Source organism: Pyrus communis, chromosome 2 (genome assembly GCF_963583255.1).
Source record: "Pyrus communis chromosome 2, drPyrComm1.1, whole genome shotgun sequence".
In the NCBI taxonomy this organism is placed as follows: Eukaryota; Viridiplantae; Streptophyta; class Magnoliopsida; order Rosales; family Rosaceae; genus Pyrus; species Pyrus communis.
In genome coordinates, this window is record NC_084804.1 from 35680936 (window position 1) to 35753024 (window position 72089).

Below are 72089 nucleotides of genomic sequence, written 5' to 3' on the forward strand. Positions count from 1 at the left end.
CGACTTGATGAGCAATCTCAGCAGGTTAAATAGTCGGTTGGCCAAAAAATGAACTTGCTTGAAGTAATACAAAGTAATGGTGATACACATACTAGATTTCTTGAACTATTGGTCAGTAAAGCCTTCGAAGATGGACATGTCGGTTAACCTCGACCACTTCCATTTAAGAGTGTTCCACTGCAAGCCGAGACAGGATCTGCTTGGCTCCAGCCAATTAACTTGGAAAAAAGAGGAAGATCAAGCAGTAGATTAGACGGACTCGACCAGGAAGGGGAAACAGCATCCGTCAATATGACCGAAGTCCAGAGGATGATTGAATCGGCCTTAAAAAAGGGGTCGAAGTTTCCAGAGTTCATCCATCCATACCTGGCTTATGTGGAGAAGTTTGAAAATCCTAAAAGCTTCAAGATCCCGGATTTCAGCCTTTTCGTTGGAAAATCATCCTTATCTTCGTTAGAACATGTAGCTCGGTTCACTGCGCAATATGGAGACGTTAATAGCGACTTTCATAAAATGCGACTATTCAACTTCTCACTAACAGGTTTGGCATTCACTTGGTACATGAACCTCCCACCTAACTCCGTCCAAAGTTGGAAGGAACTGGTCGAAAAATTCCATGAACAATTCTACCGACTGGGAATGGAAATGTCAGTTTCATCATTAGCAAGAATGGCTCAAGAATCAGACGAGTCGCTAATGGAATAATTAACAAGGTTCAAGTCGGGCAAAAATTGGTGCCGAGTACCTCTCCCTAAAGTTGAATTCGTCAGAATCACTCTAAATGGCCTGGATGTGGAATACAAAAAGAAATTCCTGGGGGCAAATATTCGAGATATGTACGAACTGGCCCAGCACTTTGAGTAGTATGAGTATTTGCTCCAAGAGGAAAAAAATCTCAAAATCCTCATCCAGGGGAATGATATACAAGAATCCCACGATTAGTTACGCATTGGCCGAAAACGAGGATTCCCAATACGCCAGTGTAGATGCGGCTGAGATAGTAATAGATAAACCATACGTTTGCAAGGCATTAACTCAAAATAAGTCCAATGATGCCAAAACCCACTCGGCCTCTGAAGAAACGATTAAAACATCGAAAGTCTACAATTTCGATATCACCAAGGCTGATGCAATTTTCGACCAGTTGTTGTTAACAAAGATCATAAAACTTCAACCCGGACATAACATTCCTAAAGCCGAAGAGTTGAAAGGCAAAACATATTGCAAGTACCATAACTCGAACAAGCGTACCACCAACAATTGCGTCGTGTTCCGTCATGCCATTCAAAGCTGGATTGATAAGAGCAAGCTAAAATTTGCTGAGAAACAGATGGCTATCGACATTAATCCCTTTCCCTAGATGACAATTGGCATGGTGGATGCTCATCTGCCTAAAAACAAAGGGAAGGGGAAGGCCGAGTTCATCTCAATATAACATGTCCGTAAGCAAAACTCTCAGCCGCGACTCAAGATTGATTTATTTTGAAATGAACCGCCGATAGAGTTTTTGGGACCGGCCATAGTCGAATCTATGTCAAGCTTCAGTACCGAAGAGGCTAATGGACCAATGGTTTTGTGCGGCCGTTGTAAAACACACGTCATGTTGACCAAACCTAAAGAGAAAACACCTCAGGCTCCAACTTCATGGCAACCGTCCACGGCCGCAGCAACACCTCCAAAGGAACTCGGTATCGGCCAATGCCATAAGGTGTTTGAGAGACTCGGCCCTCAAGTACGAACAAATGGTCCTCAGCCAGACAACATCTTAACTTTGACGCGCCATTTTATAATGAAGACTATTACTTGCGTAACTCCAGTAGTTCGAGTTCATCAATGAGTAAAAAAACCTTCAAGCCACCTAAGCCCCGCGACCAATGTTGGTATAGTTATAATTCTCCTACTGGCATGTACGCGGCATTATCCAAATCTCAAAAACTATGCCGCCAGAGGATAAACTGTATGGCTCGACGACAGGAAACACAAGCTAATTCGACTACTAGATGGCAGCCAAAAGAAGCAGCAGGAAGCGGAGATGACCGACTAACCCCAACCATTATGGCCGAATTACTTTAAGAGGAAAAAACAATTGATCACGACTTCGAAACCACCATTGAAGAGTGCAAAAACCGCATCAAACTCCTTCTTCGGCCTGGGGAGATGAAAGCTCGTCTCGAGCATTTTAGACAAAAAGCCAAATACAAGATTCCCCCATTACCCTCGCAAGAACCATTAATTAAAGTTCGGCGGAATCTACATCTTCCATTCCTCGGTGAATCTTTAGAGTACATACGAGAATTTCACAAGAAACATTCTGCCAATGATTTATATGGCATGCCGAAGGCACGTCAAGAAACCCTCGACCTGGCATTAACTTGTTCCGATGCTAAACAGATTATCCAGAAAACCACTGATCGAGTAATAAAAGCTAGGTTTCAGCATATATGTGAGGCTCGAGTCCTTGGCTTCGAGGTCGACCCATACATAGACATAGACATCGTCAAGCTTCCTTTTTCCCTTGAAGATCTCCAACATTTGCGATATCATTTCAAAGTTTTCTCAGATGTATCCTTTTCGGCCTTACGATCGATGAGAAGGACCTTGTGGTGCTTCTAGATGCATATCTAGACACAAGGAATGCCCGAATTGCCTATGACAAATAAGCCTATAAAATTTTGCAGGGACAAAATCAAACCTCAGCATCGAGCATGCTTGAAGACAACAACCATAATGAACCAGGCCCAGGTACCATTCCACAAGAGCAAGCATCCGATGAGGCAGAAGAAGACCATGACAAGAATGATCAAAAGCATGATACTGCCCCCGATCACCCGGATGAAGACGACCAGGACCCGATGGGTCCCTCAGTCCTTGAAAACATGGAAATCAGCATAGTTTATGTTTTACCCGCTGAATTTCGACCAACCACACACCAGCCAAATTGCTTGGATAGGGACATGGTTGCCGAGGAAACAACACAAGTCGATTTCATCACCACCAAAGAAGATGGAAAAACGAATAAGGACGAAAAACTTAAAGCAGCCCTGGCCGAATTGTTTCCCTGCTCCTCTTCCGTTAATCTCCAACATCTAAAGCCGTTGTACGTTACGGCTCATATTGAAGGATACCCAATTTCTAAGGTGTTTGTCGATTGTGGAGCCACAGTCAACATCATGCCTATATCCATCATGAAAGCATTACACCACTCCAATGCCGAACTCATACTATCAGGAATAACAATGAGCAGCTTCATCAACGACAAGTCCCAAACCAAAGAGGTGATTCTGTTAGAAGTAAGTGTTGTATGTGGTAACCACATAACTGCATTCTTTATAATTGACTCAAAGACTGAATATAACGCATTGCTTGGTCGTGATTGGATCCATCAAACGAGATGTATTCCTTTGTTGCTCTACCAGGTTCTCATCTTTTGGGACAACAAATCGGTTGTGGTCCACCTAGCCGATAATCAGTCGTTCAAAACCAACATGATCCAGGCCCGCTATCATGATGATCATGTCGGCTATATTACCCTACAGGGTTTTAACAAGGATGCACAGCCGACTCGAATCTCAGTCAAGAAAGCCAACAAGGTAGGCACCAAGACTATACACCAGGATTCGGCGAGGCTCGGCTTGGCAGACTTAATTACCAACACCGATGACTGACGCCAAACAAGAAAGGCGTCGGGCCGCAGTTTCATCTACCATGGAACGTTTGCTGGCTCATTGGTATGCTATTTCCAAGCATCCACACTTAGGCATAAACTTAATCGAATTTTTGGCCAAGGGAGATAACGGCCCATTATTATCGTTAGACAAAGTTCAGGCCGTGCCGGCCGAACTCAAAGACAGTCGACCCCAAGTCAAGGAGTCGATTAGAAGAAATAAATGTTGGAACAACCAATGACCCTTGGTCACTATTTATTAGTGCATTGTTACCTAACTCCATGAAGATTGACCTTTGTAAATTGCTAAACGAGTTTAAAGATTGTTTTGCTTGGAGTTATCATGAAATGCCGGCCCTTGATCGGAATCTCGTTGAACATGAATTACGCATCAAAGCTAGTTGTAAGCGTTTCTGATAGCCCCATCACCGATTCTCGACCAAAGTACAGCTCGGCATAAAAGATGAACTAGTACGACTTTTAAAAGCTGGGTTTATTTAGACCGCTCAATACGCCGATGGGCTAGCCAATATCATCCCGGTGCTAAAGAAAAATGGTGCCCTACGCATCCGTATCAATTTATGAAATTTGAATCTGGCCACTACTAAGGATGAATACCCAATGCCGATCTCAGATTTGTTAATCGATGCTACAACCAATCATGAAATATTGTCCATCATGGACGGCCATGCTGGCTACAATCAGATCTTTATAGCTGAAGTTAAGACTCACAAAACCTCTTTTCGTTGCCTGGGGGCACTGACACATACGAATGGTTCGTCATGCCATTCGGCCTCAAGAACGCTGGTGCCACATACCAACAAGCTATGAATACCATATTCCATGATTTGATTGGTACGGTCATAGAAGTATATATCAATGATGTGGTAGTGAAATCGAAGAGCCGCCGAACCCATCTGGATGATCTTCGGCAAGCATTCCTTCGTATGCGCCAATATAATCTCAAAATGCACCCGGCCAAGTGCGCTTTTGGTGTATTGGCTGGTAACTTCTTGGGTTTTCTTGTGCATCATCGTGGCATCGAAGTAGACGAAAGTAAAGCTCGCGCAATCATTAGCGCCTCACCCCCGACGACCAAGAAGCAACTCCTGTCGTTACTCGGGAAGATAAATTTTCTCCATCGTTTCATAGCTGATTCGGCGGGTAAAATGAAAGTGTTCTCTACGCTCTTAAAACTTAAGGACTCAGATAGATTTGAGTGGCAAGAAGAACATCATGCAACTTGCACGCAACTCAAATTCTTCCTTACAACACCACCAGTACTCGTACCACCTCGACACGATAGGCCTCTTAAACTGTACATTTCGATGGCCGATGAGTCCATCGGTTGCCTCATCAACAATGCTGGGCATGAACAAGCTATCTTTTATCTCAGCCAGAATCTGAATTCACTTGAGGTCAATTATTCACCTGTCGAGAAACTTTGCTTGGCTTTGTTTTTCGCCGCGTCTAAACTTCGACATTACATGCTCCCATCAGTTACACAGGTCATTGCCTAGATAAATGTTATTCGTTACATACTTACTCGGCCTATAGTGAAAGGCTGAATTGGGAAATGGACAATGGCATTATCAGAGTTCAGTTTGCAATACGTGCCACAAAAAGCCATCAAAATTCAAGCCCTAGTCGATTTTTTGGCCCAACACCCTTCTCCTTATGGTTTCGGGGGCAACAAAGTCGACATCGGATTAGTCAAAACACGAGACAACTACTAGATGATGCACTTTGATGGTTATAACACCTCAGACTCGGCTAGTGTTGGCATCATCATTCAATCTCTCGACCACTACCGTTGGTATCTCTCTCTCAAATTAGACTTCAATTGTACAAATAATTAGGCTGAATATGAAGCTCTTATCATCGACCTTCACGTCCTTCACGACTTAAGAGCAGCCCGTGCCCTCGTCTTTGGTGATTCTGAACTGGTGATTAACTAACTAAACGACATTTTTCGTTGCATAAGTTGTACTTTGGCGCCCTATCACATTGGCTGAGTCCTTTAAAGGAATTACATTTGAGCACATTTCGCGTGTTTGAAACACTAACGTAGATGAACTCGCCCAAATAGCCTCCGGAGCACAACTCTTGGGGGGCGAGCTAGGCCGAGCAACATCTATAGGACAACGATCTTACCTAGCCTTGGTTAATCAACAAGTTATCCAGCGCAATCATGTGATATGTACACGAGTAATGTCTTTACCATCGTTGCTAGAAAGGAGATCCTGTAGAAGTATGTGCTATAGAGACGTTGCCAGACGATTGGAGAAGGGCGATTATACGATACCTCGATAACCCCAGTGACAAACACGACCGGAGGACAAGAGTCCATGCCACAAACTACGTGTCATACCAGAATGAGTTATATCGAAAAGGTGAGGATGGTTTATTGTTATTGTGCCTCAACCCATAGGAGGCTGCCCGAGTAATCGTCGAAGTACACGAAGGGATTTGTGGGGCTCACCAATCTAAACTTAAAATGCGTTGGTTGCTTCGCCGACACAGCTACTTCTAGCCGAGTATATTAAAGGATTGCATTGAATATGCATGAGGATGCATACAGTGTCAAATTCACGGACCTATACAAAGAGTCCTGGTCAAATTACTTCACTCAATTACCAAACCATGGCCGTTCAGAGGGTGGGCATTGGGCATAATCAAAAAAATCACGCCATCTTCTGAAGCAGCAAAACACGCATGGATACTAATGGCAACTGATTACTTCACTAAGTGGGTCGAAGTAAAATCATACGCCGAGTTAACAACCAAAGAAGTTTGCAATTTTGTAGAGGAAAATATTGTGACTAGATTCGGCGTACTAGAAATGATCATAACTAACAATGACACAATCTTTACAGCCAACAAGTTTAAAGAGTACACGGCAAGTCTAAATATTCGAATTGAGCAATATACACCGTATTATCCATAGGCGAATAGGTAGGCCGAAGCAAGTAATAAGGTTTTGATCGGCATTCTTGAAAAAAGGGTAAGAGAGAGGCCTGGTATATGGCATTTAAAGCTAAATGAAACATTATGGGACTATCGAACTTCACCCTGATCAACCACCAGAACGACTCCATATGCATTAACCTATGGACATGATGTTATGTTACCAGTCGAGCTGAGTATAAATTCATTGCAAGTGATCGAACAAAGTAGTTTGTTTAGTTTCGAATACAGTTAAGCCATGAGACAAGAGTTGGAAGACTTAGAAGAAATTCGGCTTGACACTTATAACTTATTAATGACACAGAAAAAGATTGCCGAGCGAGCTTATAATCGGCGTGTCATACAAAAAACGTTCGGCGAAAGAGAGTTGGTATGGTAAACTGTGCTACCAGTTGGAATTAAAGACCCTAGGTTCGGAAAATGGTCATCGGATTGGGAGGGACCATTCGTCATTCACAAATTCTCAGCAAGGGGGCATACTACCTCAAGGATCGGACTGGATTAGTTCATATGTTGCCAATTAATAGGAAATTTTTAAAGAAATACTACCTAGTCACTTGGGAGATGCGAGAATAAATATCATTTCATTAAATTTATAAAAGGACGTACAAGTACATTTATAAAAGGTTCTTAAAATTCTAGGGGGTCAAAGGAAGAAAGGTTTCAAGAGTAGCTTTCAACTCCAGCCATCTTACTTTGCTCAGTATAATTTCAGCCTACCTCATATTCTTGTTAAGTTGAAGTTGCTGAATCTACTTTATGCCAGCCGCGAAATCCATCAGTTGAGCCTTATTCATCTCAACATCCCTCTCGAGTTCTGAAGCAACAGCCGACCTTTGTTATTGAAGCTCGACAATTTGACGTTGAAGCTCAAAAATTTGGCGATCAAAGCCGATCAGCTGCGTCTTCTTTGCTTTTATAGCCTCAACCTCCGACCGGCTAGCCTCATGAGCAATCTTTGCTGCCTTTAGGTCATCTTCGGCCCGGAAAGCTTGTTCAAAAGTGATAAAATGCTACCAGGTCCGCTCTAAAAGATCAGACAAATAGATGACATTTTCGGTGCTCAAAAAACCGCCGTCTGCAAAGTCATTCATGCATTTTCCTACGACGCAGAGAGGGATATGATTTCTTGCAGCTTGGCAAAAACACAGGATTCGACCATGGTCTCCACAGGCTCGGCCAATGCAGCAGAAGAACCAGCTGCCCCAGAAGTGCTCAAGAGTAGAGCGTCAAGCTCGACCTCCCATGAAGGCTGCACAGGAAAAGATTTTAAGCAGAAGGAAAAATTATAAGAAACATAGCAGAGGGAACTTGTTTTAAACCTACCGAGATGAGACTTCGGCCATGTCCCCTAGTTCATTACTCGAACCCAAAGAGCTCAATGGCCTTTGAGGAATTATAAGAAAAATTATAAGAAACATAGCACGGGTTCTAGGCAATGATCTTTGAGGAGGTTGGTAATGGACGTTAGGACGTTGTCTTTAAAGAGTGGTCTCAAGATCTGATGCGAAGCGCTTGAGTCACCTTCAAATCACAAGTTTTTTATGGCGCTCCAGTCAATAAAGTCCCGACACTTGGTACATTCGTCGGAGAGCTTGGAAATAAAGGTGTTGGAAGCCATTATGGAGAGCTCGAAGAATTTCTGGGTTTTCTAGGATTTTGAAGACAAAATGGCAAGAGGATTTTCAAGGTTTCTGGAAGCGTAAAATGCAAATGGAAGGGATTTAGGTATTTATAGGCGTTTCGAGAGGAAGGTCAAACGTTTGATTTTCAAACTTTAGTGCGAAATCAACCAGGAAATCACTAATCATTATGGATATCTAGGGAATCTAAGGAATCTAGAGGATAGGATCGAGGTTTTTGTGGTTTAAGGGCGCACGATTGCGTGTTGCGACAGATTTAATGCATTAATACGGAAGAGACGTTTCGGCTGACGCATGTTTCCGAGGGTCATGATTAAGGGCTACTAGGTTAACCAAAGGATTGACATGCGGTAAGACGAGCAGGGGAATTCAGATCGTGCGATCGTGCTTCATAAATGGGCTCAATGGATAGGATGTTTAAGGCTTTTCATTATCCTGTAGTTATCTTGTAGGGTTTAATTTCACTTCTTCAAGGTCGAAAGTAGGTTTGTGTTTGGCCCAAAGCCTCTTCAAATGTACTATCGGCTGTCTGGTGGTCCTAAGCCGCTTAATTAGTGCAGTCGAGTCCTATTGCAAGAAAGAGTGATTTGGATAAGAGTGGATGGGTCAAAGTCCTAGTACGATAAGGGGTCCTAATACAATGAGGATTCTTGGCCAGAAACGAACATGGCCTGGAAAAGGGGTGAGTTCAAAGTCCTAATAGGAGTAGGATTAGTCGAGATAAGGTTAGATCAGAATGAGAAGTCCTAGTCTGAATATAGTTTCAACTCGATCTTAAGGAGGATTTGTTGCTATAAATAGAGAGAAAAGTGCATCATTCAAAGCCCCTCAAATTCAGCACACAACTGCCTTGCGTAAACCTCTCAAACATCTTGAGATTTTTTATTTTCTTTTTCCGCCAACACACCTTCAGTTCAGATAAACAGCACTGTGAAGGCAACCGGTGAACATCTTCAGTTTGGATAAACAATATTGTTGTCGTAGAATCAGCTGACCAAAGAGCATCTTCACTTTGGATAAACAGCATTGTGTCGAGGCCAACTGGTTACCTATCTAAGTCTCGGTCGAGAAAGGTTTCCGAATCCTTATTGGTAGAGGTCATCTTATTAGCCTTCTCAGCGAGGTAAGGTGTTACAAATTACGACATTCGGCACATTAAACGCCGAGTGATTTTATGATTGGAAACTCACAAGTGAGTTTCAAAGTTTGACATTCTGGCGGCCAAACCACATTTACCATTAAGACATACATCTCCTTTGAGTACTTGTGTCCATATAGTCTGGTGTCGATTTGACGTGCTTATACTCTTACGAATATAATCACTGTGACCGAATCGTCGATGCCCGATTCGGTTACAGGCTCAAGAATCTAAGGGCCTGGTCTTCAGGCTCAAGAATCTAAGGGCCAAGACTTGTTTCCTTCCTCGGCCATAATTGCAAGATCAAGAAGTCAGCAACGCGCTCAACTCAACATCAACAAATTGTACTCCTCGGCCAAGCTCTGCCGACGAGTTGGCACGCCCCGCATCAACCAAATGATGTAGTTAGCTCATTAGTTACTCGGCCTATGCGCCACGTAGGCTTCGCAGTTTTTAGGGTCAACAGTAACAACCATAAAATAGAATATTATTAAGAATATGGATAGAAAACACCTTGAAAATAAACTTGAATCGTTAAAAGCTCTCCAAAGCCAAAGTATTGCGTTCTCCCCCCCCCCCCCCCTTTTTTTTAACCTAATGGCTAAAAAGCCTTATTTATACTACTAGAAAATAAAATTCTTCCTATAAAAGGTCTTAGAATAAAATTAGGAAACATAATAAAATAATAAAACAGAAAATAAAAGGTTTCCTATTTGAACTAGAATTCGGAGTTCTTAGAAAATTAGTCTTTTGACTAACCAAATCAACTCCAATTTGGTCCAATAGGTCTCTTTCGAAAGTTGAAGTCGTCCCCTACAAATTCTTAGAAGGAATCTTCCTCACAATATGACATCTTGACCTCCAAAATACCCAAAACGTCGAGAAATGTCAATCTGGGAAAGCTACGCGTTGGGCCTTCTTTTCATCGCCACAGTCAAATGGCTTGGTAGAAAAATCTAGAATTTTGATAGAATCATCTTGAAAGGCACACGAACATCTTCCAATTGGAATCACTGCAAAATTCATCCGTTTGATTACTTTTTTTGCTCCAGAGGAAACAGAATGTCCTATATTGAAAATATAAAGCAAAGTATCAAAATTCTACCAAAATAACCAATAAATTATAACTAAGATTAGGGTCAAATATATAGTATAAAATGGACTCATCACTATGCATTTATGCATTTAGAGCTTATTATGTTGCACCACGGTGTTAGTGCTCCCACTTGAGGCCAGGGCACAGCTTTCACATGATTATTCACCTCTCGCACCGCACGCTCACCTTGGATCCAAGTTTTGGTGCTAGCCTGTTGTATAGACCACAATAGTTGGTTCTGACTCGTAGGTGACCCGTGATCTATCGCACAGCTTTCACGAGATCGTAGCACTTGAATGTACTTATTTACACCCAGCTCGTCGTACAGGTCACATTAGTTGACTCCATCTCGTGTGCAGACATATGTTGATAAGCTACAGGTCCAGTCGTACAGGTCACGTTAGGTGACTCCAACTGGCATACTATTTTATATTAGTTTCACACCTGGCTTACACTTATTCTTGCTGAGATATTGTGACATGGCATACTTTAGTTTTCACTGCTCTTGTGCATTCATTTTTCCTACCTATGTAGTAGTATTTTCTGGAAATTATACAAGTTTTACGAAGAGGGGTTATTATGTTCATAAAGATAAATGTGTTTTCAAATGCTTTGTTTTTGCCCACTCATCCTTCTGTTTTGCGCCCTTCCAGGTTCTAGGTAGCTGTTCGTCTTTGGTGGCTCACGAGGACTATATGGCGGTTCTAACGTTTCCATAAATAAAATTAGGGGTCTTCTCCCTATTTGTATAATTAGTACTTAGTTAGTTCGACCGCACTTTCGTTTTATCTATGCTCTGATATGCGTGTATCTTATATTTGATCACTTTCACACACTCACATAGTATCTCTATTTAAATAAGTTTAGTTTAGTTTTTTAATTATTCACATTTCTTTTATTAGTATCACTTCTGTTGCGCACTTGGCTACGTCACTCTCACGTGACGGCCAACATGTCTCAACTCCGGTCGGGGTATGTCACTCAATGATAATGATCCTTGAGGTAATTCTTGTTAATTTCATTTTCTTTATTCATGATGGAGTGATGTTCTTTGATCTAATTGTTAGAATCCCGAAAAATTTTGATTTAGTATGAACATCCTGATACTTGTGCAGAAATTAACTATTTTGTTTATTGTTGCTTCGATCTGGTTTGAAACGAAAACCATGAGTTATCTTTGGAGTTTCTATGTTTGCAACACTGTAGAATTGTTTAATCTATATATGCTTTTCGGTGTTATTGAAAAGTTTGTGTATATGATTAAATTGGTTTTTTACAGTAATGTCTCTAGTGAATGTAGATTGAATCAAGAACTTAGAGTTCTCTTTTGTGATTTCATTTACATGTCTGCAGTTCCCCTTAAAACCCTCAATCTGGCAACTGTTCCGATTCTCACTGGTGGAAGCAATTATAAGAGATGGAGGCGTGAAATTGGTCTATTGCTAACTCTAAATGAGTTTGATATTGCATTAAACACGCCTAAGCCATCACCATTGACAGATAAAAGTACCAAATCAGAAAAAGCTGATTTTGAAAGGTGGACAAGGGCCAACAAAATTGCTTTATCCATTCTTGAAAGTGGGATGGCAGACACGGTGAGAGGAGTAGTTAAGAAATAGGATCTCGCAGTTGATTATCGTAAGGCCATTGAAAGCAAGTTGAAGGAATCTGAGAAGGCTGAAATTAGTTAGTATATGTCTATGTTGACAACTTACAAGATTGAAGGGAATGCATCACTAAGAGATCGTATAATGAAGATGACAGATGCTGCATAAAAACTCAATTCTATGGAAGTGAATATTGGTGAGAAGCAATTGGTCTTTATGATACTTCAAGCTCTTCCAGCAAAATATAGTCAACTGAAAGTGTCATACAACACTCAAGACAAGACTTGAACTGTGGATGAATTGATTGCTCAATGTGTGCAAGAGGAAACTCGGTAGAGGCAAGAGAAGGGTAAGGAGCCAGAATCTGTGAACTTCGTGCAAATTGGCCATAAAGAGACCATTGTGATTTCTGGTAAGGCATTAACTTTGAATTATGTTGATAAGTCTAGTAAGTCTGCTAAATATTTCAAACCCTCTAAATCTAACAATCTTAGTGTCAAAATAAAAGATGTGACTAAAATTAGATGTCATCATTGTAAGCTTAAAGGTCACTATAGAAAGGATTGTGAGCAATTCAAGGATTGGCTAAGGAGCAAAGGTAGAACTAATGCCTATGTTTGTATGGAGTCAAACTTGGTTAAAATTCCTGCAAATTCATGGTGGTTTGATTCTGGATGTTCAGTGCATTTAACAAACACATTGCATGGTTTTGAAAGATAAAAACAAATTGATAAGTTTTCTTATAATGTTTATGTTAGAGAAGGGTCAAAAGTAGCAGTTGAAGCCATTGGAATTGTAAAATTGAAAATGCAAACTGATTTTGTTCTTGCATTGAAAGATGTTTTATATGTCCCAGCCATGAGAAGAAATTTGATTTCTGCATCCAAATTAGTGAAACAAGTTTTGGTTTTCTCTGTGATGATGACAGCATTAAGTTTTTAAAAAGAAGTAAATGTGATTTACTTTTATGGACAACTACTTTATATGATGAGACTTATAAGAAAATCCAAACAATATAATACCTAAAAGAGTAATGTTATTCATATCATGTTTTTGTACCATAATTTCATATCACCTTAGGTGGCATTTGATGTGGACAGCCACATTATTTGAATTAATCATATTTTTAAATTTAGTTCATTATTTAATAAACTAATAATCAAGAAAAACTAGTTAATTAAATGGTGATTGTTGTATACGAGGAGTCTTTCTCATTTCTTTTCTTGGGTTTTGCAAATTTTTCAAATAATGTGACTATCCATATCAGATGTCACCTAAGGTACTCTAGAAATGTGGTATAAAAACATAATATGAATAACATTACTCTACCTAAAATACTAATATTCCAACAAATATATCAACGTTAACACAGTTTTAGGCCCCGCTACATCGCACGGGCTGCTCGTTGGTTCTAAAAATAGCTAGCCAAAGAGACAAGTGACAATTGAATGTCACGAATCTGCACAGTATGATAATTTGGCTTAGCCCCGAAGAAATATAATAGTTCTATCAACAACAACCAGCGTTGTAACGTGGGTGAAAAGATAGAGCAATTCCATTTAAGGATCAAGGTTAAAAGCCTTTAAAAGCACTCAATGTGATATACAATGCTTTTAATTTTGATTGGAGGAGAATAAAGAGGAAACTTAGAATTACAGGGTTGGAGCTCTTTCGATAGATCCACCAATGACAGTAAGCAAGTTGTTGCCGAAGGGATCGCTGAGATGCTTCGATAGGTTTTCGACAGGACCTTCTCCGGTGACATACGCTTGGAGGAAGAAACCGAGCATGGAAAACATGGCAAGTCTTCCGTTCTTAATCTCCTTCACCTTTAGCAATGCAGCCTGGTCTGGATCCTTAGCCAGCCCCAATGGGTCAAAAGGACCACCTGGGTGAAGCTTGTCCTCCAATTCCTACAACAGAGTCATGAGATTGTCGTCATCGGTTCTTCTTGCAAGTTTCAAATTAACACTAGGTGGTAATATAAGTACGTACTCCGGTGTGAATTGCGATATGGTTAGTTTTATTGTACAAATAAAATAGTCGGAGAAACTTTCAAAAGTCGTAATACCTTTTGTTAGTATTCGGAGTTGTCAGTTCGGATAATAACAGCAATGCTATAATTAACTAAAGTGAATTCTAGGTACGTACCAAACCGTTAGTGATTCTGTAGTATTCAGCTCCACCAAGAAGAACAACCTCAGCAACAACAGCAAAGATAAGATTAATCGGTATGTTCTTCCCAAAGTAATTCAGTGTGTTCCCATCAAGGAGTAGAGCTCCTGTCTGCATTCATGTCGTCACCATGTGTACAAAAAGCGTCAACAATATTTCAAACGTCATAACTCCAATTGGTAATTACTCAACTTGCAATAATATGTATGTATGTATGTAATGTATGTTTGTAAAATTTCAAAGAAAATGAAATGCGAATGAATGACCTTGAACCAAACAGCCTCAGGGCCGCAGTTAGCTCCGAATTTGTTGAAGGCCTCTGGAATGATGAATCCGGCTGCACCAAGCATAGCCCACCGAGCGTGGATCAGCTCATATGCTTGGTATCTGCATTCACATTCATCAATTAATTAAATTGAATTAAGGAGAAATTAAGTAATAATTTCTCAAGAGAGACAGATGAGAGAGGATACTTGCTGAAGTTTTCTGGCTTCTTGCCAAGCCCAAAAGGATCATATCCATAACTGCATTAAAGGAATGGACAATCCAGGATTCGATTAGATTCTGGTAATTAATTATTAATTAAGTAGGCAGAAGAGAAGAGGGGGGGGGGGGGGGGGGAGGGGAGAGAGAGAGAGAGAGAGACTACTATCTTACTCTCCAGGAACTTCTCCAGTCAAGTACTCTGGGATCTCTGATCGGTCCAAGAGCCCCGACGGCAAGAAGATTCTTCTATCAGGACCTGAAATGCGAATACCACAATTATCATCAAAGTTCTAAGACGCTAGGTGTTTGTCGGGCAGTGAACTGGGGTTTAACACTTAGGTTGGGGCCTAAGCAAACTTAAGTAAATTTATTATATATGATATAAATAAATGTATGTTTATACTTAAAAAAAATGCATAATTATATTCGGACACATAAATTGAAAAATAGAATGACGTATAAATTAGAAAGTATTAGAACATATTGAAAACATGAGAAACAGGATATAATGAGTGTTCATCCAAGTATTCAACAAGTCTCTTATAATTTATTAAAAAACTAAAATGCAAAATAAAAGTTATCTATTATCTGTCTAAGTAACAGTCACGATCTAAGTGGGTGCTTAGGTGAGTCTAGGCAGGCTAGGCGGGCGCCTAAACATGTATGTGTGCCCTTTCTTAATTTTAACGTCTATGAATTAATTGAGGCAATGACAAACCACCTAGCACCAAAGAAGGTATAGGCGGTTCTAGGTTGCGATTTTTAGAACATTAATTAACATAATTATGAGCTATTGAATCAATCTACTTCTAATTAGCTAGGTAAATTACATTACATTTATTTATGTGTTAAAGTCCATATGATATATTACATAACTCATCGAGTGTGTGAGGTATATGAATGATGAGCAAATATACTGTATACACTTCAATAATATAATTAGATGTGCACTTACCATACCACTTGGCGAGCTCTTCGTCAGCGGGAGCAACAGCCTTGGCCTTGGGAGGTGGTGCGGCCTTCTTCTTGGAGAAGAGTGCGACTGTCTTGAAGGTGGCTTGGGTGTTGGCTGAAGGGGCCGACCTCGCTGCCCCGGTGAAGTTGATCAGGCTGTTTCCGAGCAATTCAGACATGCCAAGGGAGGCGGCCGCTGTCGATGCTGCCAGAGAAGCCATTTGAATATCAGTCTCAACTACACGTACTGGCCACGTCCTTCCCGGCCAGGAGACTCTCTCCCTATCTCAGTACTGCGAAGTAATGGAAAACAATGGCTGAGAAGGGAATACTATAAGCTTGAGCTTGTGGATGTCGACCTGCCACCTTGGATTTTTGTTTGCTGGCTTTGATTGGCTAACCTTGAATCCGCGCAATCCATTCCTATGATTTCATAGGATGGATTTGCTGATTTGGCAGATGATGCTGCTGACGTGGGATGCTCTTGAAATTCCAGGGATAATATGATTTCATAGGATGGATTTGCTGATTTGGCAGATGATGCTGCTGACGTGGGATGCTCTTGAAATTCCAGGGATAACATCTTGTATCCGAAAATGTTGATAATGAATTGATCTGCCTTTCCTTTTCTCTCTCTATCTCGGGTCTCAGCCGTGCATTCTTTTTTCATGTGCAAAATTTTACCACAAATAACCAAGCCCAAGACAGACGCACAAGTGAAGTGAGTGCTTTGACAGTTTCGCTTCTCATTTTCCCTCCTTGTCTTTTCTACCAAGACGTTACTGTTTATTGTCATGCCCCTTCATCACATACTGCCAATGCAGTGGGAACGCACACTCGAGTAAGATACCATTCACTGAGTCCATTTTAAATGCCAACTTACTTTTTTTCATGGAGGAGTTAGATTGTAGCAAATGGTTTAGAGCAAGGGAAGTAATTTACACTCCCTCTTTCACCTCCGGCATTCCCCTCCTCAATTTTAGTTGTTGATTCTCCTCTAAATTATTCAATCTAACGGCTAAAAAAAAGGAGAGTATTGCTTTAGCTGAGATTCGAGGGCCATGACTAGGGCAAATTGGTAAAAGTTCCCGCCAATGCTATAAAGGGCATTTCCCTTCAGCACAAAGGCTAACCAATAAGGTCCTTACAAGAATCCAGGACCAAATAATTTGCAGGTCATATACACAATCAACCCCAAAAAGAATGTAATAAAAAGCATAAGGCCTGAATACAGATTTAGTACTGTAGCGACAATTGCTGTCCTGCGTAAGTCCATTCATAAAGATTCAAACTTTCTTTACCCTAAGTTCAAAAGTTGTGTATCTTGCACAAATGACAATAGGCAAATCATGAAGGAAGACTTTTAGAGAAGTACAAAACACAAAGCTACATGGTGAAATCCTAAAGACAAGTAATGCGAGTCATAAGTGCTTTCTTCAATGGCATTGTACAGAATCATAAGCATTGGTATGCCTCGACAATGGAGATATACACTAAATGTCTTAGTAATCCCCATTCCCAAACATGCATATTTTTATAACTTAGCTTTGGATATTATAAATCATAATCATTCCAAATATACACTGAGAATGAACTCATAAAAAACTCACAAAAGCAACCTCATCTTCTCCACTTGTCCATCTCTCTTGTAGTAGCTCTGACAAGTTTCTTCGTATTATCAACAAGCTCCTCAACAAGTGCACCAATATCATCCCTAATAAGATCAAGGAATAATGAAAATACATTCATACACACATGCATTTCAATTACAAAATTATCACCTGAAAAAATTTAACAGCAGAAAAGTACCATACAAAATATTTTTATTTTAGTTTAAACTATTTTGAATGTTCCGCTTCATTTGTTAACTTCATCCATAGTCCGGTAGATGAGGTCCTACTGGTCTCCGTCAACTAAGACATCAGATTCCCGTTGCTTTACATTTTTACTTTTCAAGGTTACATGAGTTTGTTGTAAAAGTTGCGATATCATATGCATCAAAGAAACAGCGGTGTTCCCAGTTTCAGTTGTTGCATTCCCTAGTTAATTAGGGAACTGTTATTGACACTCCAAAAATCTCATTCTACACTCCAAACTTTATATATTTGGAAATAAAAACACTTGTGAGGAGTTAGAATGAAATTTTTGGAGGGCCAATTATACTTCCCATTAATTAATTTGATAGCTATTCAGCTTTGTATTTCATTCTTTCTGTTTCGTTTCATATGGTTTATGTTCTACGTTTCTGAAAAGTAAGAAGGAATCATCAGAAAATGAGTGAAATTGAATTGATATATAGCAAAACACAGTATGCAGAAGTAAAGGAATGATGAATAAAACAAACTTACTGAGTAGCAGGAGAAATGCCGACATTTTCACCACGAAAAAGGTTGCCTACATTAGAGTATCTGCGATTGTCATCGTAGGCAATGCCCCTTCCGACACCGTAGCCGAATCCTAAGCCGACCCCGCATCCAGCACCAAGGCCAAAGCCAACTTGCAAGCCAGGAATCCCAGGACCAAATCCTGCGCCTGGACGATTGGAATTTTAAAAACCAATAACCAATACGGCATTAAGCATGTACGTGATTTGCATAAACATAATGTAGCAACACCAGCGTAAGCACGAAATCGCCACTGAAGCTGCAGCAGCGGTGTCTGATTTAAGGAATGCTTAGCTTTTACTAATTAAATAAATTAAACTAATAAATAGACGGACCCAAATTGAATAGCTATAACCTGTAGTCTATAGAGCTAGTTCGCTACAACATAGTTAGTTAGGTGGTGTAGTTGGCAGGATATACAGCACTGAAAACTCAACTTAACGTCAGAGAGAAAGAGAGGGAGGGAGGGAGTACCGCCGAGGAGGCCGATGCCGAAACCTAAGCCGCAGCCAGCGCCGAGGCCAAAGGCGGGACCCACCTTCCCTAGTTGCTGGGTTCTGAGGATTGGAAGCTTCCACAACAAACCCTTCCCCGCTCCTCCATCATCTTCTCTACTCCCCCTGCTGCCCATCATCCCAAATTCTCTCTCTCTCTCTCTCTCTCTCTCTCTCTCTCTCTCTGTCCCCTCTGATTCTGGTTCTGATTTCTTCCGAGTCTGACTGATCACCTCAAAGGAAGAAACGGTTTGTGCCTCTGCCCAAGGAAGGCCCACGGCCCATTTTATTTCTGTCTTTTATTTAGGTTTCGGCACGGCCCAAAACCAAAACCAAAACAAAAGAAAACAAAGGAAGAAAGATTGTTTACATGTATTTATACCTGTTGCGTCCGCCACCTTCGGCCGTTGCCGCCACTCCATTCAGCCGGCAAGAATTAAGTAAGGACAGACGGCAGTAGCACAAGAAGGAAGAAGCAGCAGCATGAGTAATAGTAGTTTGTGGGCAACTGCAAACACAAACCCGGCGGCGGCGGTGAGAGTGAAGCGATTGAATTTGAACCAGAAGTACTACTACAGCAGCAGCATTTCGTATTCCTCCTCCTCATCCTCCTCCTCCTTCACGGGGTGCCCCCTGCGAATGAGAATGGGAAAGAGGGCGCATATGGCTACGGCTTCTAATTGCCTTCATCACGAGCAGGAGGACCATCTCCTCTCCTTGTTGCAGGTACCTAGGTCTCCCTCTCCCACTGACCTAATTCTCCTTTTTATTTAGTTTTTCATTAATTAATTCAAGTTCGAATCTTTGTTTGCAGATTCTTCCGCGTGATTTGCATGACAATTTGCTCAATCAACCCCAACCCAAACGAGCTCAACTCTTAGAGGTCTCATCTCGTCTCATTTAATTACTCCTTCTGGTTTCTATTATTATATCATTGGATTAATTGCACTCTTCACTTGTATCAATCGCTTGACTTGTTTAAAATATTCTTCAAATTATAGAAACATAGAATAGAAACATAACAATTAACAAGGCAGGGCCCTGCTGCAAATGCAAATGGTTGATTATCTAATGTTGTTTCTGTGTACCATATATAGGTTATAATGGATTTGGGTCGACTGCCCGAAGCACGCTACCTTGATGATCTTGGCGCCCAATATTTGAGGACAACTGCGGTACTACCCCATACTTTTGAGCTTCTAAATTGTACACACACACTCCCTCCCCCCAACACCCACACTATTTTAAACAAGAAGCAAAAAAAATAATACTGATGTGTTCAAAATATCCGTTACTCAGGTTTCATTGAAAGAGTTGGAGGATGCTCAAAATGCTGTTGGAGATTTTGGGGGGGACAATAGAGCTGGCATTGCGGGTACCTTGCACAGAATATCAGCAATCAGGAGTAGGAAAGGGATGATTGTTGGATTAACTTGCCGAGTTGGCAGGGCTGTATCTGGTCATATTGACATGGTTTACGATCTGCTTCAATACAGCAAGAGCATCTTGTTTATCGGAAGGTAAAGTTATCTGATTCTTTTTAAAGTGGTTTTTCTGGTGTAAAGATAGCTAGAACTGGATGTGATTTGTTTCTAAGGGTCTAAGTAGTTGAAAAACAGTATTAACAAATAATGAAACAAGAAGAGTGGATGTATTGCAAACATTGATGTTAAAAATGAACATCACTGTGACTCACTAAAGAATAACTTATGATTGATACCAAATTTCCAAAAGGCACTTGTAGTTATTAACATATTAATAAGCTATTTGATATATAACTTCTTAGTGAAGATGCCCTTCAATTTGTAAAGGCCCGGGGTTGGTAAGACCACTGTTTTGCGAGAGATTGCTCGAGTCATGTCAGATGAATATCACAAAAGAGTGGTACGTGGAGTTTTTTTTTCCCTTTTTATGGTGCCAACTTCCTCCCTCCCCCTCTTTCTCTCTCTCATGTTATAAGTGTTTGCATCTGTATTTCATTACATGATTCAAAAGAACGCTAACACTACTGGGATAGGTAATTATTGATACAAGCAATGAAATAGGAGGGGATGGAAATATTCCACATGCAGCAATAGGACGGGCACGGAGAATGCAGGTAACAGAACCATCCATGCAGCACAAAGTTATGATTGAGGCAGTTGAAAACCACATGCCTGAAGTGATCATTGTTGATGAGATTGGCACGGAATCTGAAGCTCTTGCTTGTCGCTCGATTGCCGAGAGAGGGGTCATTCTTATTGCTACTGCTCATGGGCAGAAGCTTGAGAATATAATAAAGAATCCTACTCTAACTGATCTGGTTTGTTCTGGTCTCTATAAAAAGACACATGTAGAATTATTTTTGCTTGAGGTCCTCTTTACATTTGAGACATAATTTTTGAGTCTGAACTGTCTTCTCGTTATTGCATATTGTATTGCCCTAGATAATATCAGATAAAGATCAAAATTCTTAAAGACATAATAAAGTAGGTTATTAAGAGGGAATCTGGATGGTTAATACACCAATTTTCCATGTTTGGTTATTGGTATGGAAGTTTGTAGTAATTTGTAATTCAGAAGGCTAATATTTTTCTTTTATTTTTTTTCCAGGAAGCTCTGATTTGTTCCCGGATGCTAATATTAAAAAACTTGCACAAAAATAGCATCATGTTGAAAATTATGTTTTGTGCATCAAGAACTTTTTTTTTCGTTGCTTATATTTGAGTTGTCCTTTCAAGTTCATAATCAATGATCTATCAAGAAGAAAGATGATCTCTTTGGGCATGGGAGAATGATAGGCAAGGGAAAACAATGAGGGAAGCCCATTAGGATTCACTGAATATATCGGATGGTTTTGAGGGACTTAATTTATGCTCCCTTTCTTGCTAATGTATTAGAAAAATCCACAACACTCATTGGACAAAAGAAAAAATTTCGACGCGGTAATGGAACTTCTAATAGAAAAACTCTAGAGCTATCAACATGGCTTCATCATTTTACGTTGATGCCCTGCAGGATTACTTATCCTATATATACAGTACAGTCCCCCATGGCAGACATGATAAAAACTCTACGATGTGATTGAACTTGCTGGTTGTTTCTCCTATTTGTCTAAAGTAGTGATTATAGCAGTGTTGGCTTTTAAGAGAACGTGGAATAAATAATTTGATGCATGACTCTTTGGTCAAATTGCACATCCAATTCTTATTTTCTGTTTTCAGGTTGGAGGAGTAGAAACTGTTACTTTAGGAGATGGAGAAGCCAAATCTAGAAAATGTCAGAAAACCATTCTTGAAAGACAAGCATCCCCAACATTTGAGTTCTTAATTGAGATGAGACAGAGGGACTATTGGGTTACACATCAGGTGTGTAAATCAATTTCTATCGTCACTTTAAAATTTAATCTCAGGCATTATTGTGCTTGAATATGGATTGCTGAAACTGTACACTCAAAGTTTAATTGCAAAAAGTTAATGTAGGGGAACTTTAGAAGTATTTGTTTCAACCTCTCTATCCCTTTGAAAAGTACCAAGTATCATGCTTTTTATGTCTTTGTGTGATTATATGTTTGGATCAAGAAACTACCACAGTGTCTTCTTGAATGTAAACCTATCTGCTATAAAATTACTTGTTTCCTTTATAGACACATGCTACTGTTTACATTGGATGGAAATCTAAATCTAATTGTTAAAAGGTTAAAGGCTTAGAGCATGTAAATAAATGACATTTTCTCTGTTTATAATTGTTCAATTTTCACCATATTCTAAACCCTTTGGATGGAAATCTAATGGTTCAAACAACTCTCTCTCTCTCTCTCTCTCTCTCTCTCTCTGTTTATAATTGTTCAATTTTCACCATATTATAAACCTTTGGATGGAAATCTAATGGTTCAAACAACAATTCTCTCTCTCTCTCTCTCTCTCTCTCACACACACACACACACAGACAGTGCTCCTAGCTTTCTACAATAACTTGTTCACTTCTTTTCCTTTTCATTCTCATCCGGCAGACAGAAAAGAGTGTAGACCTTTTGCTTCGTGGAAAAATCCCACAGGTCGAGGTAATTTTCTCATGCTGTATATTCTGACATCTAATGGATTTAATTAGAAGTTCCGTTTCGAATATGAAAATTTACTCTTTCCCCCAGGATTTTACTGATTATAACTCTATAACATTGAAAATTTTATAGCAACCAAATTCAGATTAAATCAAGACGCATAATTATTTAAATTACTTATTTCTATCTTTGAGGTCTTACCTCAAAGATCATGTCTACCAAAAATCACGCAAGTCCGAAACCATATGACCATTGGATCAAATTTAGTGTTTCTTTGTAGAACTGTATTCGTCTGTTTTCTTTGATGCAAATGAATGTCTTAATGGTTTTGGATTTGTCTAATTTTTTGCAAGGATGATCTATGAATGATGTACTAAAATATAGAAGGTTGGATAGTTGAAATACATAGTGGGCCCCATAAAAACGAGTGTCAAACGCATGTCCCCACAAAACAGCTTTGTCACTCCTTTCGGACATTACGAATGGAATGTAATGCCATTTGGATTAAAGATTGCACCCAATGAATTTTAAAACATTATGAACACAATATTTAATTCATAGTCATTTTTCCATAGTCTACATAGATGATGTCCTCATCTTCTCAAAATCAATCAATGAACATTGGAAACACTTAAACATGTTTGTCAAAATAATTAAGTCAAAGGGATTAGGTGTTTCAGCAACAAATTAAAATTGTTCCAAACGAAAATAAAGATTCTTAGGATACAATATCCCCCAGTCAACTATCCAGCCCATAGACAGAGGAATAGTTCTCTTCTTTATATGTTTTCTTTTAACTTAATGTCAACATTTAATGTTTTCCAATATATTTTAAACGGTTTATTTAAAACTAATAGTTGTTGGTTTACTCAAAATCAGTTGTTGGTGATGTTTGTTCTTCCTGAAGAGTTTTAGTTTGACTTGGGTTTTCGTAACAGGGATGAGTAACCTGAGAGTTTGTTTTAATTGATTTAAGCCTCATATTTACTAAATCATTAATTAGTTCTTGGTCACTACCTAACATGTCTGTTGAAGCGGATCCTGAAACAGAGTTTCTAACTGGTTCTTTAAACCTAGTGGATTGACTTAATTCGTGAAGTTGGACACTGGACTTGCTAGCTGGAGGGTTAAAATGGATTTTAACTGTACCATCAAAGTATTGTTGTATGTTGTCGGGGTTGACTAAGTTGTTTTGGATGTCTATTGGTTTACTTTCGTTGGTTAAAGACCAATCTGAGGGTGGACTAATTTCTGACCACTTAATTGTTCTTGGTATTATGATGTTGGCGTTTTGATTACTTTGGATTAATAGAGGTTGATCTTTTGGGCTTTTAATTATAGCTTGGAAAATCATTTTGGTGCCTATGCATGTGTAATGATCTCTGTATATTAGAGCTAGTGGTTGGACTCCTTCTAAGACTTGATAATAAGAGGTTTTTATGTTTAATGTGAGTCTGAAAGACTTACTGTGACATATGGGTAACAATCAAAATGGATTGGCCCATTGTATAAACTTGAGTCAATCATTCAAAGAATGCTATCACTAAAGTTAGTGAATTTGGCATCTCGGAGACATAACAAAATAGGTGTTGAGACCTCTTCTTGTTAATGGTTTTACTGTGATCTCTGGTAGACTAATATGAATATATTTATGACTGTCTTTTCTATGAGCGTTTATTTGTTCTGAAGTGAATAACTGAGAGGTTTCATGTTCTTTACTAAGAGCATAAGCTTGCTAGATTGTTCTGACATGGTGTTCACTTTTAAATGAAGAGATTGACAATTTCTTTCTATGAATTTCTTTACTAGATATTTTGGGGATATTCCAATCACCAAAATCAACACTTCCAAATTCTCACGTTTGTTCTTCATTTACTATGTCTGGTGTCATATTTAGACTAGACCTAGAGCTAATACTGGCAGATGAATTAGTCCTAAATAGTCTTTTGATTTTTGTGGAGGGTAATAATAAACTAAATCCCTGAACGGGTACTTGAACCTCTCTCCTGACTAATTTTAACTAAATTTCTGAGTTTACAGGTATAAAATAAATTATCTAAATATTGGAAATTTTGGACTTACATGATTTTCTCTCTCTCCGCTCATGCTGCTCCGCTCGGGCAACAAACTCAAAAATTATCGTTTGGATACAGTATCTTCTTGTTTGTTTGAGAGGGGAAAATCAGACAGATGAGAAACAAATAAACAGATTAGATATTGAATAACTGATGATACCAGCAACTTGGGCGCAATGAATAGACTTTAAATGACTAACCCAATTACCAACCACTTGGCTCTGATACCAGGCCACTCACCGAAGCAAGTAATCATGCCAGATATGTGTAGTTTGCTCAAAAAAGCGAAGACCTATCCGACCTTAAAGCATACATCATTCTTAACTTCCCAGTTCTGCATTGAGGCTAAACTTTTTAGTATTTCTTCAGTTTGCCCCAATAATGATCCATCTTTGGTAAATATGCCAAATAGCCTTTGATCTGTTGATGACAACTTCATTTTCCTTTGTCAACCCAACAAGGTCATATTCCATATGGTTTTTATATTAAAGTTTGTGATTTAATTGAACATACGGTTGATGCAAGTTATAATCCAAATCATAATTTGCTAGGATGAGGATGCAGCGTTTTCTTGTTCCCTTATTTCTGATTTTCTCTCAAGCTGTCTAGCTAAACCATTAAAGATTATTGTTTTGCAGGTCAGGACAAGGGATAAGGAGTTGAAGTTTGTAATAGAAAGATCAAAGGCATATGACCAGTGTGATGCGTAATATGTGCTTCATTTTCTCGAGATCGACGACTTATCTATCCGTTTAGCTTCTGCGTATCATTGTTGGCTAGGAACATAACACTTCAGTTGTCATTTTCTTAGTCAATGTCCAAAAATAAAATTTCTTTGCATTGCTTTTTCATTAAGGCCGAAAGGGATTTCACCAACTGGTAAAAGAAAAATAAGAAAAAAAAAAGGAAAAAAAGAACAGGCCAGAAGAGCCGTTTGCAGATGGTATATTTGCTTTTTGGCAAGCACTCCAGACGAGACACCGTGACACAACATGAAAACGTCATGTTTTGGATCAACATGATAAATAATCGGGTCGTTATCGGATGATTCGTTAATAATGGGTATGCGGGAAGTCTATGGGTAATCTGTTTAGACCTGTTAAGAAAAAATTTATTCTGATAATTTTAAAGTTTACTAAAAAAACTTATTATATACAACAGCCATAGTGTATATGTTGTACATTAAATATGTATTATTGAATTATTATTCTATATAAGTTAAGAAAAATTAAGTTTTATTTATTTATTTATTTTTATTATGAGAGTTTTTTATTATCATTACTAGGATAAATTTTACTTGATCTTTTACTAAAATTAAATTAAATAGTATAGTATTAGCATAGGCAAAAAGACAAATCTACAAGTGAAAAATGTTAAAGAATATATAAACACTCATGATTTCATCCTTCCACCATGAGTAGACAATGTTGCACTTATATTGTTGTTTAGATTTTAAAAACCCTCCAAACCCTCATGAATAGTGTTTTGTATTTGAGTGCAAAATTAAGAAAATTTGTAATAATTATTGTAGAATGAAAAAAATATATACATAAATATATATACAGTCACTCATAATGTCAAGTTTTACAACTTTCGTGAAGAGGTCAACTTTGAATTTTGTTACCATATTCCATAAAACTTAGATTTCTATTTTAAAGTTTTTCAAATTTTCTTTTTTGAAAACATGATTCTCTAGTGGATGTAGAAAAATAAATAGTTCAGATCGTTGATACCACATTCCAATATTTATGATTAACTGAAGTTGACATAGTTTGTAGAGACTTTATAAACTCCGAGTAATATTTTCTCTAACACTAAAACTTTGAATATAGTATCAACGATCTGAACAGCTCATCTTTCTACATCCTCTAATAGATTATGTGACACACCCCGATCGAGATCAGGGCATGCTGGCCGTCACGTGGAAGTGACGTAGCCATGTGCACAGTGCGGAAGCTAATAAAATAATAATACGAATAAATAAAAACCAGCTTTACACAAGGTAATAACATACATGTGCAAGTGTAAGTGTGAACACTAAGTTCAGAGCACGAAACCCTAATGCAGTCTGGGAGAAAATGACACAACAAAAGCACACCCGAAGGTGGTCCTACACTGGTATCAGTCTGTCAGATATGCCGGAAAAATCCTCAGGGAAGCCACCAAATGTACTAGCCAACTAGAACCTGGAGGGGTGCAAAACAAAAGCGTAAGTGGGCAAAAACAAAGCTTTTCAAAAACCATTACATAAACAAGTTCTAACCCCTCGCCGTAAAACCTGTATACTTCCCAGAAAAATAGAATATACATATATATATATATATATATATATATATATATATATATATATATAAGTCATGCTCAGAAATATGCTATGCCAAAACCTCGAAGAAAAATGCAAGTGCTCAGGTATGTCTAATCATGTCATATAATTTGTCAGCCGGAGTCACCTAACATGACTTGTACGGCTGAATCTAGAGCTCAAATCTCCATCTCACTAACTATACCTGCACACGAGTCGGAACCACCTAAAGTGGTCTGTACAACAGGCCTGGGTGTAATATAAGTACGCTCAAGTGCTACGATCACGTGAAGGCTGGGCGAATAATTACGGGTCACCTACGAGTCGGAACCACCTAAAGTGGTCTGTACGACAGGACTGTGCACCTAACTTGGATCCAAGATGAGCGTGTGGTGCGGGAGGTGAACATCACGTGAAGGATTGTGCCCAACTCTGGGCGGGAGCACTAACACCGGGGGTGCAGGTTATGAGCTTTCTATGCATCTCAAATCACTACTGAATGTAAACATAAATCATACTCACCTGGCATTTACATGTGCATCCGCAACACCAAACATACCTATATATATATATATATATATATATATATATATATATATGCAACTAACAATGCATAAACAAACGGCAATATAATGCATGGCATATAAAGGAATAAACGTTTCATATCACTTTCTGGGAAAAGTATAAGTATATAGGTATATATAGAAAACCAAAAGCCCACTCACTGGTATGTGGAAGGGTCGTAACCCCCCTGCCTCGAGTGACCACACTCGTTCTCGGGATAGGTATCACCTATATGCGAAACAACTATAAAAACGTTAATTTTAAAGCACATAACCAACCTTAAGAAATAACTTCTCATACAATGCTCAAATGGGGTGTATGAATACACCAACGTGATCTACTCAACCTCAGGAACATCCCCATATTTTTAGAAAAAATTTTCACCGTCGCACACGCCCCCACGCGCCGGCCAAGGCACGGCCACACCCGCTGGCCACGCGCAGGCACGTGCCTGGCACGCTGACGGCGTCAGTTAACGCTAAGGTGATCAATTTTACTTGACGTCACGAGTGTGTTGATGCAAATTAGGGCCGAATTGGATCCGTAACGAAATCATTAAGGATGAATAAGTGAGATTGGATTGGTTTTAATTCTATTTGGACCAATTAGCTAGGCTCGAAATCTCATAACCCAATTAGGGCTTGAGGCCATTTTAAGTGGCCAAACCGTGACCACACACGCACGCGCGCGCGCACACACACACACAAACGTAACCCACCTTCACCATTTTTCTCAAATTTTCTTCTTTGTCCGTACAACCGAAGACATCACACTCAAACTGAACCAAAACCTCACAGATCGAACTTGTAAGGATGACCTTCAATTCCTTGCAAACCTGTGAGTCTAACCATACCATTTGTTCATAGAAAGGACATCGGAATCGTTTAGAACCATAAGCTCTGGCGAGGTACCTTGTTACTCCGACATGATCGTGGGCATTTCACAAGATTTTAAGGTTCAAAAAGGGTCCTAAACGATTCTATAAGGATCCTAGGCTAATTTTGGAGCAGTTAGAACGTCAAAATACTCGAGTTTGTCGAGTTTCAAGTTTGGCCGGTTGTGTCGAGCTATTTTCCGACTGTTTCAGATTGGTTTTAGGACCTCTAAGAGGTAAGGATTTGTTCCCCTTGTTGAGAGCTTTAAATCCATATAAGACTTGTGAAGTTTGGTGTTGAAACGAAGTAGAAATTCAAGTTTTAAAATTTTCCAAAACCGGCAATGTAGCGATGACTGGTGTCGAATTTCGACGAAGCCACCAAAGAAGACAATGAATATTCCATCAACTTTGACAGAATATACTAATGGCGTTAGGTATATTTAATGGAAAATTCTATTATTTAACAGAATATTCCCTGACGGCTTTAAAGATTTCGTCCATGTGCCAGGCATGTGCCTGCGCGTGAAGGCGTGTGGGACATCAGAAAATTATTCTAAAAATATGGGGATGCTTTTGGTGTTGAGTAGGCCACGATAGTATATTCAAACACCCCAATTGAGCAACGTATGAGAAATTATTACATGGTTTTGGTTATGTACTTAAAATTAACGTTAAAATAAGGGTTTCACATATAGGTAAGACGTTTCCAGAGGACGAGCGTAGTCAGGCGAGACTCGGGGGTTGCGATCTAGCTACATACCAGTGAGTGGGCTTTTGATTTTCTATATCTACGTATATATGCTTGCATTTTCCCAGAAAGTTGTTTTAAATGGAGTTACAATTTTAAATGCCATGTCAATTGCATTATGCTTTAGTGTACACATTAGTATAGATATGCATATTGTTGCTTGATGCTGCGAACGCCGAGGTAAGCTTCAGGTGAGTATATATTTATGATAGTGGATGCATTGTTTGTGGTTATACGTAGATGCATTTAGAACTCATTATCTTGCACCTCGATGCTAGTGTTCCCACCCGTGGCCAGGGCACAGTCCTTCACGTGATGTTCAACTCCCACACCACATGCTCACCTTGGATCCAAGTTTGGTGCACAACCCTATCGTACAAACCACATTAGGTGGTTCCAACTTGTAGGTGACCCGCGATTATTCGCACAGCCTTCACGTGATCGTAGCACTTGAGCGTATTTATTTGCACCTAGCCCTGTCATATAGACCACAATAGGTGGTTCCGACTCATGTGTAGGCATATCTGATGAGCTATAGGTTCAGCTGTATAGGTTACGTTAGGTGACTCCGGTTGACATATCATTTTACATTGATTTATTTCACCTGGCTTACTCATTTCCATACTGGGACACTTGACATGGCATATATTTGATTTTTACTACTCTCAAGCGTGATTTTTATATACGTATGTATTTTTATTTTATGAGAAACTATACGGGTTTTACGGCGAGGGGTTATTACTTTTGGAAAGAGAAATGGTTTTGAAAAGCTTTGTTTTTACCCACTCACGTTTTCTATTTTGCACCCATCCAGGTTCTAGATAGAAGTGCGTGTTGGTGGCTCACGAGGACTTTACGGCGGTTCTGACAAATATCCATCAAAGTGGGGTTTCCTTTTATACCCTATATAATTAGTATTTAGCCTGCTGGACTGTACCTATGCTATGAGTATGTGTATCTACACTCTAATACTTCTTCTTACACTTATTTACTTGTCTTGTGTGCATTAGTTAATTGGTTTTCGATTTCTCACATTTTCATATTACTGTCACTTTTGCATTGCGCACATGGCTACGTCACCATCACGTGACGGCCAACATGCCTCAATTTAGGTCGGGGTGTGTCATATATATATATATATATATATATATTTTTTTTTTTTTTTCCTCTTCCGCACTTCTGCAATAATTAATATGAATTTTATTAATTTTGCACTAAAATAAAAACACTATTCATGAGGGGTGACCCACTGGGAAGTTGCTCGTGAGTTCCCAAAAACAAAACCGTGAGGGAATGGTAAGCCCAAAGCGGACAATATCGTGCTAAGGTGGTGGAGCGGGCCCGGGAAGTAATCCGCCCCGGGCCGGGATGTGACAAATTGGTATCAGAGCCTAACCCTGGTCGTGGTGTGCCGACGAGGACGTCGGGCCCCTAAGGGGGGTGGATTGTGACATCCCACATCACTCAGGGGAGTGATCCTTATATGTATATTCCCATCCCTACCTAGCACGAGGCCTTTTGGGAGCTCACTGGCTTCAGGTTCCATGGGAACTCCGAAGTTAAGCGAGTAGTGCGCGAGAGCATTTCCAGGATGGGTGACCCATCGGGAAGTTCTAGTGTGAGTTCCCAAAAACAAAATCGTGAGGGCGTGGTCGGGGCCCAAAGCGGACAATATCGTGCTACGGTGGTGGAGCGGGCCCGGGAAGTGATCCGCCCCGGGCCGGGATGTGACATTTGGGCTTTAAAAATCTAAAAAATGATGAAAGTGTAATCATTGTCTACTCGTGGAGGAAAGATGCAATCATGAGTGTTTATATATATTTTCACATTTTTTGTAAATCCTTTGAAAATTTGATATTTTGTAATGTACTAATGTTTTTTTTTTCATTATGCTCTTATTTTGGGTATGCAATACTTGAAACACAAACGTGTCTTTATGTTTTGAATGTGACAATGTAGTATATATATACTAATTTAATATTATGTTTTTCATTTGCTTATTTATTGGTTTAAAATATATTTTTCTTTAACAGGTAACGGATCAGGTTATTCTAGGTCGGGTCATATTACCTGTTTATTTTAATAAGTGTTACATGACACTACTCGTTAAGATATCAAATATGACAAGAAAATGACACAAACACAGAAAATATGACACGAATGCCAGGTCTAATTTTTGGCCACTTCAATTTCTCATGGACAGGGTACTCTAACCACTCGAGAAACTATAAGTTGAGCTTCCGTGTCCATGCTTGGAGATGTGTAATCATGCACGCATGTATACTGCATACATGTACATACATACATACACACATACATGTAAACGAACATACATACATACATACATACATACATACATACATGTACAAACATACTTTACATATCCATCGTAGATAAAACACATTAGGCGACGTAGGAAACGGCCAGGCTTTGGACCCTTTGGTTGGCCGGCATGTCGTCGCACGCATATTTTCGGACATTTTTAAACTTTTAAATTGCATAGTTTATTGATTCATGCTTTGGTGCTATAAGTATGCGATTCTTTGTCTCTCTCCACTCCCTCTCCAACCTAATTTGTTTAACCCGTATCTACTCTCATGCAAACTAGTTTAGTTTTGTCACCTTTCCAATATGGCACTTTGAATAGGCAAGGGATAAACACATTTTTTTTCTTTTTCTTTCACACACTTCTGTTTAATCTTGTGTGAAAGGTTAAAAAGAGTGAAAATCAGTTCCAGTAAAGAATATGGTGAGCAAGTGTTTTACTTGGCTCAACTTCCAAATTTTTAATCAATTGCCGGCCGCATGCACATTATCCTTACATTGATCTCTTCATCTGTTTGTCCTCAATGCATCACGTATTCTCATATATGTTTTTTTTTCCTCTTCTCCATTAAAATTAAAAATCCACCTTTTTTGTTTCTTTTGGCTCCATATACACATATATAGGAGCTTCAGAAATTGACTAAGGAACCGATCGAGGTAGTAGCTAAATATGGCAGAAAGCTACCGATCCATGATTGAACCCCCTATCTTGTTTATGATCATGTGCCTTCTCGTTCCTTGTTTAGCTGAATTACCTGCTGACCAAATCACTTCTTGTTTGACTCTTCGTGACATTAACAACTTTACCACATTCCCTAACAAGGAAAATGAGTCTGCAGCTTACTACAAGCTGCTCAATTTCTCCATCCAAAATCTTCGTTTCGCAGATCCCGCCATTCCTAAGCCGGTAGCCATTATACTTCCCGATAGCGTTGAGCAGCTAATAAACTCTGTATCATGCTCTCGACAAGGGTTGGTGGAAATAAGAGTGAGGAGTGGTGGACACAGCTACGAAGGGACATCATCCGTTGCTGCAGACGGAGCTCCATTTGTGATCATCGACATGATGAACTTGAATGGTGTGATGGTGGATTTGGAAACCGAAACTGCATGGGTAGAAGGAGGTGCAACGCTGGGTGAGACGTACCATGCAATTGCCCAAGCAAGCAATGTTCATGGGTTCTCAGCCGGGTCATGCCCAACTGTAGGAGCTGGAGGCCATATTGCCGGCGGTGGATTCGGACTCATGTCGAGGAAATACGGGGTTGCAGCCGATAACGTGGTGGATGCACTACTTGTTGATGCAAACGGACAATTGTTAGACCGACAAGGCATGGGAGAGGATGTGTTTTGGGCTATTAGAGGAGGTGGTGGGGGTGTTTTCGGGATTGTCTATGCTTGGAAAATCCAATTGTTGAAGGTGCCACAAGTCGTAACTGCTTTCGTAGTATCTAGAGCTGCTTCTGCTGCTGGAGGAGGCGGCCACAAAACAGCTAATGGTAATGTTGCAAAGCTGGTAGACAAGTGGCAACACGTCGCACCTTACCTGGTAGACGATTTCTACATTTCGTGCTTTGTCGGCGCTGGGTTGCCGGAGGTCAAGACTACTGTTACTGCTACTCGGAGTACTAATATATCAGCTACGTTCAAAGGGTTTTATCTGGGTTCAAGAAGCAGCGCCATGTCCATACTAAACCAAGTTTTTCCCGACTTGGGTATTGTAGAAGAAGAGTGCACGGAAATGAGTTGGATTGAGTCCATAGTATTCTTCTCCGGCCTGAGTAAGGGAAGCTCAGTGTCCGACTTGAGAAGTCGATATCTGCAAGGAAAGGGATTTTTCAAAGCAAAATCGGATTACGTGAGGACACCAATTTCTTATAGGGGCATAAGGGCAGCCGTGAAAATACTTGAGGAGGAGCCGAAAGGGTACGTGATCTTAGACCCTTATGGTGGAGTTATGTATGATATAAGCAGCGAAGCCATTGCTTTTCCTCACAGAAAAGGCAACCTTTTTACGATTCAGTACCTGGTGGAATGGAAAGAAGAAGATAATCACAAAAGAAATGACTACATAGAATGGATAAGAAGATTCTACAATGCAATGACAGAGTATGTTTCATGGGGCCCAAGGGCTGCTTATATCAACTACGTTGACCTCGACCTTGGAGTGATGCAGCAGCAGCATCATTTTCCTTTAAACAATAATTTGGTTAAGGATGATGAATCGGATGCTGTGGAAATTTCCAGGGATTGGGGTGAAAAGTACTTCTTGAAAAACTACGACAGATTGGTTAGAGCAAAAACACTTATTGATCCAAGCAACGTTTTCAGAAATCAACAAGGGATTCCTCCAATGTCGCCTTCTTCGTCTTTGGTGGTGCTCGATGACTAGTGCACGTACGCACGCAACCCAGCTAGCTGAGTGGTACGTACGTTGTTCATGGTAGATATATGATCGTGCATGCCTGCGGAGTGCAAGTCATTCTTGCTAGAATTCTGTTTGTATAATTTTCAATGTGAGTTGATGATCTCAACTCTTACAGAATTGCAGTAAGAAAGTGAGAGAAGGAGGAATGTTTCAGAGAATGATTTTCTATTTTATTGGATTCTACTCAGCACACAAAGTGTGAGAGTTCTGTTACCATTAGGAAGAGAGGGAAACACACTCTCTCTTACATCATTACAAACAAATCTAACCATTCAAAACTAACTCATCTCATAAGGTGATTACACATCATGAGCTATTAAATCATGCTATACTTTGTAAAATCCAACCCAATTTAGCAAACACATTTACATCTCAACACTCTCTTCCAAATGTTTTGCTGATTTCACACCAAGACCCTTCCTGAGATACTCGAATCGATCTTTGGCTAATGTCTTAGTGAATATGTCTGCAACTTGTTCTTTTGTCTTGCAATACACCAAGTTAATTGTACCATCTTGCAATGCATCTCTAATGAAATGAAACCTCATGTTAATGTGTTTTGTCTTCTAGTGAAATGCTAGATTTTTAGTCACAACTATAGTTGCAGTATTCTCACATTACAATGGTGTAGCATCAACCTATTCTTCATCAAAATCAGCAAGAACAAACCTCAGCCAAATTGCTTGTGTTGTGGCTTCTGCAGCACTCGCATGTTAAACTTCTGCAGCAAATAAGGCAATACTGTTTTGTTTGACAGACGCCCATAAAAACACTCTTGAGCCAAAGCTAAAAGCATATCCAGAGGTGCTCTTCATGTCATCCTTACTCCCTGCCCAATCATTGTCATAATAGTGAATCAACACTGTTGATATTCAATTCCAAAATCTAGAGTTCCCTATATATATCTTAAGACCTTCTTGGTTTGTTCCCATGCTTTTCCTTGTTAGATTATGCATAAATCTAGCTAGTAAGCATGATGCACACATTGCATCAAGTCTTGTAGCAGTTAAATACAACAAACTACCAACAATCTTCCTATATAAACCTACATTAGCATTCTCACTTCCATCAGATTTGCATAACTTTTCATTTGAGCAACATATATGCATGCAATTAACAATTGAAAGGCGGAATCATGCTTGTATGCACTAAAAAGAAAAACTTCACCCATGAAATTCAAGGCCTAGTAATTGTGGTGAACCAAGACTCAACTCAAGAACAAAGTGAGTTGAAAAATATTATACCTTTGTTGATTCCTCTTTGCATAAGCAAAGGCTAATCACCCAAGAGAGAGGGCCTTCATTCCTTACTTCTTAGCTCCATGGATTTCTTGGAGAATGATGGATGAATGGATTCTCCAAGTTCCCAAGAAAGGGAACCTCTAAGTTTCCACACCAAGGAGGGACTTGAAGAAGAGATGAGTGACCTTGGTGGAGAATTCATACTAGTAAATCCCTCCAAGGGGGCCGGCCTCGTAGAGAGAAAAAGGAGAGCTTTTGTTCTCTCCAATTTCCTCAAGAGCGAACCTTAATGAATTTTGGCTGTAAAGTCCTTTATATAGTGACTTCACTTAAGTGACAAAAAGAACCAAAAACCTTTCATTCATGCTATGGCTGGCCTTCTAAAGGCTTTGGGTTGTTTGGACCCTTTTGAGTCTTTAGTCATTAAGTTGTCATACAACTTAAGTTAATGGGCTTAACGGTTCTAAGCCCAATGGGCCTGTAGGTGCAATAATTACTCAAAAGCTAAAACGAACTTATTTGTTTGGCAAGCACTCTAGACGAGACATGGTGACATGACATGAAAACATCACGTTTTGGATCAACATGATAAATAATTGGGTCGTTATCAGGTGATTCGTTAATAACGGGTATACATGCAGGAAGTCCGTGGGTAACCCGTTTTGATATGTTAAGAAAAAGTTTATTTTGATAATTTTAAAGTTTACTAAAAAAAACTTATTATATACAATAGCCATAGTGTATATGTTGTATCTTAAATATGTATTATTGAATTATTATTCTATATAAGGTAAGAAAAATTAAGTTTTATTTATTTATTTATTTTTATTATGAGAGGTTTTTATTATCATTACTAGGATAAATTTTACTTGATCTTTGACTAAAATTAAATTAACTAGTATAGTATTAGTATAGGTAAAAAGACAGACCTACAAGTGAAAAATGTGAAAGAATATATAAACACTCGTGATTGCATCATTCCTCTACGAGTAGACAATGTTGCCTTTACATTGTTGTTTAGATTTTAAAAGCCCTCCAAACCCTCATGAATAGTGTTTTGTATTTGAGTGCAAAATTAAGAAAATTCCTAATAATTATTGTAGAATGCAACAAACACACACACACACACACACACACTCGTAATGTCAAGTTTTACAACTTTCGTGAAGTGGTCAACTCCGAATTCCGTTACCATATTCCATAAAACTTAGATTTCTATTTAACCATTACTTGTCCTTTACATTTTATTATTCTTACCAAATTTCGTTTTTCAAATTTTCTTTTTTGAAAACATAATCCTCTAGCAGATGTAGAAAAATAAATAGTTCGGATCATTGATACCACATTCCAATATTTACGATTAACTGAAATATGAGTTGATGTGATATAGTTTGTAGAGACTTTATAAACTCCGAGTAATATTTTCACTAATAGTATCAATGATCTGAACATCTCATCTTTCTACATCATGTGACGACATGTCCCAAATTATTATATATATTTTCTCCCCTAGTGTATAAAGTGACAATATTGCCCTTGTTGGCTTAGCAACGTGGATGTACATATGCAATTCTAAATTAATTTCCTCGCTATCGTAATTAGATTGTACTCGATGTCCCGAGCGCTTGACGTGAGTTAGGGCGGAATCGGAGTCATAACAAGGAAGTTACGAACGTATAGAGTGTAAACAGATCAAAATAATAAACCAAACACCATAATTCCTATTTCCTTTGACCTAATTAGGTATTTCGGCTATTATCTCATCTGGACCAATCAAAATTAGTCCTCTCTCTCCCTCTTTTACAGTAGCCCAATCAAGGCTCAACATTTTCTTCTTCTACCTAATCAGGAGGACACACACACACACACACACACACACACACACACACACACACGTACACACTCTCTTTCCCCTCTCCTTGAGCCTTCTCTTTCCTTCTTCTCTCTGCATCGTGACACCCACATACACCATCATCATCAAACTCTCATGGATCGAGTCTTTGGAAAGCACCATCATTCTCCTCTTGACCTCACGAACTCAGCCATACCCTTAGCTCATCGAACGGACAACAGGAATGTGAGAAACCAGAAGCTCCGACAAGGAATAAATGTGTTTATCTAAAGCTTTGTTTTTGCCCACTCACCTTTCTGTTTTGCGCCCCTCTACGTTCTAGGTAGCTACTCGTCTTTGGTGGCCCACGAGGACTACACGGTGGTTCTGACATTTCGATAAATAAAAGTAGGGATCTTCTCCCTGTTTGTATAATTAGCACTTAGTTAGTTCGACTGCACTTTCATTTTACCGATACTCTGATATGTTGTATCTTATGTTTGATCACTTTCACACATTTGCATAGTATCTCTAGTTAAATGAGTTTAGTTTTGGTTTTTAATTATTCACATTTCTTTTATTAGTATAACTTTTGTTGCGCACTTGGCTACGTCACTCTCACGTGACTGCCAACACGTCTGGACTCCGGTAGGGGTGTGTCACATTCTCTAATAGATTATGTTTTCAAAAAATAAAATCTAAAAAAAAAACAAAATTTGGTGAGAAAAATGAAGTGTAAATATAAATGACAATCAACGGTTAAATTTTGCTCAATGGTTTATGTGATTATAGTGGCCAATTTTGAAGTCGAGCCCTTCATGAAAGTTATAAACATTGCCATTACAAGTGTTAATATATATATATATATGTATTATATTTTTCATACTTCTGCAATAATTAACATGAATTTTTTTTAATTTTGCACTAAAATAAAACACACTATTCATGAGGGGTTGGGGCTTTAAAAATCTAAAAAATGATGTAAGTGTAACCATGGTCTACTCGTGGAGTGTTTATATATTTTTTCACATTTTTTTGTAAATCCTTTGAAAATTTGATATTTTGTAATGTACTAATGTTTTTTTGTTTTCATTATGCTCTTATTTTGGGTATGTAATACTTGAAACAAACGTGTTTTTATGTTTTGAATGTGAAAATGTAGTATATATATACTAATTTAACATTATGTTTTTCATTTGATTATTTATTAGTTTAAAATATATTTTTCTTTAACAGTTAATGGGTGCAGTTATTGTGGGTCGGGTCATATTATCTGTTTATTTTAACGGATGTTACACGACAAGACTCATTAAAATATCGAGTATGACACGAAATTGACACGAACACGGAAAACATGACATGAATGCTAGGTCTAATTTTTGGCACGTTAAATTTCTCATGGACAGAATACTCTAACCACTCGAGAAAGTATAAGTTGAGCCTCCGTCTCCATGCTTGGAGATGTGTAACCATGTACGCATGTATACTGCATACATGTACATACATACATACACACATACATGTAAACGAACATACATACATACATGTACAAACGTACTTTACATATCCATCTTAGATAAAACACATTAGGCGACGTAGGAAATGGCCAGGCTTTGGACCCTTTGGTTGGCCGGCATGTCGTCGCACGCATATTTTCGGACATTTTTTAAACTTTTAAATTGCTTAGTTTATTGATTCATGCTTTGGTGCTAGATGTATGCGATTCTTTGTCTCTCCCCACTCCCTCTCCAATCTAACTTGTTTAACCCGTATTTCCTCTCATGCAAACTAGTTTAGTTTTGTCTCCTTTCCAATATGGCACTTTGAATAGGCAAAGGATAAATACTACTTTTTTTTCTTCCACACTTATGTTTAATCTTGGTTGCTGTTTTCATATTTGATTTATTTAATTGAACACTCATGAATAAAAAATGTGGTGTGAAAGGTTAAAAAGATTGAAAATCAGTTCCAGTAAAGAATATGGTGAGCAAGTGTTTTACTTGGCTCAACTTCCAAATTTTTAATCAACTGCCGGCCGCATGCACATTATCCTTACATTGATCTCTTCATCTGTGTGTCCTCAATGCATCACGTATTCTCATATATGTGTTTTTTTCCTCTTCTCCATTAAAATTTAAAATCCACCTTTTTTGCTTCTTTTGGCTCCGTATACACATATATAGCAGCTTCAGAAATTGACCAAGGAACCGATCGAGGTAGTAGCTAAATATGGCGGAAAGCAACCGATACATGATTGAACCCCCTATCTTGTTTATGATCATGTGCCTTCTCGTTCCTTGTTTAGCTGAATTACCTGCTGACCAAATCACTTCTTGTTTGAATCTTCGTGACATTAACAACTTTACCACATTCACTAACAAGGAAAATGAGTCTGCAGCTTACTACAAACTGCTTAATTCTCCATCCAAAATCTTCGTTTCGCAGATCCCGCCATTCCTAAGCCGGTAGCCATTATACTTCCCGAGAGCGTTGAGCAGCTAATAAACTCTGTATCATGCTCTCGACAAGGGTTGGTGGAAATAAGAGTGAGGAGTGGTGGACACAGCTATGAAGGGATGTCATCCCTTGCTGTAGACGGAGCTCCATTTGTGATCATCGACATGATGAACTTGAACGGTGTGATGGTGGATTTGGAAACCGAAACTATTAGATGATATGGGGTGACTGATGCTGCATATGGATATTAGATATGGGGTGACTGATGCTGCCAAATTTTATGTTCTCTCTTTCCATGGGATTCTTTGTTAAGTCTAATCCCTTAATTTGAGGAAGATTGTCATCTAGATGACTTGTTGATAGTTGTGTGCTAGCTACTTGTTGCACTCCCTTAATTTAAGGAGTGAAAACTTTAGGGTTTAGTAGGATTTGCCAAGGTAGGGTTGCTTGTAACCTTCTACCTCATTATATACCCCCCTGTACATTCAATCAATCTATCAAAAATACATTCAAACAAACTTAAAATTTCCACATGGTATCAGAGTAGTGTCGTCCTTGACCTGCCTCTGCCCATTTTTTTTTCCACTGTTATTCATCTTCAAGCGCCAGTTATAGCTAAAGAAAGTTCAGTAAACCTTGGGGGAGAAAACTCACAAAGTTCTCCCTCTTTTGTTCTAGATACTGAGATAAATACGAATATGCGTTTATGCTCAGTTTTGTTGAATGAATTCAACTATCTCCCATGGTTTAGAGCAGTGTCTCTTGCTTTCGGTGGAAGAGGAAAGCTAAGGTTCAGCAATGGAGGAGTTGAAGCACCTGAGCCTTCTACCCAAGCATATGAAGCATGGTTGTGCAAGGACCAACAAGTCATGTCAATGCTTCTCAACTCAATGGAGAAACATATTGCAGAAATCTTCAGCTATTCCGAGTTCTCACACGATCTGTGGAAATCTGTGAAGGACATGTACTGGAATCAAAATAATTATGCACGAGTGTTTCAGCTAAAGAGGGAAATTGCCAGTCTTCAACAAGATGGAAAAACCTTTGTGCAGCATCTGGGAAGTCTCAAGACTATGTGGAATGAGTTAGATGTTTATCTACCTTACACCATTGATGCTGCAGTTCTTCTAAAAAGAGTTGAAGAAGACAAGATATATCAGCTGCTTGCGAGTTTGAACTCAGACTATAAGGATCTCAGGAGTCACATCCTGATGAATGTCGAACTTCCTTCCTTCAAAACGGTGTGTGCCATTGTTCAACGTTAGGAAGCTCAAAGAAGGGTGATGAACTTCGAGAAAAATTCCAAGATTTCTAAGTCAAGAGTCTATGTTGCCAAACATAAACCCTCAGACAGCAAGCCTTACAAAGGTAAAAATCCACACTTGAAGTGTAGTTACTGTGACGTTGTAGGCCACATGGAGGAAAGGTGCTGGATTTTGCACCCCGAACTAAAACCTAAATTGTCTTGTCACTTTCTCACCAAGTAGTGTTATGTTTCAGGATTCTCTCACAAAGAAAATGATTGGTGAAGGGTTCTTCCTAAATGGTCTTTACTATCTATGCAAGGAACCTTGTTTAGTCAAAGCTTTCCAAGTTGATTCAATTTCTTCCAAGGACCAACAAATTTGGCATCAAAGATTAGTCCATCCATCAAAGATTGTTTTGCTTAAACTCTTTCCCAAAAAGTATCAATCATCTATAATGTGTGATACATGTTAGTTCTCCAAGTTTACTAGGCTTCCTTTTAGTTCCTCAATGTCTAGGGCTAGCAAACCTTTTGAACTTGTACACTCCGATGTTTGAGGTCCAACTATTGAATCTTTTGATGGATATAAATATTTTGTTATCTTTGTGGATGATTTTTCTAGAACAACATGGCTGTATCTGTTAAAATAAAAACAAGGATGTCTTCACTATGTTCAAAGACTTTCATCAACTTGTCATAACTCAATTTCAGTCAACCATTAAGAACCTAAGAACCGACAATGGCACTGAGCTCTTATCCAACAATATGAGTCAATATTTGAGCTCTTATGGTATTGTTCACCAGACAAAGCTGTGTGGGAACCCCATAACAAAATGGGATCTCTGAAAGAAAGAACAAGGATTTAATTAAGAAGACTCGTGCATTGATGTTGCATATGAACATACCAAAGAAATTTTGGTCACTAGCCATTCTCACTGCAACCTATTTAATCAACAGATTGCCTAGTCGTGTTTTAGAGTTAAAGTCTCCTTATGAAACTCTTGAAGGAAGACATATAACTTTATCGCATTTGAGACTTTTTAGCTGCACGTGATATGTTCATGTTCAAGCATTGCACCGTGACAAACTGGATGCTAGGGCTGCAAAGTGTGTTTTCATGGGATATTCATCCTCCCAAAAAGGTTACAAATGTTTTCATCCTATTACTAACAAGATGCTTGTGTCTAGGGATGTAAGATTTGAGGAAACAGTTCCCTATTTTGTCCAAGGAGGCTGCTCACTCTCGAGAGGGGGAGCTAATGTGTGATTTATTTCCCTTGCCTGCGTGCATTGATCACTCAGTGCACTTGGATCCAGAAGCCACTAGCAATCATGAATAAGCAGAGATTGTGAGTGAAACTACTCATGTGTCTTCTCAACCAAGAAACCTAGAGGATGGTACTGAGTCTACTCAAGATGAAAGTCACGAAGAGCTCCCACTTTACCTCCTACAAGGTGTAATCATGTGCGTGCTCGACAACCTCCAGCAAGGCTCCGAGACTATGACACCTTTGCTTCCAAACACCCAATCGCTGAGGTGTTGAGTTATAGTCGTGTTCACCCCAATCATGCCACATTTCTAGTTGAAATCTCTCATCACATTGAACCACAAACCTTTTAAGAGGCTTAACTAATTCCTGAGTGGAGAAATGAGATGAAGGATGAACTTCATGCCTTGGAAAACAATCAAACATGGAGCATTGTGAAGTTACCCTTATGAAAGAAGGCTGTTGGGAGTAGATGGATCTATAAAACAAAGTTCAAGGCTGATGGATCACTTGAACGTCACAAGGCTGAATTGGTTGCACATGGTTTCACTCAAACGTTTGGGTTAGACTATAAGGAGACATTTGCTCCAGTAGCCAAAATGAACTCCGTTAGGGTTCTTCTTTCAGTGGCTGTGAATTGTGGTTAGCCATTGTATTAAATGGATGTAAAAAATGCGTTCCTTCATGGGGATTTACAAGAGGAAGTATATATGCAACTTCAACCAGGTTATTCTCAAGGTAAAAATGATATGGTGTGCTGATTACACAAAGCAATCTATGGTTTGAAACAATCTCCACGTGCATGGTATGCCAAGTTGAGTTCATTGTTGGAAGCTGTTGGTTTTGTTCGAAGTAATGCGGACCCATCCTTGTTCACTCATAAAGGATCAGCTGGTATATTAGTGGTTTTCATCTATGTGGGCGATCTCATCATCACAGGTGAAAATGAAGTTGAAATTGAAGCTCTCAAGAAATCTCTCAATCACACCTTAGCCATAAAGGACATGGGGAGACTAAAATACTACCTTGGCATTGAAATGGTAACATCTCAAAAGGGTTTGTTTTTAAATCAACACAAGTATGTTATGGATCTTCTCACTGAGGCTAAATTACTTGATCGCAAGCCTGCGATCACTTCCCTTGATAGTAAGCTAAAGCTTGAGATGGATGGAGAACCTTTCACTGATGTGAGTCACTACCAAAGGTTAGTTGGAAAGCTTATATACCTTACTATAACCAGACCGGATATCACTTATGTTGTGAGCCTGGTTAGTTAATTCATGCATACACCATCAGTGAAACATCTTCTCATTGTCAAAACAATTCTACGCTACCTCAAAGGTTCTATTGGTAGAGGTATTCTTATGAAGAATAACCAGTCCACTCAATTAAGTGGCTACACCAATGCAGATTGGGCCAAAAATGCAATTGATAGGAAGTCTACCACTGGCTATTGTACGTTTGTTGAAGGAAACATCGTCACATGGAAAAGCAAAAAACAATAGGTTATTGCACATTCTAGTACGGAGGTTGAATATCATGCAATGGCATCGACAACATGTGAGTTAATTTGGCTCAAGGGGTTACTTTTAGACTTGGGATTCTCTAGTTTTACTCCAATGTCACTTATGTGTGACAATTAAGCAGCCATGCATACCATTGCTAACCTTGTGTTCCATGAAAGGACCAAACATATTGAGGTGGACTGTCACTACATTAGGGCACAAGTTCAATCCTAAGTTATTCAAACCATTTATACTCGCAGTCATGGTCAACTGGCATATGTATTCACAAAAGCACTTCCCTCAGTTCCTTTTTAGCTCATTTCCTTGACAAGCCGGGCTCGATCAATCTCCTCGATCCAACTTGAGGGGGAGTATTAGACGATATGGGGTGACTGATGCTGCATATGGATATTAGACGATATGACGTGACTGATGCTGCCAGATTTTATGTTCCCTATTTCCATGGGATTCTCTGTTAAGTTTGATCCCTTAATTTGAGGAAGATTGACATCTAGATGACTTGTTGATAGTTGTGTGCTAGCTATTTGCTGCACTCCCTTAATTTCAGGAGTGACAACTTTAGGGTTTACTGGGTTAGTAAGATTTTCCAAGGTAGGGTTGCTTGTAACCTTCTACCTCATTATATATCCCTCTCTGTACATTTAATCAATCTATGAAAAATACATTCAAACAAACTTAAAATGTCCACAGAAACTGCATGGGTAGGTGTAACGCTGGCTGAGACGTACCATGCAGTTGCCCAAGTAAGCAATGTTCATGGGTTCTCAGCTGGGTCATGCCCAACTATAGGAGCTAGAGGCCATATTGCTGACTGTGGATTCAGACTCATGTCGAGGAAATATGGGGTTGCAGCCGATAACTTGGTGGATGCACTACTTGTTGATGTAAACGAACAATTGTTAGACTGACAAGGCTTGGGAGAGAATGTGTTTTGGGCTATTAGAGGAGGTGGTGGGGGTGTTCTATGCTTGGAAAATCTAATTGTTGAAAGTACCATAAGTCATAACTGCTTTCGTAGTGTCTAGAGCTGCTTCTGCTGCTACAGGAGGATGAAGCTGCAAAACCACTAGTGGTAATGTAGTAAAGCTTGTAAACAAGTGGCAACACGTCACACCTTACCTAGAAGACGATTTCTACATTTCGTGCTTTGTTGGCGCTAGGTTGCCGGAGGTCAAGACTACTGTTACTATTATTAGGAGTACTAATATATCAGCTACATTCAAGGGGTTTTATCTGGGTCCAAGAAGCAGCACCATGTCCATCCTAAACCAAGTTCTTCCCGACGTGGGTATTGCAGAAGAAGAGTGCATGGAAATGAGTTGGATTGAGTCCACTGTATTCTTCTTCAGCCTAAGCAAAGGAAGCTCAGTGTCTGACTTGAGAAGTTGATATCTGCAAGGAAAGGGATTTTTCAAAGAAAAATCGGATTACGTGAGGACACCAATTTCTTATAGGGGCATAAGGGCAGCCCTGAAAATACTTGAGGAGGAGTCGAAAGGGTACGTGATCTTAGACCCTTATGGTAGAGTTATGCATGATATAAGCATCGAAGCCATTGCTTTTCCTCACAGAAAAGGCAACCTTTTTACGATTCAGTACCTGGTACAATGGAAAGAAGAAGATAATCACAAAAGAAATGACTACATAGAATGGATAAGTAGATTCTACAATGCAATGACAAAGTATGTTTCATGGGCCCCAAGGGTTGCTTATATCAACTACGTTGACCTCGACCTTGGAGTGATGCAGTAGCATCATTTTCCTTTAAACAATAATTTGGTTAAGGATGATCGATCGGATGTTGTGGAAATTTCCAAGGATTGGGGTGAAAAGTACTTCTTGAATAACTACGACAGATTGGTTAGAACAAAAACACTTTTTGATCCAAGCAATGTTTTCAGAAATCATCAAGGTATTCCTTTTATGTCGTCGTCTTCTTCTTTGGTGGTGCTCGATAACTAGTGCACGTATGCACGTAACCCAGCTAGCTGAGTGGTACGTACATTGTGTATGGTAGATATATGATCATGCATAGATGTGGATTGCAAGTCATTTTTGTTAGAATTTTGTTTGTATAATTTTCAATGAGAGCTGATGATCTCAGCTCTTACATAATTGCAATTAAAAAGTGGAAGAATGAGGAATGTTTCAAAGAATAATTTTCTATTTTATTGAATTCTACTCAGCACACAAAGTGTGAGAGTTCTATAACCATTAGGAGGAGAGTGAAACACTCTCTCTCTTACATCATTGCAAACAAATCTAACCATTCAAAATTATCTCATCTCATAAGGTGATTACACATCTGATGCGAGATTTATACGCGCACAAATTAAACCCTCGTTTGACAATTGTAGTAGAATGGATAAGTGAGGGATCGTTCTAGACCGGGGATTAGGAGGGCTTGCTAAAACCTTCTAAATTGACTTAAAAACATAAAAACACAATATAAAACACTATTTAATGCTCGAAGAAAGGAAAACTAAAAATAAGAAAGATTAAGACTAAGACTTCAACGAAATAGGGGGGAATTGGATTTGGACGAATTTAAACTAAAATGAATACTTGGAAACAAAACCAATTGTAAATATGGTATTTGACGGAAATGAATGGATGGGAAGCTAGCTAAGGGTTCTTTCTCTACACATGATATTTATGCATATGAATCAATTTCCAGTTATTCCTTCATTGAATTATGAACGACAATGCCCCAAATTAACCGTGACATCACTAGTTAACCCTCAGATTTTCCTTATATTATTGGATTGGATGGCATCATTCGACAACCCAAAACATTCTCAAAAGTTCCCTACATGTCATCATAATAGAGATACAATCGAAGATCATTAAGAATAATGAAAACCATAAGCATTGACAAAGCATTTGCAACTATGACATCATGTTACTCATGCTAAGAATTAACTTAACGCGATCGTGACAAGCGACCTTCACTACTTTCAAGTATAAGTTAGTAACGATTATGTGAAACCTTCTTAAACTTTAGCCACATATTCATGCATGCTAATTAAGTGTCGACCCTCAATCAACAAACACAAATAAGTTAATCATCAAATAGTTAAGCCAATTGCATTCACGAATCAAGAGTTCATAACCGGAATTCATCAATTCATATCACATAAATAATCATGGTATTGAAATCACCCCTAGCCAAAAAGGGTTTAGTTCCTCATAACTTTGAAATCAAAGAAACACCTAAACATTCCAACAACTCAAACTTGAATTGTATGAACGTTTAGGCACTCTTCTCTTCCATTCCTCATATTACAAAACAAAGAGAATTGAATTTAAACATTGAAATCAAAGAAACGCGTAAACATTCCAACAACTCAAACGTGAATTGTATGAACGTTTAGGCCCTCTTCTCTTCGTCTTCGTTGTAGCACAAGGACTAAGGGATGTTGTTGGTGTGTTGAATGGATTGGGGGATTATGGAAATGGAAGAAATGGAGGAGAAAGGGAAGGGAGAATGTGTTTGTAATGTGTTGTGTATGAAAATGAGATGTGAATTGAATGGGGAATGAATGAATGCAAGGGTATTTATAGGAGTAGTGGAGGGAACATATGGCTATGTCATTTGTAGGTGAAGTAAGTGTGTGAGGTTGGTGAAGTAAGTGGAGGTTGTAGGTGAAGTAGGTGGAGGTTGTAGGTGAAGTAGGTGGATGTTGTAGGTGGAGGTTGTAGGTGAAGTAGGTGGATGTTGTAGGTGAAGTAGGTGGATGTTGTAGGTGAAGTAGGTGGATGTTGTAGGTGATTATGAGTGATAAGTGATAAGTGTATGATATGTTAAGTGATAAGTGAATGATTATGATAAGTGATAAATGAATGTATGATATGATAAGTGGTGAATGATATGTGGAATAAAGATGGAGAAGGTGGTGTAATGATGCATGGTTGTAGTTTAAGGTGTTGAATATGGATTTGCATGGCCTTTGAAGTGATTGTAGGTTTTGGAATTGGAAGGAAATGCATGGCCTTGGGGTTGGTTTAAGAGAGAATGGGCTAGGCCCTTTGTTTTATGTCCAAAGTGAAAATAAGGCCTTTAAATTCGTCCAAACTTTGGCTCCATGGATAAGCTATCCAATCCATGCCCAAAAATGCTCCAAATAGCCTCAAAATGCACTTTCTTGCTCCCTAAGCCCTTAGAACCTGAAAACACACAAAAGAAGCATAAAGAACTAAAATAACTAAAGAAACATAACGTAAATGTACGAGAACAAGCCATTTAAGTCGCATGAATATGCTCCTATCAACATCATGAGCTATGATTCATTGTAATCTAATCTAAATGAATACATAGACTATGATCTAGTGGCTTTTATTAAATCCTGCTATACTTTGTAAAATCCAACCCAATTTAGCAAACACATTTACATTTCAACACTCTCTTCCAAATGTTTTGTTGATTTCACACCAAGAGCCTTCTTGAGATACTCAAATTGATTTTTGGCCAATGCCTTAGTGAATATATCTGCAACTTGTTCTTCTGTCTTGCAATGCACCAAGTCAATTGTACCATCTTGCAATGCGTCTCTAATGAAATGAAACCTCCTGTTAATGTGTCTTGTCTTCTGGTGAAACGCTAGAATTTTAGTGACACTTATAGTTGCAGTGTTCTCACATAACAATGATGTAGCATCAACCTATTCTTCACCAAAATCAACAAGAACAAACCTCAGCTAAATTGCTTGTGTTGTGGCTTTTGTAGTACTCACATATTAAACTTTTGCAGCAGATAAGGCAATACTATTTTGGTTGACAGATGCCCATAAAAACACTCATGAGCCAAACCTAAAAGCATATCTAGAGGTGCTCTTCATGTCATCCTTACTCCCTGCCCATTCATTGTCGTAATTGTGAATCAACACTGTTGATTTGGCTTTCTCATATTTAATTCCGAAATCCAGAGTTCCCTGTATATATCTTAAGACCTTCTTGGTTTGTTCCTATGCTTTTCCTTGTTAAATTAGGCATAAATCTAGCTAGTAAGCATGATGCAAACATTACATTAAGTCTTGTAGTAGTTAAATACAACAAACTACCAACAATCTTCCTATATAAACCTACATTAGCATTCTCACTTCCATCAGATTTGCATAACTTTTCATTTACTGCAAGTAGTGTACCAACTGATTTGTAATCCTTTAGCCCAAACTTTTGTAATAGTTTCTTAGCATACTTCTTCTGATGAATAAATATGCTATTCTTAGTTTGTATTACCCCCAAACCAAGAAAATGATGCAAAAGTCCTAAGTAGTCATCTCTCATAGTGTTTGATCGATGCAAAAGTTCTAAGTAGCTAGTCATCTCATAGTGTTTCTCCATTTTCATTTTGAACTCCATCATGACATTTGAGCTACCAGTGTAAATTATGTCATCCACAAATAGAGAGACAATGAGAATACATGCATAAGTGGACTTAATGTATAATGTAGCTTCACTTGGGCGCTTTTATGGAAACCAAATGTGTTGAAGTAGGCATTAGTCTTATCATAGCTTTACTTAACTTGTAAACCTTATCTTCTTGACCTTTGATCATCTCCTAGAGGTTGATCAATATACACATCTTCATGCAAAATACCATTCAGAAATGCAATCTTGACATCTAATTGGAACAATTTACATCCTTGTTAAGTTGCCAAGGCAATCGAAGTTCTAATGGTATCTAATCCTGCCAAATGTCTCATTGAAATCCACCTCAGGCTTTTGAGCATAGCCTTGCCACCAATCTTGCTTTATTCTTTTGTACATAACCATCCAGATTTAATTTAGTCTTACATACTCATTTGACACCAAGGACAAGTTTTTCAAATCATCTATCAACCAACTCCCATATATAATACTTTTATATCATTTCAATCTCAGCACTCGTTACCTTTGGCCATAACTCATCTTTTAATGTTTCTTCAAAGCACTCAGGTTCAATTACACATAGATTGTACCTCTTATACACCCCACTCAAGCTTTTAAACTTAGAGGAGTGTGATCATACTCATGTGGATCTGTGATAACATTTTAAGTGTCATGACATGCAGAAAAAGTAAAGACTTGATTATTTTGATCATGTGACAGTTGGAGACTGTGTTCATGTAACAACCCGTCCTAATTTTTATTTACCAATTTTGGAATGAAAAGGTAGTTTGGTAATTTCGGTGGGGTTGATAGATATTTTAAATTGTTGCTTTTGGGTCTTGTTTGGTGTGCCTAAGTGAGGCCCACCCTTGTTTTTTTACCCTGGCCTAAACATTTCATCTCTCTCTCTCTCTCTCTCCTTCTTCTCTCCTTCACCTTCTCTCTTTCTCTTAACTCCCCCGAGCCATCTCTCTTAGCTCTCACCCCTCTCGGTGTACCGTTGCACCACCATCAACGTCTATCTCATTGGCGAGCTACACCACCATCATACCAGTTCATCCTACCTCTCTCCCCAAGACCTGAACTGGAACTAACCCTCGAACGTCTCTTGCATGCTCTCTCTACCCACTGAGAGGTCTGATGGCATTTGAGCCGATTTCTGGCCAACTCCGGCCACTACTAGGGAAACCAAAGGTATAGTCCTAATCTACACTTAGTTGTCTTCAATTTGGTGGGTAGATCGTATGTTAGGGTTGACAATTGAGGTTGATTGAAGCTTGAGAATTGAGGTTGACCGAAGCTTGGGAAGCTCCGACTTTCATCTTCATGAGAACTAGTCTGAAAACGGGTAAAACCTGAACCGGCCCAACTCGTCAGGCCATGGAACTCGGCTCAATTGGCCAGCGCAACCCAATTAACTTGGAACCCAAAACCATGCTTTTGGGCCACGGAACCCTGCCCAAACTCTAGGCTCAGACCCATTTATCTTAGGCCTAACTTTGCAGCCCAAAACCCTAGAACCCAACCAGCGCGTGGGCATCTATCTTCGTCGGCGCATGGAGCACACGTGCCTCTATTGAAAATACTATGATAGTGATGCCGGCAACCTAAATCGGTGCATGGTTGTCCGGGCTGCCGCCCCGTGGCAGCGCGTGCGGGTACCCGAGGTCCCCCTTTATGTTTTTTGACGTCTTAAATCCATTTACGATGTATGTTTCCTAAAATTCAATCGTTATGGTAGAGTTTTATTAATTGGACCCTTTATGTGCTTAAGTGCATTTATTGTGGCGTTTCCGTCTTCGCTAGTTTTCATGGCTTTTCAACGGCGAAGTATCTATGAGTGGACCCCTTCCAAAATGCATGTTTACTATTAAAAATGCATACATGAAAAACATGATTTGATGGCTACGTTTTATGAAATGTTTTTGAGTAAATTGGAGTTACACTTTATGATATATCATGCTTTATCGAATTTATGTTCTTTATAGTATATATGATTTATGATATGATGCTTGGGCTATTGAGCTCCATTGAGATATATACATATACTTTGGAAAGATTATGTTCAATGATTTTTGTGCTTATCTAGTGGTCACTATATGCCTACGAGCAAATGATATCTACATATGGCTTCGGTCAGGTGCTATAGGAGCCTATGGGCGATTGATATTTATATATGACTTCAGTCAGGTGTTTGATATTTATATATGGCTTCGGTCGGGTGTTGTAGGAGCCTACGGGTGATTGATATTTATATATGGCTTCGGTCGGGTGCTGTAGGAGTCTACAAGCGAATGAAGGCCTTCAGGCGAATGAAGTGTTATATATGCCTTCGGACGATACTAATACCACTATTTAGCACACTATATAGAATATATGTGAAGGAAATATTTGTGAAAACTAGTTCATTTGAGCAACATCTATGGATGTAATTAACAATTGAAAGGCGGAATCATGCTTGTATGCACTCAAAAACAAAAGTTTACCCATGAAGGTCAAGGCCTAGTAATTGTAGTGAACCAAGACTTAACTCAAGAACAAAGTGAATTGAGAAATATTATACCTTTTTTTATTCCTCTTTGCATAAGCAAAGGCTAATCACCCAAGAGAAAGGGCCTTCATTCCTTACTTCTTAGCTCTATGGATTTCTTGGAGGAGGATGGATGAATGGATTCTCCAAGTTCCCAAGAAAGGGAACCTCTAAGTTTCCACACCATGGAGGGACTTGAAGAAGAGACGAGTGACCTTGGAGGAGAAATCATACTAGTAAATCCCTCGAAGGGGTCCGGCCTCCTAGAGAGAAAAAAAAGAGCTTTTGTTCTCTCCAACTTCACTTAAGTGACAAAAAGAACCAAAAACATTTCATTCATGCTATGGCCGGCCTTCTAAAGGCTTTGGGTTGTTTGGGCCCTTTTGAGTCTTTAGTCATTAAGTTGTCATACAACTTAAGTTAATGGGCTTGATGGTTCTAAGCCCAATGGGCCTTGAGGTCCAATAATTACTCAAAAGATAAAACGAACTTATTCGTTTGATTAATTAATCATAGCCATAAATAATTAAACCATTTAATTATCCTTACTCATCTCTGTTGTTTCTTCAATTTTTACCTTACATGGTGTACGATCCATTAGGTTCCTTTTAGCGAACTAGTGGGTGATCAAAACTCTTCAAATCGATTGTGAATTGGAACATACTTTCAATTCTCCCTTTAGTGATTATACACCTTTAAGGCTTCCACAAACCATAAGTGACACCTAGTAGTATGTCATGGCTACCTAAGCTAATTAGAAGAGGTGGAAAGCTTATTCAGTTTGGGATTACAATGCAATACGATCTTTCTCTAATACAATACTCTTGACCACATTGTTTGGTTTGATAGTTTATTCATGTCTACTATTCAATGTGATTTGTGATTCTTTTACTTATATGATTACCTTGAATGTGTTTTGGAACGACTTCCTAAATCTCATTCATACTTTGGCCAGAGATTCTTAATCATATCATAGAGTATTCTCCCTCAAACGATTTGAAGGTTAGAGATCCCTTGTTGTGCATTCACTTGCCTCTATGGCTAAATGGCCTAACCACAACTATGTCGTGGACACCCTTTGACGGAGTGACTTTGATATAGTCAAAGATCAAAGACCTAACCACAAGACAACTATGATGCCTCAGGTCAAATGACTACTTTGTATTATCCCAACCATGAGTTCTCATGTGACATGAGTATGAGAACTCATCGTTGATCATGTTCAGTGGACTCATTCTCTATTGAGCACCTATATGCTTGTCTTAGTGTCAGTCACACCAATGACTCGAGACCTAGTGACTCTCTCTAAGAGAAGACATAACACATACTGATCTTAACGTACTGTCAATGCCCAATTGGCAATCCTATGATCAAAAACGTTTAGGATATGTATACGAAAAAGCTCATCATATATGTTTAGGTGAGTTATTATGTGATTGAAATGGTTGCATTATATTGGCATGCATATATTGATTTAGAGCTCATCATTGTTGCACCCTAGTGTTAATGCTCCTGCCTTGGGCCAGGGCCAGTCCTTCACGTGATGTTCACCTCCCACATCGTACGTTCTTCTTGGATCCAAGTTTGGTGCCACGCCTGTCGTACAAGTCACATTAGGTGACTCCGACTCGTAGGTGACCCGCGATTTACCGCTAGCCTTCATATGATCGTAGCACTAGAGCGTACATATTTACACCTAGTCCTGTCGTACAGGTAACACTAGGTGACTCTAACTCATGTGCTAGCATAGACTGATACGCAATAGGTGCAATCGTACAGGTCACATTAGGTGACTCCGACTAGCTTGATAGTTTAGATTGATTCACACCTGACTTACATTGATTATGGCTAAGAAATTGTGGCATGGCATGCCTTTGTTGTCACTACTTTTGTGGATTGGTTTTTCACATATATATGTAGTATTATTTTCTAGAAACTATACGAGTTTTACAGAGACGGGTTAGTACTTTTAGAAAAGATAAATGTGTTTTCTAAAGCTTTGTTTTTACCCACTCACCCTTCTGTTTTTCGCCCTTCCAGGTCCTAGATAGCTGTTCTTCTTTGTGGCACCCGAGGGTTACCCGGCGGTTCTGACATTCCATAAAATAATGTAGGGATCTTCTCTCTGGTTGTGTACTTAGTATTTAGTCAGTTCGACTGCACCTTTCGTTTACCTATGCTCTGAACGTTTGTAATTTGGGTTTGACCACTTCCGCATACTCACTTATTTCTAGTTTAAATGAGTTTTAGTTTGGGTTCAATTTGTTCACATTTTTAGTTACTTCCTTTGCACTATTGGCTACGTCATTCTCATATGACAGTCAGCACAGCTCGACTCCGAACGAGGTGTGTCAATTTGGTATCAGAGCTTAGGTTTGGCAATCCTGCATTTTTCGCTTGTGATATAAGTCCTAAGTATTTTTGACTTATGACAAAATCATGCCACATGTTCCTTCTGAGACTAGTTTTCCTGATTTTGGATAACTTGGTAAAGCTATTGCTAATGCTATTCAGTCCTCACTTCATCCTTCTCAAATGACTACTTTGGAAGCAATGTCTCATCTTCAGATCAATAATTTCTTGAGCAATGAGAGACTTGAGAAATCTGAGCGTTGACTTGATCATCTTGAGAAAACTTTTTGAGTTATGCAACGTCAAGGAACTCTTTCAAAAGAAAAGTGGGTCGAGACATCCACTTGGTTTTTACATTTAGAGGCTGCATCCTGGTGGATTCTGGAATCATGCCCCGTTATCAGTTTAAGATGCCATGAATTGTGAGGTTTTCAAGTAGTGGTTTCAGGCTAGATTTATACCATCGGAGTATTTGGATCATAAGATGGATGAATTCTTAGAATTGAAGCAAGGGAAAACGTCAGCCACTGAGTATCATCGGAAGTTTACTAATCTATCTCAGTGAATTGCTGCAAATCCTATTAAGATGCTATGGCGTTTTAAGAAGGGGACTCGCAAGCAATTACGTCCTATGGCGACTTCTACTCCTTGTTCTACATATCAAGAATTCTTCAACGTTCTGCTTCGGGTTGAGGATTCCGAGAATGCTTTGGATGATAGTGATGATGAAGAGCAAAAAGGTAATGTTCAGAAAAATAATAATAAAGGGCAGTCATCTTATGGTCCTTGTAAAACTAAGAATTTCAAGCGTAATGGTAATAGTTCTGGTTCATCCAGTGGTGGTTCAACTTCTAATACGCCGCGGAGGGGCGGCAGGTCCACAAGTGGTTCTCGCTTCCAGAATCAGAAGAACTCTAACAGTTCTGGTGCTCCACTGTGTCGTAGATACAATAACCATCATTTCGAGAAATGTACAAGAGGTATTGGTGGATGTTTCACTTGTGGTCAGATGGGGCATAGAGCTAACCAGTGTCTACAAAATCAACAAAAGCCTCAGCATCCTACGCTACCACATGTAGTTCCCCATCAGCAGATTCAGGCACCTAGTGCTTATACTCCAACAGGTTATGGTGGTGCTTACCACTACTAAGGGGACGTAGGTCAATATCCCGGATCAGCATATATGTATCCACCTGATCCTTATTATCAAGGTGGTTACCCACCGTACCAGGGATTCTACACGTTGTATGCACCATATCAGGGCAGCAGATCATAGTGGTCTGCTGGGAGACAATCCCAGAATCTTAATGTTGCCTCTAGTAGTGGTGGTTCGACTAGGCATCCTAATCAAACCAATCAAGAATGCGGTAACCAGGGACATGGTAACCAAGGAAATAGGGGTCGTGGAGGCCGACAGTAGGCTCAGAATCTTGTCCAGCTCATCATTTTGCAAGACGTTCAGAGCAACCCTGATTTGATTTTGGGTATGTTGAATATTCTTGGTCATTTTGCTAGAGTATTAATTGATTTAGGTGCTACGCATTCTATTATTTCTCATATAGTTGCTCAAAAGACTCAACCTCTCCCCACTCCCTTCGGTTATGAGTTGGAGTGCTCGATGCCTAGAGTCGACACTTGCTATGTTACCTGGGAGTATCAAGGATGTCTTGTTCTTGTTGAGGATGTCATCGTGCTAGCTAATCTTGTTCCACTAGATATCGTTGATTTCGATGTTATTCTGGGCATGCATTGGTTACATTATAATCTTGCCAAGTTGGATTGTTATCAGAAGGTTGTTACCTTCCATCGCCTGGGCTTGCTTAGGGTCACTTTTGTTGGTGATCTTAGTGGGTTGAGAAAAGCAACTGTTGAGAAAAGGTTGTCAGGGTTACTTAGCTCATGTGGTGCTGAACGAGGATACTTCTGCTTATATGGAGGATGTTCGGGTAGTCAAACACCTTCCTTATGTCTTTCTTGACGATTTAACAAGACAACGTCCAGATCGTGAAGTGCAGTTCACTATTGATCTAATTCCAGGTACAAACACTATTTATTTAACCTCTTATTGAATGACTCTTGCTGAGTTAAGAGAATTGAAAACCAGTTGCAAGAACTTGTTGACAAGGGTTTTTATTCGACTGAGTACTTCTCCTTGGGGAGCTCCAGTTTTGTTTATGCGAAAGAATGACGGAACTCTGAGGCTGTATATTGATTATCAACAGTTGAATCGGGTAACGATTAAAAACTGTTATCCGTTGCCTCGTATTGATGACCTTTTTGACCAACTTCATGGTGCTTGTGTCTTCTCAAAGATTGATCTAAGATTCAGTTACTATTAGCTGAAGATCAGGAGTAAGGATATCCCGAAGACAACATTTCAGACTTGATATGGTCATTACAAGTTTCTCGTGATGCCATTCGGGTTGATGAATGCCCCAGCTGCCTTTATGGACCGATGAATCAAGTATCTTTATAGGTTCGTCATTGTCTTCATCGATGATATTTTGGTATATTCTAAGACTAAGGGGGAGCATGCTGATGCGTTACGAATGTGACACACAAATTAAACCCTATTTGTGACAATTGTAGTAATGATGTATGTAGGGATCGTTCTAACCGGGGATTAACTAGGGGTGCTAATCTAATATAAATTGACTTAAAAACACAAAAACTAAACTTAAAGACTCTAACTAGACTACTATGACTCAAAACATATTTGAAACACTCAAAACTGCCTAAAACAATCAAATTGACTCAAACAGAAACTAAAACTTGATTTGGACGAATTTGAAAGTGCTTGTGACTCAAAATACTTAAAAACACAAAATAAGATAGATTATAATGACTAAGACTTAACAAAATATGGGGGGATTGTGTTTGAGTGAAATTAATTTTAATGGACATATTGTAAAGAAAAACAGATTGTAAGACAATTTGTGATGAACCAATGGATGATGGAATAGCTAAGGGGTTCTTCTCCACACATGAAATATATGCAACGTAAATCAATTTCCAGTTATCAATTCAATAAGTTATAAACCTCGACACTCCAAGTTAATTAGGTCCGCTTAAATTAACCTTCAGATTTCCCTAGAATCATTGAATTGGATGAATATGCATCGCAACCAAATTATTCCTAACAAGTTCTCTATATGAACAACATGATAAAGACACAAGTTAGAATCATTACGTTATTTGGAAATCATAAGCATCGACAAGGCATTTGTAACTATGAAAAGCATGATACTCCTGCCAGGAATCTACTTAACATGATCGTGACTAGCGACCTTCACTACTTGCGAATATAAATTCATAACGATTAGGTGAAACAAACTTATACCCTAGCACCAGATTCAAGCATGCAAATTAAGCGTGCACTCTCAATCAACATACAAGAATAAGTTCTAAATCAAACGGTTAAGCAAATTGTATTCACGACTTATGCAACGATAACTGGAAGTAATCAACTTATTTCACATATATAATCATGGTTTCGAATACACCCTTAGCCAAAACGAATTTAGCCAATCATACTCAAAGCAAAACAAAGATTACATGAATTAGACATTGAAATATAAGATAGAATACACCCAAAATTTTCAACAACTCAGAATGAAGAGCCAAACAAATGAGTGAATCTATCTCATTTCCCTTGCTTGCGGCAGATTGAGTGATAATGGTTTCTGGGTTGTTTTCATGATGTAGAATGGATTTAGGGTGTTTAGAGGCACGACAAGGGATGTAGGTTGAGTGTGGATGAGTGTTTGATGGTTGGATGTGTGTGGGAGTGAATGGACGAGTTTTGGTGGTGAATCCCCTCTAGGGTTCGGGCAAGGGCTGATTATAAGTGTTTTGGGAAGTTAATAACATACCTAATTGAGTTATGATTCAGATTTCCTAGTCTAAATAGAAAAGGTAAGTGAATAAAGTCCAAATAAGGTCAGAAAAGGGGAATGCACGAATTTAAAACAAGTAAGGAATGTCCTTGCCTTGCAAGGAGTCAGAAATTAAACCTCTTGCACAGCAAGGAAAGGGAATTTAAGGAAAGGTATAAAATTGGTGCAAAAGAAGGAAGGAAAAGTCCATTCCTTGCAAGAAATCAGAAATTAGGACTTTAGGGAAAGTTTTAGAACTAAGAAAGTGAATTAAACTAGGAAATAGGAAATTGAAATCAGGAAACACAAGGGAAGGGTGCGGCACATAGTTTAGGGAAAGGTAAGATACAAAAGCAAGAGGTATTAGAATAAGAGAAAGGTCCTAACACAGATGGAAAATAGGGAAGTTTACACAAAGAAAGGGAAACAACCTTCCTTGCACGACAAGGAAGGGAAAGTTGCAAAGAACCTTTGTTCGTTGTCCAAGGGTGCTTGGGAGCCATCTTAGTTGCTAAAACTTAGAGCATCCTTGATTTAGGAAAGGTCAACCAAAATAGGTAACTTTGGCTTAACTTTCCTACTTCAAGTAGGAATCCTTGTGTGATTAGGAATCCTCGTCCAACTAGGAATCCTCATGTGAGTGGGAAACCTCCTTCAATTTGGAAACCTTCTCGTAATTGGAATCCTCGTCGTAGTAGGAATCCTTGTCGTAGTAAGAATCCTTGCGACATCAACTCTTCAATTTCGTCCATTCCTTTTGCTCCAAGCATAAGCTATCCAATTTGTGCCCAAAAGTGCTCCAAAAAGCTCCAAAATGCATCATTTCGCCAAATACGTCTTATGAACCTGAAAACACACAAAAGAAGCTTAAAGAACTAAAATAACTAAGAACTAATAACATAAATGCACGAAAACAAGCAAACTAAGTCGCATACATATGCTCCTATCATATGCTAGATATCTGAGTCTGGTTTTGAAAAGTTAAGGGAACATCAGTTGTATGCTAAATTTAGTAAATGTCAATTATAGCTGGATCAAGTGTCATTCTTGGGACACATGATATCAGCCCATGGTATTCTTGTGGACCTTTAGAAAGTAGTTACTATGGAGAATTGGGAGTAGCCTCGGACTATCACGGAAGTGCGGAGTTTTCTTGGTCTTGCGGGCTATTATTGACACTTTGTGAAAGATTTCTCAACTATAGCCTTGCCTCTGACAAGGTTGACTAGGAAATGAGTTAATTTTGAGTAGAGTGATGATTGTGAGCGAAGTTTTTAGCAGTTGAAGTATTGTTTCACTCGACACTCCTTAATGACAGTGGGAACTTCTTCGAGATCTATAGTGATGTTTCTTTGAATGATTTGGGTTGTGTATTAATGCAGCATGGAAAAGTGATCGCGTATGCTTTGCGACAGTTAAAGCCCCACAAAATGAATTATCCTACTTATGATCTTGAGTTGGCAGCTATTGTTTTTGCTTTGAAAATCTGGAGGCATTATTTGTATGAGGAAACGTGTCAGATCTTCACCAACCATAAGAGCCTCAAATACATTTTCACCAAGAAAGAGCTTAACCTCCGACAGCAGAGATAGATAGAGTTGCTTAGTGATTATGACTGCACGATTAAGTATCATCTTAGTCGTGCAAAATCTATAGCTAATGCTCTAAGCAGGAAATCCCAGGGTCAACTCCACACACTTTATGCATGCCGTGTTTCACTCTTGACTGATTTGCAATCTACTGGGGTTACATTAGGAACGGATCGCCAGGGAGTTCTACTTGCTAATTTTCAAGTTAGGACAATTTTGCTGAATCGTGTACTCGAAGCTCAGGCGAATGACTGAGAATCATAAGCGTTGGTACAGGTAGTGTTAGAAAGGAAAATAGGAGATCTCAGGATTTAGAGACCTAATGGTATGCTTATGCAGGGTGATCAAATGTATGTGTCGAACATAGAAGAACTGAAGAAATAAATACTTGATAAAGTGCATGTTTCAGCTTATGCGATGCATCCTGGGAGTACCAAGATGTATCATACCATCCGACCATTCTATTATTGCCCTGGTATGAAAAGAGAAATCGTAGAGTATGTAAGTCGCTGTGCAGTTTGTTAGCAGGTCAATGTAGAAAGGAAGAAACCGTTTGGGCTTACTAAGTCAGCTCACTTTTTTCCTATTCATTACCTCGTACACGGAGTAGTCAGACACTTTCCTGATGTTTTTCCCGAGGAATTACCTGGCTTACAACCAGATCGTGAAGTGGAGTTCACCATCGGTCTACTTCTAGGTACTAATCCTATTTTTCTTACACCTTACCGTATGGCTTATGCGGAGTTAAGGGAACTTAAGACCCAGTTGCAAGAGCTTGTTGATAAAGGTTTTATTCAGCCAAGTATTTCCCCTTGGGGAGACCCAGTTCTATTTGTAAGGAAGAAAGACGGAACTTTGAGGATATGCATCGATTGCAGGGCAGTTGAATCGGGTGATGATTCAAAACCGTTATCCATTATGTCTTATTGATGACCTATTTGACTAGCTTAGAGGTGCCTGTGTGTTCTCGAAGATTGATCTAAGGTCTGGTTAATATCAGTTAAAGATCAAAAGCAACGACGTTTCGAAGACAGCTTTTAGAACTTGATATGGTCATTACGAGTTTCTTGTGATGCCGTTCAGGTTGACTAATGCACCAGCAGACTTTATGGGTCTGATGAATTGGGTATTTTGTCTGTACCTTGACAGGTTCATCGTTGTTTTCATAGATGACATTTTGTTGCATTCTAAAAACAAGGCTGACCATGCCAAGCATCTACGTTTGGTTCTAAAGATGCTAAGGGCGAATCAGATGTACGCTAAGTTCAACAAATGTCAGTTTTGGTTGGATTAGGTGTCATTCTTAGGGCACGTGATATCAGCTCAATGTGTGCTTGTGGACTCTTAGAAAGTAGCGACTGTGGAAAATTGGGAGCAACCTCAGACAGTTACTGAAGTACGAAGCTTTCTTTGCCTTACTGGCTATTATCGACGCTTTGTAAAAACCTTTTCAGCCATAGCACTACCTTTGACCAAGTTGGCTAGAAGAGGAGTTTAGTTCGCGTGGAATGAAGATTGTGAATGGAGTTTCCAACAATTGAGGTACTTTCTCACTCACGCACTTGTCTTAGCACTTCCCGACGACAGTGGAAACTTTAAGATCTACAGTGATTGCATCTCTGAATGGTCTTGGATGTGTGTTAATGCAGCATGGGAAGGTGATTGTGTATGCTTAACGCCAGTTAAAGCCCCATGAGATGAATTATCCTACTCATGATCTCAAGTTGGCAGGGATCGTTTTTGCTCTGAAAATTTGGAGGCACTATCTTTATGGGGAAAAGTGTAAGATCTTCATTGATCATAAGAGTCTAAAGTATCTCTTCACTCAGAAAGAGCTTAATCTTCGGCAACGGAGGTGGGTGGAGTTGCTAAGTGATTTTGACTACACAATCGAGTATCACCCCGGTCATGCGAATACTGTAGATGATGCTCTTAGCAGGAAACCTCACGCTCGACTAAATACTCTTTATGTTAGTCGTATTCCTCTTTTGACTTATCTAAGATCCACTGGAGTAGCGTTAGAAATGGATCGAACTGCAGCTCTACTTGCCAACTTTTAAGTCAGACCGGTTCTGTTGGATCGTGTTCTCTAAGCCCAGACGTGAAAAAGAAAGACTTTAGGATTCGAAGGCCTGATGGCATGTTGATGCAAGGTGACCAAATGTATGTGCCTAATGTTGAGGGACTAAAGAAAGAGATACTAGATGAAGCCCATATCTCCGCTTATGCGATGCATCCTGGGAGTACTAAGATGTACCATACCATATGACCTTTCTACTGTTAGCCTGGTATGAAAAGAGAAATTGCAGAGTATGTTAGTCATTGTGCAGTTTGCCAGTAGGTTAAGGCGGAAATGAAGAAGCCATTTGGACTGCTACAACCACTCCCAATACCCCAGTGGAAATGGGAAGATATTACAATGGATTTCATGTACAAATTACCTCATACGCGAAATGGTTATGATGGTATTTAGGTGATAGTTGATCGACTTACCAAGTCATCACATTTCATACCCGTTCGTGAGAATTATTCGTTGAGTCAGTTGGTCGAACTGTTCATCTCTGAAGTTGTTAAGTACCACGGAGTTCCAGTTAGTATCATTTCTGACCGGGATCCCCGATTTACTTCGAAGTTCTGGGTAGCTTTTCAGGAAACTTTGGGATCGAGATTACTCTATAACACCGCCTATCATCCTCAAACTGATGAGCAGTCAGAGAGAACTATCTAGACTTTGGAAAATATGTTGAAATCATCAGTTTTACAGTTTGGAGACGCTTGGCACAAGTGCTTACCATTGATAGAGTTCGCCTACAACAACAACTTCCATTCTAGCATTGTTATAACACCATATGAAGGGTTGTATGGGAAACCATGTCGTACTCCACTATGTTGGTTTGAAGTTGGTGAACGAGTTTTGGTGGGCCTGGAGATTAGGGATGAGATGACACAGAACATTCAGGTGATAAAGGTTAACCTGAAGGCAGCCTAGGATCGATAAAAGAGTATTGCCAACAAACATTCAACCGACAAAGTTTATAAGGTTGGTGATTGGGTATTCTTGAAATTATCACCGTGGAAAAGTGTTGTACGATTTGGAAAGAAAGGGAAGCTCAGCCCTAGGTACATCAGACCATACCAGATTGTTGAGTTGGTGAAGTTGCCTATCGACTTGTTTTACCACCAGAGTTGTCGAGGGTGCATAATGTGTTTCATATGTTGATGCTACAGAGATACGTCTCTGATCCGTCACATGTGATCCCTCCTCAGCCACTGGAGATCAATCCAAATTTGACCTACGACGAGGTTCCAGTGACTATTCTTGATTGGATGGATAAGATTCTTAGGAACAAGACTGTGCAAATGGTGAAAGTCTTGTGAAGGAACCACTCAGTCAAGGAAGCCACTTGGGAGACAGAAGAGCGCATGCGAGATTTGTACCCATGTCTATTCTATGGTTTTGATTTGTAGTTAGTGTTGAAATTTTGGGGACGAAATTTTCTTAACGGGGGTAGATTGTGACAACCCGTCCCTAATTTTCTATGTAATTCCTTCCCGAGTATGTGAAATGTCTATTATGCCCTTATTGGCAAGTGATGTGGACGTGTTTATTTCTTTCTTAATTTATTTTCTTGCTTCTGTAAATAATTTGTACACATTGTTACAAGTGTACAAGAATCGTTATTAGTGTAGGAACACTATTACAGATAGGTTTCATTTTCCTTACTGTAGAAAATCTAAAACCCTATCCCTTGTTTTCTTTAAATATACCCCCCTTTCCTCTTTTTCTTCACTCACCTATCTATTCTCTCAAAACACTCACCAATCCCATCCACTCCCTCCTCACAGCAACCAATCAGAAAAAGCAAAAGAAAAATCATTCATCTCTCTTCTTTCTCTCTCCCCCTAAAGCTCTCTCCCTCTGCAACCACCATAAACGAGCATCAAATCTTGTAGATTGAGCTTGTAAACCACCCCACCATGTCCATCTCACCCTCATGAGCACAACCATACCAGCCAAACCCAGAATGAACGAGTTTTCGACGTCGAACTCGGAAGGTCCAAACTCAGTGATTTGAGTTAAACGTGTTTTCTACCGAGTTACAAGTTTCTAGGACTTGGGAAGACTTCTACACAATTCTCTAAGGGTCCTAGACTAGTTTTGGAGGAACGTTGATGTGAAACAACCTAGTTTCGAGAAGTCTCACTTTTGCCCGGATCTTTCGAGGCATCGCGATTCTACTCTTCATAAGCTTCAAATCCATATAAAGTAGGTCGAAAATAGTTGAGAAATGAAGAAGTTATGCAAGTTTAAAAATTTTTCAAAAAACCGGTGAGATTCGAGTTGCAGATGGCGACACCGGCGGCGGACGATGGAGCTCGTCGAAGAAGACAAGGAATATTCCTTCAAAGTTGACGGAATATTCTAACGGCATCAGGTAACGCCGTTAACCTCTGTTAAGTTTTTAATAGAATATTCCTAACGGTGTCAGTCACAAGAACGGCACATGCTCGCACGTGGTGGCGCGTTTGGCTGTGCCTTGGCCGGCGCATAAGGGCGCGTGCGGTGTTGAAAAGTTTTTCTAAAAATTTGTGTAGGTGCGCGACGTCGAGTAGATCGATTTCATATACTTAAACCCTAGGTTTGAGCAAACTATGGAGGTTTTATTTAAATTTTCGTATATGTGCTTTAATAATTCTATTATAGTTATTTAACATATAGGGGAAATGTATCCTAAGGACATACAGGGCCAGGCTAGGCTCGGAGACTACAACCTGGCAATGTATTTGTGAGTGGGCAGTTTATTTTAAACCTATACATACTTATAGTTTCCCTAAATGCATAGTTACTTCACTTTTACTTTTATATTGCCAAGTATTTGTTATTGTGATATAAATTGTGATAAATGCCGTTATATGGTTGGGATATTATTGTCATGACATTCATACATATCTGTACATGCTCATCTTGCTGCACCGGTGTTAATACTCACCCCAGGGCCAGGGCCAGTCCTTCATGTGTATGTTAACATCACACTGTTCGCTCATCTTGGATCCAAGTTAGTTGCCAATCCTGTAGGGTAGTTACATTAGGTAAATCAGACTCGTATGTGACCATGCTTCTGCACCAGCCTTCACATGATCGTAGTACTAGAGCATATTGATTACACCCAGTCTTATTTGTGTCAAAGATTATCTGTTCTAACTCGTGTGTTAGCTTAGATGGATGAGCACTTAGTTATACTTGATTATCACATGATTGTATTAATGTGGCATTGATATATCATGACGTGGCATATTTCTGGTTATATTGCTGTTGTATTATTGTTTACATACTTACGTAATATGTTTTAAGGAAACTATACTTGTTTTACGATGAGGGGTTAGTATATTCAAAAATAAAGGTTTCTTACGATCATTGTTTTGCTGACCCACTCAAGTTTGTTTTTTGCCCCTCCAGGACCTAGATAACTACACTCTTTGTGGCATTCGAGGAACCTTTGGCAGTTCTGACATTATCCTTTTTTTAGACATATGAACTTATCCACTGTTGTGTAATAAGTGTACTTTAGCTACTTTGACTACTCTTTTGCAGTCGTACTATTTATTATGCTCTGAATAATTTAATTGTAGTGGGTTCGTCCCACGACTGCGCACTCTTTCATTGTTTAATTTTAATTAGTTCTAGTTTAGTTTTAATTTATTCATGTTTTCACATCACTTACCATTATGGTTACATCATCTCACGGTGACGACCAGCATGCTTTGACCTTCTTAGGTCAAGGTGTGTCAATGACAAAGTAGATTTCATCACTTATGCACTATTGTAGGCTCTCTTATTTTAATCTCATCCATTGGTTTGTTTCTATGAAATTAGACAAGTTAAGATTTCATTTCATAACAACTATTGGATTTGATTATCTTATCTCAAATCTCATCCGTTGGTTTATTTCTCTGATTGACACATTCTCCAAAATTAAACAAGATTTTCATTTCATAACAACCATTGGATTGGATTATCTTATAACAATTTAGATATGTTATTTGTTTATATTTTCAGCTTAGGTCTTTAAACTACCAATGTTAAATTTCATCACTTTTTTATGAATTTTTCAATCTAGAAAATTAAACACAAAGCACATCATTTTTTTTTAATCAATCACACAAAAAATAGTCGTTTGTATATATATATGTTCTTAATCAAACAATTGGTTGAAAATAACCCCAAAAAATCCTAAAAGGTTGAAAAATAAACCCTTAAAATCATGTTTTGAAATAAAAAAAATGGGGCTCACCCATTTCTAAACTGAAAAAAAAAAAAAAAAAAAAAAAAAAAAAGGCCAAGATTGGACCCTCAATTTGGTATGGGTCCCCTTACTTTTTGCTACCTAAGGATTGAAGTTGGTAGCCCATGTGGTGGATATAGGCCAATTTTCCGGCTTAATGGGGATGAAAATTTTCATTAGAACTACAAATGTGATAGCCTCAAGGGGGATAAAGCTCCCATTGCGGATGCTCTTACGTCGTGTGTTTCACTTATTTTCGACATAATGCATGCGGGGTTAGAGCTTTCCAATGGGAAAGGAAGTTTGATACTGCAGAGCGTCGACCGCTCTAGGCTTGATTTTGTGGCATTAGAAGGTCCAAAGTTAGTTCTTCCAAAGAACACATAATGGCATGCCTTTGCAGCTTTTGGTTAGTTTTCTATTATTGGGAAAGAGTTTGTGTGGTTAAATTATTTGAGGTTGAAGAAGAGTTTGATCTATTATTGTAGTTTGTTTGTAACTTAAAATGTTTGCCCACCAACTGTTTGTGTTTATGCATGTGAGATGGTCTGGTGGGACTGAAAGGAATATTTTTTTTTTAAGAATTCCAAAGCCTAACAAACAAGTTTTTGATTGCAAGGGTTGTACTTAAGAAATCGTGTTTTATAAAACGATCACAAATTTTGAGTTAAAAGTTTATAATAGAATGCCAAATGAGCCCTAAATTTTTTGCTTACGATTTGTGTAGTTTTAGCAACATAAGTACTTTGATTGCCAATCACAAGATGTTTTACGGTATAATGATTGGAGATAGAATTGGTTAGCTAGGTACTTATGTGTTGTTGGAATGTGAGTGCTTTGTTGGTCACACGATGCCGATACTTTCATGGTAACGAAGCAAGTTGGGTATCTTTATTTGATTTTTGAAAATTAAGATGAAGAGGTCGTAATGAAACAAGTTGGTGCCTTTTACTCTTATAAATTTTGCCTCTTCCCCTGACAAGCCACTGTCTATAAGAGACATATTAAAAGAAAATATCAGCACACGTTTGTTACAATTCCAAAATACATACTTTTTTTTTGTCGTAATTAGGATATAGCATTAATCAGACAAAGATGCCAAAGAGATACAAGAAAGCCTACACCGAGGCAAACAGCTGAAGAAACTACTAGAAAAGAGTAGTATGAGGAGGTGACATTATAACCACGACACTGCATCTAATGCTAGAGCATCCCTCCTCACACTACCAAAAGTACTTATGGGGGGCAAGGGAGGCCATCATTGCACAAAACATGAACAAGGGTAGATGGGGGTCTATCGACCCAAAACTGATCACATACTTCCCTACAACGTCGCGACCCTAGAAGGTCCGCCCCTGAGTTGGCCAGTCTTGGAAACCAAGACCAGCGGCAATAAAAAAAAATACTTTCCCAATCTGCAACATTTCGCAAGAGTGGGGAAGGCATCCCAACTGCCTTTCTTTGCCATGTCCCTAAGGCAAGAAATTGATTCCAAGGAGTCTGATTCAACAATAATCAAATTCCAAACACTGTTCTTTCCCAACCTACACCCATGCAGGATAGCCAAAGCCTCCATCATAGCTGCACTTGTAGCCTACCCACCGGACCTACCAGCAGCTAAGAACATTCCATCCTCATCCCGAGCCACCACACCCATAAATCCCTGTCCATCACTTGGTCCCCAACTTGCATCCACGTTAATTTTTACAAAGTCCGGACTCAATGGAAACCATCTACCACCGTCAATTGGTTCCGACAATCTGGGCATGGGCGAAATGGAATGCACAACTCTGACCGCATTGAAGGTGGTAGCCGACAGAGAACTAGCCATAATAACCTGTCTTGGGTGAATCTGCTGTTGGTTGAATTGAAAATTACATCTTGATTTCCATATATGCCAGCATGTAAAGGCAATGTATGAAAATAGATTATTTCTCACCTCCTTAGAACCCTTGGCCGAATCATATATCTGAAGCAACCAATTTGCCCAAGTTGTGATTTCCGTCCGATTGATCCTCAAATTCAAGCTTCCCCTGAACCAAATCACTTCCACCCACAGGCATAGCAGAAATAAATGCTCAACTGTCTCATCGTGCGACTTACAAATAGGGCATAATGGAGAAGGGGAAGATCTTCTTTGGTATAGATTTGCCATTGTTGCTACCGCCACATGATGAGTCTTCCACATAAAGTATCTAATTTTCGGGGGAACCTCCCATTTCCACACACAATTCCACAAGTAGTCAGGAATGGAGCCCGACATTTGGTGGTTAAGGCTCCCAAGGGATTGATTTCGAGTAATTGCCCAATATTATCCAAAATATATACATTTACATATCTAATCCAATATTATCTATTGATCAGTTAATTTGCACAAATGAATTTTAGTAATTAAACTAATTTGAATTTTGATTCTTAACAAATGTTTTTCGGTACAACAATATCTTATTTTTTAAAAATTGAGAGTGTTTGAATTAAGTCACTGAGCAACCCAATATAATAGATAAATATCAAACTCGCCGTCCATGCAAGTCAAATATAAGAATCACAATCTTTAATTTATAAGTAGGAAAGGTAGACGTAATGCTATTTTCTTTTATCTTTCAACAAAAAAATTGACATAAAGATTTAGAAAATTCAGTTTAGCTATGTTAATAAATAATTTCATGTTTTAGAATATGTTAAAAGGGAATTTTATTTGTTTAAAATAGGGTTCAAGTCCTCGTCCTATTCAACAGGATTCCTAACTTGTTCGGTAACCATCTTACATGGTTCACATAAGTCGCAATTGGTGCCTGAAAATTGAGATAAGGTCTGCGTGGATGAAGATTGCTGTAAAGAAAACAACAACACTGTGAAGACGTGGATACCAAGAAAAGTAAAAATAAAATACAAAAAGAAAGAAAACTGACCGTTCTTGCGGTACATCGTAAAATAATCCGTAGATAGAAAATCAGCAAAATAAAAAATAAAAATTCGGATGGATATAAATGCGAAGAAGATAACAATCCATGCCGCTTGAAGAAGTTTGGAGAGGAGGAGAGTCGTGTGGGTGATGGCGTCATTAAGTGTTAATGGTGCTTTATTAAGCATCGAAAACAAACGCTACACATGTTATTGTCCCAGGAGCGAGTGGTGGAGGAGCAGCAGCAGCAGCTCCAGACGATATTCAGTTACGCCAATAATAAGGTGCTCAGCTGATACTGATAGTATGGCTACTCAGAAATTGGGTATCAAAGTCGACAGGAATCCTCCCGAGTCCAGGCTCACCCAACTGGGCGTCAGAAATTGGCCCAAGTATATCCTATTTTCTCTGGCTCTACACACACACACACACACACACACACTCTCTCTCTCTGTCTCTGTCTTTCTCTCTCTGTGGTGTCGCACCCGAAGAAAGTAAACCTTAAACTTCCTTCCATTCTATATATGTTTATTCATTTCTGATTATAGGAGAGGCAATTTATCCGGCCATTTGCATTTGGTGTAGTTGTGTTCACAATTTCAAGACGTCCGGCTAAAGGATGAAAAGTAACTGGACAACTCTAATGGCTCGTTTAATTTGCCGTAATTAAAATGAGATGAATTGAATTAATGAGAAATTGAAATGATGAGGAATTAGAATGACGAAGAATTTGAGTTCATATAAGTTGTTTACTAGTTCACTTGATTTGAAATGAAAATGAATATAATTACTAAAATGTCCTTTGTTGTTTTTTTTTTTTATTTCATACAATATTTATATTTAATAACCTTTTAATTACTTTTTTATTTGTTTTATTTCATGCCCTTATACCAAAAAATTTAAATTTGTATACAAATTTATTGAATTACCAATATTAAATATTAATTACACTTTAATAATGCCCTTTTTCAAATACATTTGGATAGAACGCTCCTCACTTCTCTACAAGTCTACGTACATTTTCTTCTCTGGCCCTCACCTCCATCTTCCCCACGCATACTACCCCATAGACACGACCTCTTCTGTGGTAGAAGAGGTGGAAAGTATTTCATGGATTTTTGGGTTTTTTGAGTGATTGCTTCCTCGGATTTGTGGGTTTGGGTCTGAATTTGAATTGTTTATTTTCTGAATTTGAATTTGAATTGTTTAATTCTGATTATGGGTGTATAAAGAGTCATGATTTGGATTTGGGGTATTTGCAAACTGTTAATTTTTTTTTTTTTTTTTTTTTAAATTCAAAGATCATCATTATCAAAACTCATTCAAATTAGAAATCATTTATTCATTTACGTTTTTGTTATCATTGCACATAACTCAAAAGCCACCGGCGCTAGTGCTGGAAAATGTACTTGGCCAGCCACAGTCAATGGTTGTTTAGTGTAATCATTGGACCCCGATGATATATAGTGGACTACATCTAATAAAAACTACTCTTAATTGTTTCTTATGATTTTACTTGTTTAGTATTTGTGTTTTCTTGCTTAGAGGTTTACATATACTTGAATGCGAAATATACATGTTATAGCACATCTGCCCGACACTTTCAATTATATATGGTGGCGTTTAACAGGTGGGGTTGCCCTCCAAGCAAGTTTCCATGGACATACAGTAACAAAGAGACTTGCTATCTGCTACAAGGCAAAGTGAAGGTTACCCCTGATGGATCCAATGAGTCGGTTGAGATTGGTGCTGGTGATTTGGTGGAATTTCCAAAGGGAATGAGCTGCACTTGGGATGTATCAGTGGCTGTAGACAAGCACTATAACTTCAGCTAGATAGATTTATAGCCATTGGCCCCCACTTTAATTAATTGTGATAATTAAATCTATGGAACATATAAGCAGGTGTGTATATATACAAACACACATATAAACAGGTATATATAGATGTTTACTATGAACTATGTAAACCTTGCTAGTCAATAAAGTTCCTGATGACGTAGTCTGTGTGCATGCTATAATTGTATGGGCGATGCCTCTGGTAGACACGTTAAAAACCCTAGTAGACAACACTGCCTGCCATGGCTAGCCCATTCCCCCTTCTCTCTATCCTATGCCTGACAGATCACAATCAATCGTGATCAACATTTTGTAGACGAAGAGAAATCTCTCCGTGCGACGCCGGGACTTCTTCATGTTGAATTATAAGCTGTGATTTGATTAGTATTAATAGTAGTTATATTTGGGCAAAGATTTCTCTAGAGAAGGCTCCTTGGACCTCAACATAGCTCCCCAAGGGATTGGCACTTTGGATGTATATGTTTGGTAGTCGGGCTCTTGCTTGTTGATGTGCTATAAGAAGAGGACAAAGTTAGTTCTGAAAGGTGCCATTGTAGGGCCTTAGGAGTAGGCCTTGAGGCTCGCAATCAAAACTAACAAAGTGCTAGGCGTGACACAACTATCTCAGTATAATAGATGTAGAATAAGTGTGTTTTAAGTCAATTACTTACACCCCAAGTTACTTAGACTTCTTGTTATCAAAGGATTGTCGTGGATGGGTTAAGTCCACATTAAGTTCTTTTTCTTGCCTTGTAAACAAGGACTTATAGTTCATGGTCTTGTTTGTTCAAATAAAGGGAGTCCAGAGCCCCTTAAATCATTTGTTTAGTTCCAAATTGCTCTTAATGAAAACATATCCATTAAGTTAACCGGATCCATATGTAAATGGGACTCTTAAAAGAGCAAAACAGGTGGAAATAACTTGAATACATACTGGAGAATGCATTTAGGCAATAGATCTACTAATTCAGAAAACAAACAAAGAGCTTCGGGCAATATTTCATCTTGTCTGGCAAGGCTGAACCTCTTGGAGTCACTTCTCATTTGAATTTGCAGGGGTTATATGCTAAGAGGGATAGATGGTAAAAAAGTTTACATGAGGGAATCAATACTACACCACTAAGGAAGATAGTAGAGCTTTTATACTAGACAAAAGATAGCTTCTCTAAAGAAACTATTGCTAAAAGGACTGAATCTGGGTTGGTTTTAGCTTTTGGATGCAAATCTAGTTTGAGAGTAGAGTTTGTAGGTTGGTTTGTTTGATTGGTTGAGTGTCCTTGTCTCTGGGGCATGTCTTCCCTTTTATAGGCGATCTGGCTTGGTTGCTATAGCTTTTGCTCTTGCCTGAAAGTACAGGGAGGGTAGTGAGTCATCAGTTTTTTACTTGTAATGCCACTGGAAAGTGTTCTTTGGCTGATAGTAAGTTAGTCTCCATCACTTGTCACTTCAATTATAAACACATAGCTTGTATCTTGGCTGAAAAGACTTTAGTTTGCTTTTGAGCTCGATGTTGGACTTCAGGCAAGTCTCCCTTTTAATCGGCATCCTTGGGCCTCTTTTATTTAAACCCAATATTCAAATATTAATCCAAACAAGTTAAGCCTTGTTAGTTAAATGTGAATTCACTTGAGCTAAATATGCTAAGTGTAAGTTCATATGGTGTTAGGTTGTAAATGACAGATGGCATAATCCTAGACTATTGGTGAATGAAAGGTTAAGATGCCTTCGGATGTAACTAACTTGAGGTGATGAGTGTATGTGCTCATTCACTGATTTTTATACACGAAAAATAGAAAGAGAACATTCTCTGT

General features: G+C 38.9%; 6 protein-coding genes and 1 pseudogene across 6 annotated transcripts; 4 read left to right on the forward strand and 3 right to left on the reverse strand.

Annotated features, from left to right (window-relative positions):
• Positions 1-13648: 13648 nt before the first annotated feature.
• On the reverse strand, positions 13649-16035 carry LOC137724485 (chlorophyll a-b binding protein CP26, chloroplastic-like). Its single transcript, XM_068463224.1, has 6 exons — positions 15732-16035; positions 14948-15032; positions 14764-14814; positions 14557-14677; positions 14267-14401; positions 13649-14028 (listed from the first exon to the last, which is right to left on the reverse strand). The coding sequence occupies exons 1-6, from the start codon at positions 15949-15951 to the stop codon at positions 13768-13770; spliced, it is 873 nt and encodes a 290-aa protein (XP_068319325.1). The 5' UTR covers positions 15952-16035; the 3' UTR covers positions 13649-13767.
• A 1067-nt stretch (positions 16036-17102) lies between these two features.
• Positions 17103-18809, reverse strand: LOC137725874 (uncharacterized). Its single transcript, XM_068464700.1, has 3 exons — positions 18589-18809; positions 18079-18262; positions 17103-17444 (listed from the first exon to the last, which is right to left on the reverse strand). Exons 1-3 carry the CDS (start codon positions 18746-18748, stop codon positions 17351-17353), a joined length of 438 nt encoding a protein of 145 aa, XP_068320801.1. The 5' UTR covers positions 18749-18809; the 3' UTR covers positions 17103-17350.
• Positions 18810-18942: 133 nt separating this feature from the next.
• On the forward strand, positions 18943-25569 carry LOC137725873 (uncharacterized protein ycf45). The gene is made up of 9 exons (XM_068464699.1): positions 18943-19334; positions 19423-19491; positions 19706-19783; positions 19908-20128; positions 20420-20492; positions 20626-20910; positions 21812-21955; positions 22600-22650; positions 25361-25569. The coding sequence occupies exons 1-9, from the start codon at positions 19092-19094 to the stop codon at positions 25430-25432; spliced, it is 1236 nt and encodes a 411-aa protein (XP_068320800.1). The 5' UTR covers positions 18943-19091; the 3' UTR covers positions 25433-25569.
• Positions 25570-32208: 6639 nt separating this feature from the next.
• LOC137725122 (berberine bridge enzyme-like D-2) lies at positions 32209-33930 on the forward strand. Its single transcript, XM_068463711.1, has one exon. The coding sequence runs from the start codon at positions 32209-32211 to the stop codon at positions 33928-33930; it is 1722 nt and encodes a 573-aa protein (XP_068319812.1).
• Positions 33931-39267: 5337 nt separating this feature from the next.
• Positions 39268-45497, forward strand: LOC137724481 (berberine bridge enzyme-like D-2; annotated as a pseudogene).
• A 21632-nt stretch (positions 45498-67129) lies between these two features.
• On the reverse strand, positions 67130-67690 carry LOC137725123 (uncharacterized). The gene has a single exon (XM_068463712.1). It carries the CDS (start codon positions 67688-67690, stop codon positions 67130-67132), a length of 561 nt encoding a protein of 186 aa, XP_068319813.1.
• An 807-nt stretch (positions 67691-68497) lies between these two features.
• On the forward strand, positions 68498-70452 carry LOC137726166 (uncharacterized). The gene is made up of 2 exons (XM_068465047.1): positions 68498-68832; positions 70071-70452. The coding sequence occupies exons 1-2, from the start codon at positions 68591-68593 to the stop codon at positions 70273-70275; spliced, it is 447 nt and encodes a 148-aa protein (XP_068321148.1). The 5' UTR covers positions 68498-68590; the 3' UTR covers positions 70276-70452.
• The last annotated feature ends 1637 nt before the right edge of the window (positions 70453-72089 follow it).

Coding starts and splice junctions, on each gene's coding strand:
- LOC137724485 (XM_068463224.1), bottom strand. CDS start 15,951: ATGGCTTCTCTGGCAGCATCGACAGCGGCCGCCTCCCTTGGCATGTCT. Junction 14,402..14,556: donor CTGAGGCTGTTTGGTTCAAG/GTCATTCATTCG, acceptor ACATGAATGCAG/ACAGGAGCTCTACTCCTTGA. Junction 14,029..14,266: donor ACAGAATCACTAACGGTTTG/GTACGTACCTAG, acceptor ACTCTGTTGTAG/GAATTGGAGGACAAGCTTCA.
- LOC137725874 (XM_068464700.1), bottom strand. CDS start 18,748: ATGATGGGCAGCAGGGGGAGTAGAGAAGATGATGGAGGAGCGGGGAAG. Junction 18,263..18,588: donor CGGCATCGGCCTCCTCGGCG/GTACTCCCTCCC, acceptor CCAATCGTCCAG/GCGCAGGATTTGGTCCTGGG. Junction 17,445..18,078: donor GGCATTTCTCCTGCTACTCA/GTAAGTTTGTTT, acceptor TGATCTTATTAG/GGATGATATTGGTGCACTTG.
- LOC137725873 (XM_068464699.1), top strand. CDS start 19,092: ATGAGTAATAGTAGTTTGTGGGCAACTGCAAACACAAACCCGGCGGCG. Junction 20,493..20,625: donor ATGAATATCACAAAAGAGTG/GTACGTGGAGTT, acceptor CTACTGGGATAG/GTAATTATTGATACAAGCAA. Junction 20,911..21,811: donor ATCCTACTCTAACTGATCTG/GTTTGTTCTGGT, acceptor TTCTGTTTTCAG/GTTGGAGGAGTAGAAACTGT.
- LOC137725122 (XM_068463711.1), top strand. CDS start 32,209: ATGGCAGAAAGCTACCGATCCATGATTGAACCCCCTATCTTGTTTATG.
- LOC137725123 (XM_068463712.1), bottom strand. CDS start 67,690: ATGGCAAATCTATACCAAAGAAGATCTTCCCCTTCTCCATTATGCCCT.
- LOC137726166 (XM_068465047.1), top strand. CDS start 68,591: ATGGCGTCATTAAGTGTTAATGGTGCTTTATTAAGCATCGAAAACAAA. Junction 68,833..70,070: donor GGCGTCAGAAATTGGCCCAA/GTATATCCTATT, acceptor GGCGTTTAACAG/GTGGGGTTGCCCTCCAAGCA.